This window comes from Myxine glutinosa, chromosome 7 (assembly GCF_964187855.1).
Source record: "Myxine glutinosa chromosome 7, kmMyxGlut1.1, whole genome shotgun sequence".
Lineage (NCBI taxonomy): Eukaryota > Metazoa > Chordata > Myxini > Myxiniformes > Myxinidae > Myxine > Myxine glutinosa.
The window spans coordinates 22,118,475-22,190,563 of record NC_136267.1 but is presented as its reverse complement, the minus strand read 5'-3'; positions in this window follow the sequence as shown (position 1 = coordinate 22,190,563).

The window sequence follows — 72,089 nt, the reverse complement described above, 5'->3', positions numbered from 1 at the left end:
TTTGAAAAATCTTTTATAAACTTTCCAAACGTGTAAATAGTGGGTGGGAGTTTTGCACCGCTGTTTCATTACGGTCAGTCACTAGGCAACCTCCCATTTACGGTATCGCTCAGCCGTTCTTGATTTATAGTAGTGGGGTGTCGAGAGCACAGTTCCCTATCTGGGGGGATTCATTTGCCAGGAAGGTAACACAGTAATTGGATGTGAGGACCCTTCCTAAATCAATCGTCTTAGACTGCGCCCATGGTTGCTTAGCAACCAGTAGTGCGGCAAAGTTATCTGCGGCTCGTCGGCTTCAAGGTCAAAGGTTGGAAGGCGGGTCCAAGAAGCCCCTTGTTACCTGTTCGCTGAACCCGTAACAACAGTTATGTATGGGTTTCAATACAACATGGCAGGGAACCACCAACTTGAAGGACTAAATGGAACAATGGGATTACATAGCCATAGGGAGGCATATCCACAAATTATTTTTTGGGAAACACAGACTTCCAGATATGAAATTGTCAAAATGTCCATAGTTCTTGTCCAAAAAAGGTAATTTACTATTAGTAAACATACATGGTCATTGATTGACTATCCACATTAATTGCATTTGTACGCATCTTGCTTATTCTAGAGTGATAGGCAGAACATATTAAAGATGGTCATCCAGATGGGTTTCTGCCCGTTGTTCTGGAAGCAAATATCCTTGTCTATAGGCTGCAGTAACAATGTTGCATGTCAGACAACTTGTTGGGAGTATGTGGCAAAAAGGGCATACATAATAGATCTGAGGGTCCGGCACTGGGATCTGAGAGTCCATGCCCGTTTGATGCACAACAGCGAAGGAAAGTGCTTAAGGTCGTGCTTGGGTCACAGCACATCCCATCCACTGACAGGCAGCCAGACCGGGCATTTTCTCGAGGCCATGATCCAACATCTCACCCATCATAGCTCTCAAATCCATCCCTTCACCCACTCTCCCGCATACCTCCCTAAGAGCAACCTGCTTTATATAACCCTTGATGAGCTATCAGGTCTCTGATACATCATTCGGGTATTTACTCCACAGGCAAATAGCTCACCCCCTGTCCTTGGTGATCTTGCGCACAGATTATTAAACCAGGCAGTTGGTAGAAAATGGAAGCTCAATGACAGCCTGTGCAGCAACGATCCCACATCCTCTGCTCTTTCACTCTACACTGCCCCCTTTTTCTCCCATGGTGTTTGGCCAGAATGCAGCACAGTGATTGAGAGAAAGATGACCCGAAAGACAAAGGGCTTGGTGATATGTCATGACTCATGAGAGTATGAACTGGCTATTCTAAAATCCGATCCGATGTACGATACTCTGTGTTACAGAGTGTTGGTTCTGCCAAACTCAGTTTCTTGGCAAGGGATATGCTGGGAGGGTTGCCATCCTCCCTCTCGCAGCAGTCGTTATGGAAGGAATTTAGAAGTTGTTAATGGTGCCGCTGATAGCTCACCTACTCTTCGTGAAGGACACTGCAAGATCTTTGACGTCCACCAAATGCCAGCAGACGGGATGCCAAGTTTAACGTCTGACGGCACACACATTGATAAATCACCCTGCCCGTGAAACACCGGGATGACAGTTTACATCAAGGTCGAGATTCAAACCTAGGGTAAACAGCTTAGAGTCACGTGTGCGTACCTCTAGGCCAACCTGCCAGCCCCTATCCTGAAAGCTGGTGGACGTTAAAGATCCAATAGTGTCCTTCACAAAGAATGCGTGAGCTATCGCCTGCACCTTGGCCAAATTACAAATTCCTGCCCTAACCTTAGTCGATTGTCAGGTCAGGCCTAGCCAGTAAGTTTATGAAATACTTGAGCCAAACGTCCCCTCAGCCAACCCATCAAGAACATGGGAATAAAATGTGGCCATGACGAAGAAGAAGAAGAAGTTGGATGATGGCGAAAATTAGCTGACTTCCAAGCAGAAGGAAGATGACCTCAGGAAAAATATAGGGTGAATAGAGCAGAATGTTTGTGAAACACAACAAGTTGTCTTATGATTAAATCATTCAGATAAGCGACGGGTAAAAATGTCTAGTACCTTACTATAATGCAGATATCGCATCTGTATGTAAGTATGTATGTATGTATGTATTGTTGCTTTTGTGGGGGTAGGTGAAGAAATACCTTCGGAAAGTCAGGAATGTGTAGGTTTTAGTATGGACTGTGTGACGCGAAGAAGAAGAAGAAGCCACCTCGATGTACATAAGCAGGGTATATGTTCAGGTTAAGAGTGTTTGGATGTCACCATAAGGGACGTGGTTTTGTGCGAATTAATTATTCTAGGGCTTAAAGATGAATTCCCCAGTGTGTAATTTGCCCACTGTGATCTTCCCTCCGTCTTTATTACAATTTAAAGCCCGCCAAACAACAACGGTGATGTAATGGACGAATTCGCTCACAACGCCGCCAGGGCTGCCAGAAACAGCATTTGCCGATCGGCAAGGGAACCCCATCATCCGAACATTCCCGAACAGAGATTAGACTCCGTCCCCTGAGGACTCATGATGGGGAGGCCACTTCTCAACCTTCATCATTGGGTGTCAAGCAAGGCCGCGAGGCCCCGCCCCGAAGACGATGATTGGTCATGGCGATAGACTGATTTAATGGGATGTCGGTGATTGGACAGAGTGTGACGTCAGCGGTGAAACATTCGAGAGCTAGGAGAGCAAAAATAAGCCATCTTGGTTTCTTCTGGTCCTAGCGTTCATTGGAGGCAGACGCATTTTCTCTCATTCTGGCTCTCGGCTTGAGTGGGCGCTGTTGTGTCAGGTGCGCTGGTGAGGAGACATGTCGGAGCTTTTGGAAGCTTTGCAACGTCGGAGGAGGGGTGCTGTTGACTATGGTGCTTTTCGGGGGAGGAGAGAGCCGCATCTTGCTTGGCGGTGGAAGTGAGGAAGGGCCGGTTGGCTGCTTCTTCATGCCTGGGTGTTTTCGGCACCATTTGTTGGTGCGCTTTCCACGCGGTGGTTTGGAGGCGATGAACGCCAACACCCCTCGTTGAGACTAGAGTTAAGTGCCGGCTGGCAGGAACATCATTTATTTTTATTTAATCTTTCCCCTTGTTTGTATACGAGTCTGAATAGAGACCTCTCAATTAGGAATTATAGTTTTTACCTCGCCTTTCATATTTATCTCTTGCATTTATTTTCATTAAATCCTTTATTTTTGCATTTCATTCTTGTATTGTGGATTTTGCTTGTCCTGTATTTGTGTTTGTGGGTTTGGATGAACCCAGTGTTGGCCGTCCGATCAGATAAGGCTTCGGGCCTTTCCCAGGCGCGCCAAAGACAATCCCACCAAGGTTTGAAGTACACCTCGGAGTTAAAGCTCGTTTCGGTCATCCTTCACCCAGGGATCTTAACCCAGGGGACGTGATAGTATGTATGCATGTGTGCATATATGTATGTACAGGTAGTGGACAAAAAATTGGAAACACCAATGTAAAGTCACTTAATAAGGCGTTGGGCCACCACATGCGGCCAGTATGGCCTGTATGCGCTGTGGCATAGAGTCCACCAGCGTCTGGAATTATGCAGGAGGAATGCGGCACTATTCATCTAGGAGAAACTGAATCAACTCACACCTGTTTGATTGAGGGGAAAACACTGTCTCAGGTGTCATTCCAGAATATCCCAGTAATGCTCGATTGGGTTCAGATAAGGTAACTGAGAAGGCCATAACATATGGATAACATCAGTGTCATGCTCATCAAATCAAACCATTGGGTGGCAACACGTACTCTGTGGATGGGGACATTTGGAGCTTGGGGGGGGTCTCCTCTTGCAGCCATGCTAGCCAGAATTACAGACAACCAGGCCTGTGCAGCATTTTTATACATGACCCTAAGCATGCTGGGATGTTATTTGCTTAATTAACACATGGGCCACACCCATGTGGAAGCCATTGTTTGGTGTCCCTCATTTACCCATGTGTTTCCATTTTTTTTGTCCACTCCCTTTTTTGTATTTATGAATGTCTGTATTTAGCCGAAACTCCAGTCAATTAATTACATTCTATTAGAACATACCTTTTAAACCTTTCGACCGTTTAGACAATCAAAAGGAGTCTACAAGGTCTTAAAGGGTCTTCAAAAGTTTAAGGGTCAAGGGGTCTTAAAGGGTCAAGACCCTTTAGACCCCTTTAGACCTCACTACTATTGGAACATATCCTTTAGACCCCTTAGACCTCCCTATGACTCTTTTTTTTTTGTATACTGAATCGAGGCTCGTGAAAGAGCTAACATTTATATCACAAACAAATCAACCAGACAAACAAAATATATAAAAAGAGGGAGCAGAAGACAAGATGGGGAGAGAAGGGGAAGCACACAAACACAACATTTGAGAGCAGGGAGATGTGTGGGAGGGAGAGGGCTTGGGGGGAGGAGGCGTGGGAAGGGGGGGGGGGGTTGGGAGAAGTATAAAACACAAGGACACCAAGGACTTCCAGGACAGAAGTTGGTATTTTAAAAAAGTGGATTTGGGGTGAAATTAGCGGGGGTAGAAAAGATCAAGGTTTTGGATGGGGGAAGATAAGAGATGGTGGTGAACAGCACTTTTAAAGACCTGGAGGGTGGAGTAGGATTGAAGAGAGTGAGGGAGTTTGTTCCAGAGGTGGGAGAAAAGAGGAATGAAGGAGTGAAGGTGAGCAGAGAGTCTTGATTTTGGCAGTTTAACCATAAGAGGGTTGCAGGTAGATCTTGTGCGACCTGTAGGAATATTTGGGGGACAGAGCCCAGAGAGAGCTGGGGGGGAAAGGCCAGAGAGGAGTCGGTAGAAGACGGAAAGACCACCAACCTGCCTGCGGTGAGTGAGTGAAAGGCCCTTGGCCCTTGAAAGGCCCTATACACCCTTAGGTCTTTACACCTGCACATCCTTTAGACCCCTTGAGACCCTTTGACCCCTTTACATCCTTTAGACCCCTTAAGACCTTTATACTTTATAGACTGCTTGACCATTAAGACCCTTTCAAACCACCTGATGCCTACATATTCCTTAGACCCTTTAGAATTTATATCTCTGTAGGGTGAGGAAGTGACGAGGGGGAGGGGGGGATGAGGAAGGGTGAGCAAGGAAGGGGGGGTAAGCGAGGAAGGGTGGGTGAGTGACGCCTCACCACACATCGCTCTACACTATGGGAGGGAGGGGGGTGCAAGGAGGGAGGTGGGAGTGAGGGAAAGAGAGAGAGACGAGGGGAGCGAAGAATGGGGGAAGAGCGAGGATTGGGTGTGGGGAAAGCAACTCCCCTGAAAGCAACATCAGAGTAAATGAATTAAAATATTATTACAATATTTTGCAATTCTCTCTCAAACTCGTAGTTCACTTGTCATGTTGCTTTACTCAACCTAATCGTCACATGTTAATCGCTCTTTTAATTTGATCTTAAATTTAATTCATTTTGTCTTCCTGCTCTGCGGGGAAAAATGGCCTCTAACGGTGGATCTTCCTACCTCTGGAGATTTCCCCATGAAGAACCCAGCCATGGCCGCAGGAGCTTTTGTGGTGATCCTGCTGGTTAACTATATTCGTTGCACTCAATGAAGTTACACTTTTGGCAGATTCTTTAATCTTTTTTTCGCTCAATATATTATTCTGAACAGTAGAAGAAGTTAAGTTAATGATTTGGCAATTTCACATTTTCTTGTGGCAATATGGAGAAGAAGAGACGCTTGCTTAAATTAAATATGCTTAGTTATAACAATTGCTAGTTTCTTCAAATTTTCGTATTTCACTCCAGATTTTTCCACTTATTTAGTCCACACAACTTACTGCCGCAGTTGACGTAGTTATGGTTAAGGTTAGGGAAATCCGAAGTTCTGATTCTCAATATTGACAGGTGGCTTGATTTCCGGTACTGATCCAGCTCACCAGATACTCTCAGCAAAGGAGCCTCATGAGTAGAGGAGGCCAACGGGCCGACCACATGCCTCGTGGTTGCAGCAGGTTGATCGGCATCTCAAGGCGATAAGCATGAGCCAGGCATCGGCATGGGGGATGGCCAGACGGAGCTCCCTGGAGTACCATCGGAAAGTGGATGCGGCGACGCGCTGCTCCAGCACATGCTCCCATACCTGACCTGATTCTCAGATCTGAAGACAGATTTCGATTATTAACTTTAATTAGTCCGTGAGAGTACATCGTGGTTCCAAGGCAAGGCATTTTTGAGCAGAATCCAAAAAATGGCAAGGTATTGGTCCCATAAAAAAACATTATTCCCATGGTAGGGGTAGGTGAAAGCAGGCAGACCAAGGGTAAGTCTTTTTTTTTTTGCATGATTGGCACCCTGTTAATTATCTTTAAAAGGGGTGTTAAAAGTTTACCCAAATATCCACTCTCTTGGCGTTCCCTTAGTATGCATGCAAAGTTTCGGGCCGCTAGGTTTCATGGTTTTAGAGTTATGGATGAGACGCACACACACACACACACACACACAATTATTATAGATTATCACGGTAGATGTTGGTATATTTGGTTGGAAGCGCCTTTCTCCTTTCAAAATGTATAATCCCAACCACCACAATTATATATATATATTGTTGCGGATCTCTGCGCCGGCCTTCTCCCCTTACCAAGGGGGGATTAGTCCCCTTGTCTTTGACTGACCAGGCGCGACACGAGGCCTATGACGTCCTTTCCGGACAGCGCTAAATAGGGTTGTAGGACCAGATTCGCTATTACCTAAGTACTAGCGCTGCCCTGAAACGAGGAGATAAGCCTCGCCCGAATCACGGGTGTTGGTGGATACACCGAGCGGTAGCGAACACGTGATCCGAGCTGTTATCAATTACTAGACCCTGATCCAAGCGGTTCTTATTCGTGCCACGCTTACCCAATGATGGAAATCACAAAAGCGGTCAAATTCTGAAGAAAAGGAATAACAAGATTTATTCACACTATTTACAATGGTTCAGCAGAAGAGGACACCGTGCAGCCTTAAAAAACAGTCTTAACTTACTACCCCAAGACAAACGGGCCCGTCTCACACACAGACACTCACACGGGGATTGCAGATGAAGGTCAGCACGTCCAGGGATGGAGGGCACGTCTACGGATGGTCAGCTCTCTCCGGTCCCCAGCTCGTACCGCGAAGATGGATAGTAGAGACAGCAGGAGCTCTCCGCGTGTCGTTGGCGCACACGGGATAATACGGGGCGAACGGTACGGTCTGGGCTCTGGCGGTTAACACTGGCGGCTCTGCCGCATTCACTCGCGTGGCTGCTTACGTAATAGGCGAATAGCCTCGAAGCACTAACACAATGAAGTGCTCTCAATGCGCTCCCGTAAAAGTCCTTTTCGTTCTTCGGGTCAGTCTTCTCTTGTGCAAGTCCTCTCTCATAAGTCCTCCTCGTACAAGTCCTGTTCAAGGGCTTTTGCCAAGGCTTTTATAGGCACGCCCCACGAACCTTCTAGCATTTGCCAGATGCGCCTTTCCACGCCCTATCATGCCATGCTCTTAGAGCCCTGGTTGGCTGGTGGCCCTTACCGTCATCGCCTCTGACACGCTCCTTGACCCCGCCCCACCCCGACCCCGCGCTCCTCCCCCCTTAGGCCTACCTCGTGTTACTTGACTCGCGAGCGAACAAAAGGCAGCGAATGCTGCTGGCAGCCAAAGCGTGACAAACTGCTGCGGGTAGCCAAAGCGTAACAAACGGAGGGGATCAGCCAAATGGGGCGCAGGATCAATTATGCCCAAAGGTGGAACTGAAGGGTGGCGCCAAAAAATGAAGGGACCTAAACTCATGTCTTTACACAAAGCAGATGTTACTTGGGAAATGGCCTATACTCACACCTACTATGACATAACTATTACTCTAAGTGGGCCTACGTGTTGCTTGTGGACTAACTATGGGGGGGGGAAACCTTTAGCCTTTAATGATGTCATATGTACAAATCTCAAATATATATATATATATATATATATATATATATATATATATAGTATATATATATATATATATATATATATATATATTATATATTATACAGTATATATATATATATATATATATATATATATATATATATATATATATATATATATTTATATATATATATACTGTATATATATATACTAGGGCATGCCCGTACATGGGTGCCCGTTCCTTGCCAAAAAAAAAAAAAAACGCTACCCGTACGCTCTACCCGCCCGTACGCCCGTACGCCCGTAAACAAAAAAAACAATGCTCTTCGCTTCCGCCCTTCGCTCTGACTGAATTGGGAGAAATAATGCACATAAGAAATCGAGAAATTATTATTTTCTCCGGAAGAAATCGAATTACGAACCGTAATGGCGCACGCGCTGGGCTCGGCTCGCTCTCACATCGGCCACGCCTACGCAACAAAGCGTTCTGTGATTGGCTGCCGGAAGTGAGTCTTCACTGTCCGGAAGGTCGCAAATCGCAGTTACGATGAATCGCAAATTAGTTTTAATTAGTTTTAAAACATAGTTTAACGGCAACATAGTTTTCCAACGTGAAATAAATGAATACGCTCTCAAATGTGCCGTCCGAGGGCAGAGTCTGTTCGCCACGTTCGGCACACGTGATAGCTCGCTGCTCTCTGATTGGTTGAATCGTTTTTTGGACATAGCTCGGTAACTACTTCTCCGATTAATATGAAACCTTGAAAAGGCACATCCTCGGGTCCCCAGCAATATACCTGGCAAGTTTCAAGTATATCGGACCGGTAGTTGTCGAGAAACAGCGGTCACAGACAAACATACATACATACATACAAACATACAAACATACAAACATACCAAACATACACACAGAGATTACTGGAATTATAGATAGATATATATATATATATATATATATATATATATATATATTGTTGCGGATATGGGATTTGGCCTCCATATCCGCTTGTAAATATTCCCCTATTTCCCAATACTCCCCAACTATCCCCAATCCCCATTCCCTAGTCCCATTGTCTGTAAACAACACTCTGTAGAACCGACCTTCCCCTTCTTCCCCCATTAATTGTCGTGCCCAGGTCCACCGCATCTCACGTAGACAACTTTCGGACATCTTGCTAGTTATTCTTAGTCTATGTCAGTTAAGGACTCGTTTCATTAATTCTGACTCTTCGTTGCACCAGAATGTGATTGTATGGCACCAGTAGTGAGTTTAGGACCTCCAATACCTCCCCCAACCTCATCTCCGCATCCTCCATCATCTCATGGAACAACAACAACTACAACCACAGCGGGGGGCGGCGCGGCCGCGGTGCGGGGAGTGGGCGTCCTCACTCCGGCTCGGTTAGCCGCCATGGCCCATGTGCTCCAGGTTACGGGGTTACCATGAAGGGGCTGGCTGTCAGCTCCTCGTCAAGGGCGGAGCCCGGTAACCCCCCGCAGCCAATAAGAAGCGGCGGGCCGATTCCATCTGGGGCGGAGCTAACGAGCCGAGGACGTGTCACTCCCCGCCGGATATACGCAGCCACTTACCGGACGTGAGGTGAGATGCGCCCCGAGCTTGAAGAGGAAAGAACCAGTCGCCACCTCCGAGCGCTGAGAGACCTCCCTGCATCTTTCGGACCGTGTGGATCCTGTCCCTGAGCCAAGGTGCACCTTGTGCTGACCATCGACGACCTGCCTTCCTTGCCATCAATCCCGGTGTGAGTCAGTCTTGTCCCGTTTATCTGTCGTCTGTCGGGGTTACTATAAGACCGTATTTAAGTGCCTATCTTCTATGCTGTCTCTCTCATCCCTGTAATCTAAACGTTCCGAACTAATATAACCTCCTCCGGAGGCCTTGAGAACTGTACCCCTGGTGTCGTGTCATTTAACCTAGCCGTTGTGTCCTTTCCTTCATTGATCTAGCGTAGCGCGACTCGGCCAACGTTCGAGTATAATCGGGTAACTTGTGCGAACACGGCGGCCATTCCGCTCGGCCCATCATAACATCTAAGTCGTGTCCGTAACAATATATATATATGCCTGGTATATTGGACTATTTGTGAGTCTCTCATCTGTTAGAACCTTTTGAACGGCCCACGTCTGCCTTCCGTTGTAAAAGCATTGTTGTTGTAATGTTGCCACACTCAAACAGGGCTATTAACAAGGGGGTATTGGCTTGAAAACGTGAAATTTCATGACAGTGCACCATCATGCATTTAAATTTTTCCATTAAGCTCCACAGGCCATGCGACGACAATCAACTCTATAGCTAATTCAAACGCAATTTTACCACCTTTACTTCCCACAATGTGATGCTTTTACACTCTAGAAAGATCACATTTAGCTTTCATCAAGCTCTGTCATTTACCCTCCTGTCTTTAAATAATGAGATGCAAATACTTTTTTACATCTATGTTTATGAGTGTATGATTCATCAGTAAAAGCAAACGTTATTTTATAACAAAGGTTCATGAAGTCAACAATAATAGGCAATTTTGATGATTACAGGTTGTCTTCGTTGTTTTGATACATGATTCACAATAACCACACAAAAGAAACCCAGGTTTAGATTTCATCTCCTGTAATGATCTGTCTGTTGTCTCCTAATGTCCTTCCATTGATGTATCCTAATGTTCCTTGTCCTGCAAGTGATTTATATACAAACTACTCCATGAATGAGCTTTGGACATTGTAGAAAAATATGGAACTTTCACGGAGAGTATTCGATGATAAATAAAGGAGGCCTCATCAATGGAATATTCTGAGAATCTTCTTCCTCCAAGTTCAGTGGCTGTGTTAAGTGTTTGTTTTGTATGTGTGTGTGTGTGTGTGTGTTTGTGTGTGTGTGTGTGTGTTTGTGTGTCTGTGTGTGTGTGTGTGTGTTTGTGTGTGTGTGTGTGTTTGTGTGTGTGTCTGTGTGTTGTGTGTGTGTGTGTGCGTGTTTCTGTGTGTGTGTGTGTGTGTGTGTGTGTCTGTGTGTGTGTGTGTGTGTGTGTGTGTGTCTGTGTGTTTCTGTGTATGTGTGTGTGTGTGTGTGTGTGTGTGTGTGTGTGTGTGTGTGTGTGTGTGTGTGTGTGTGTGTGTGTGTGTGTGTGTGTGTGTGTTTGCCAGCTCTATTTTTTTTTGTATGTTTTTTTTGTGTACAAGATCGAGGCTCGTGTCGGAGCTAACATTGATCACAAAAAGACAAACTTGACACATAAAACATAATGTAAAGGGAGTGGGAGACAAAATTGAGAGCAGGGACATTGGGAGATCTGTGGGAGGGAGAGGGCTTGGGGGGGGAGGGGGGGGGCATGGGAAGGGGGGGGGGGTGTTTGAGGTTTAAAAAACAACACATGGATGTGCCCCCTAATTGCTCATATTATGAGCATTGGCCCATGTATTAAAAATGGTGGTTGTATTGATAAATAGCCTACTCTTCCAATCGTAGTCTTCTCGGCCCCCTTATGTCTCCCCAACATCCTTCTTCGGTAATAGTTCTGGTTTCTTATCCCTCCCATAAGACCCCTTCCTGCTTTTTTATTGCAAAAATAGAAAATGTGATGTATTTTCAAAGCTTCCCCCTGCCTTCCTATTCCCACCCCGCTGACAGCATCAACCCTTCCACGAATCCCAACAATCCCACACCCGGCAGTCCCGGGGTTAAAGCATCTCGTTGTTGAGGCTGTGCGGCCTGCCTGATGCGGTGGGCAGGGGAGGTTCAGGCGGTAATCAGTTCACCTGGATTCAATGGAGAAGTCCAGGCCACAGGTCTACTGCGTAACATAGACAACTGCTCATTGTTACAAAGCTTATATCGGAACGCAAGGAAGGGATCATTTACCATTAAGTATTTGACTTGGTCGGGGTCAGAACCACCCACCTCCCAGACCCAGGACCCAAATTGTCATCATTAGGCCACCAAGGATGGTGAAGCTGGCAGGGCCTGTGATGATTGGATGTTCATATCGATGATAAAACGTGTGACGTGTGAATGTGCACAAAACGTGTGAATCCAAAGGTTTTCATGCACACGTGGAAAACATAATAACACTTCAATCAGAAAGTGTGTGACCTGACTTCCCAGCACCTCCTGACTTGACAATTTTCCAGCAACCAATCACAAACCTAGGCCGACTGTTTACCTCCACACCTTTGTCTCGCTCACTGGTCTGTGGAAGCACTTCACTTCGTCGGGGCAGTCATGTTTCTCCATGCAGTCCTTTATAAAATGGCTACCCATCCCCACTCGTGTTACGTTCTGTTCTATTCTCACTGACATAATAGTCCCCACCTCACATCCATTTCTGAATACTTTTTCTATCTATTATACATACCGAGTGGGTTTGTTTTGAGCAAATCGTTTACATACTTAACAGTAAACTTCATGCCTGAGGTTTGGACAATACATCACCCACGCTATGGACCTTGACAAGTTTATTTCCATTTGTTGATTCTCACTTTTTGTCTTCATGTTTTAGCCAATTTTTTAAGTACGTACGTTCCTGTGTACATACACACACACACACACACACACACACACACACACACACACACACACACACACACACACACACACACACACACTACTGGTCCAAAGTTTTAGAACACCTCGATTTTTCCAGTTTTTATTGAAATTTATGCAGTTTAATGTCTCAATGTACTCTGAAATTAAGTATAGAACAAATAAACAATTGGAGATAAAAAAAAGAAATCATACTCATTTTGTTTAACAAAATTTAATTTAAATTTTTGACTCAGCAAAGTATCCACCTTTTGCAGATATAACCGCCGAACACACTCGTGGCATTCTTTCTACAATGGAAATCAAATATTGTTCGGGAAGTTCTTCCCAACACTGTTGCAGAAGTTCCCACAAATGTGTTGCACTTGTAGGTTGCTTTGCTTTCACCCTTCTGTCCAGTTCATCCCAAACCAGCTCGATGGGGTTTAAGTCTGGAGACTGTGCTGGCCATTCCATGATTTGAAGCCTACCGTCTTGTTCTTTTCCTCGAAGGTAGTTTTGACATAGCCTGGAGGTGTGTTTAGGGTTATTATCTTGCTGTCGGATGAACCCCTGATCAACTAGGCGTATACCAGAGGGTATTGCATGGTGCTGCAAAATGCTGTGGTAGCCCTTTTGGTTCAGGATGCCAGTCACTCTGTGCAAGTCGCCGACTCCGGATCCAGCAAAAAAGCCCCACACCATCACGCTTCCTCCTCCATGTTTGACAGTTGGTGTCGCACACTGAAGAACCATCCTTTCGCCTACTCGACGGTGTACAAAAACCCTGCGTGATGAGAGCAGGGGAAGGGAGGGGGGGAAGGGGGATTCTTCGCAAATGCGCTAAGTTAAATATGAATAAAAAATATGGATCTCGTCATCGGAGGTCATTTTTAGGTAGGACATGTCCTTCCCAGGCCCAATGGCCATGTCTATGCCAAAAATCAAGTACGTGAGCCTCTCCGTTTAGAGAAGATAGAAGATACAGTCACGTGAAAAAGTAAGTACACCCCATGTAAAGTTTTGACTTTTTCAACATATTTCAACATACAGCTATTTGATCTTCATTTCAACAATATTGATTAGATAAAGGTGATATAATATAACAAATATCATGAAACATTTACATTTTGTAGTCCATTGTTTAATTTAAATAAACATAAATGCAAATTTCGCGTGTGGAAAAAGTAAGTACACCCTTGGCTCTAATAGATGGTATTGCCCCCTTTGGCAGAAACAACCTCAAGTAGGCGTTTCTTATAACTGTCTACTTGTCTCTGACATCGACTGGGAGAAATTTTTGCCCAATCCATGCAGAATTCTTTCAGCTGTGCGATGTTTGAGGGGTTTCTTGCATGCACAGCTCATTTCAAATCCCCCCACACCATCTCGATGGGATTTAGATCCGGGCTTTGACTGGGCCATTCCAGAACCCTCCATTTCTTTCTTTTCAGCCATTCCTTGGTGGATTTACTGGTATGTTTAGGGTCATTGTCATGTTGCCTTCGGTTGAGCTTCAACTTTCCGACAGATGGCCTCACATTATCCTGAAGCACCCTCTGGTACAATGAAGAATTCATAGTGGATTCTATGATGGTGAGCTGCCCAGGCCCTGATGCAGCAAAGCCGCCCCAAACCATAATATTTCCACCACCATGGTTTACAGTTGGTATCAGGTTCTTGTGGCCAAATAGCTCTACCTTTGACTCATCTGTCCAGAGCACATTGTTCCAGAGGTGCTGGGCTTTGCCTAGGTGTTCATTGGCAAAATTTAGTCTTGCCCTGATGTTCTTTCTGGACAGCAAAGTTTTCCTCCTGGCACACCTCCCATGTAGATCAAATTTGTGCAGCCTCTTTCTAATGGTAGACTCGTGCAATTTGACATCAACAGTGGCAAGAGCTACCTGTAGGTCCCGTGATGACATTCTGGGGTTCTTAGAGACTTCTTTCAGCATCTTGCCGTCTGCTCTCAGGCTGAACTTGCTGGGGCAACCTGGCCTGAACAAGTTGGTAGTTGTTTGGAATCTTCTCCACTTGTAGATGATCTTCCGGACAGTGGAAGGATTGATTTCAAATTGTTTGGAGATCTTTTTAAATCCCTTCCCAGACTCGTAGGCATCTATAACCTTCTTTCTGAAGGCCTCAGAGAGCTCTTTTGATCTAGGCATGGTGATGCCACACACTTCAACAACAATGAGCAAACCAAACTAAATGTCTGAGGTGTAAATAAGACAGGTTCCTCCAAGATCATCTCTAACGATGTTCTAATCATTTGCACCTGAGCTGGTACACCTGATTCTAATTTTAGGTATTTGAAGTAGTGATAAATGTAGGGGTGTACTTACTTTTTCCACATGCGAAATTTGCATTTATGTTTATTTAAATTATACAATGGACTACAAAATGTAAATGTTTCATGATATTTGTTATATTATATCACCTTTATCTATCAATATTGTTGAAATGAAGATCAAATAGCTGTATGTTGAAATATGTCGAAAAAGTCAAAACTTTACATGGGGTGTACTTACTTTTTCACATGACTGTATATATATATACACACACACATATATATAAACAAAAACACACACACAAATACTCATACGTATATACACACACGAATGTGGATACTTTGAGACCTATTCGGTCTCTGTTCCATCTCCTGAAACCCACCCACTTGTGGAGATACTAGGCAAAAACAACTTACACGCAAACAAACACATATATATATATATATACAGACTTGGCATTTAATATGGAATATTTTTTTGTGGGGGTGAACTTACTTTTCAAGATGACTTAGAACCAAAAGTTCATTGGAATTATGTTGAAATTATTCTAGATTTTGTTGATGTGACCTTTAAAAGAAACAAAAACCACATTTGACATTTCGAAGCAAATAAATTGATCCTTGAAAGTGATGTAAACTGATATCGAACTCAATTCACAGACAGTACTGTGTTAAACTTCTGTACGTTTTTCAGAAGTATCTCTTTATTTTGCACATTAGCCAAAAAAAATTTCAACAAAAACAAAAGCTAAATTATGACTGGGATTACGGACAGTAAAATTACAGTTCAGTACTTCGGGTAACCCCCACGAGCATTCAGGAGAGCACGTACACGTCGAGGCATGCTGTTCACTAGATTTGCCAAGGTTTGGACAGGAATCGCTTGCCATGCAGTGACAATAGTCTGCTGCAATTCACGCACAGAGGTCGGCTGCTGGTCCAAGTTGTCGATTTGACGCGTTAATTCTGCCCACGCCCACAATTCTATTGGATTCATATCCGGGGACATGGCAGGCCACTCCATATGCTCTACACCACGGTCAGCAAGAAAGTGTTGGATCATGCGAGCACGATGAGGCCGTGCATTGTCATCTTGGAAGACAAAGTTTCCTTGAAAGGCTGCACGAGCAAATGGAAGCAATGTTTCTTCCAGAATGACCCTGTACTTGAACTGCTTCAGGTTTCCATTCAGAACAACCAGGTCAGTTTTGCCCCCTGCATGAAAAGCAGCCCAACCGGTCACCCCACCACCTCCAGCTTGGACTCTTGGCACTATCCAATCTTCGTTGTGGGCTTCATGCACTTGTCTGTGCACTCGGACGTGGCCATCTTGACGATAGACCAGAAATCTAGACTCGTCACTGAAGGTCACGTGATTCCAGTGTCCTGGCCGCCATTGACGGTGCTCTCTGGCCCACTGCAATCGGTGCTGGCTGTGTTGTCTGGTCAGGCATGGCTTTCTCAGGGGACGCCTGGCACGATAGCCTGCTTGAACCAGTCGTTGGTTGACTAGCCTTCTGGATACAGGCACATTTGTCAGTTGCTGCCACTCAGCCCTAAGCCGATTAGCTGACTTGGTGCGGCCATTGCAGACTAACCGGTGCAGATGGCGATCATCTCTCCTGGTGGTTCTGCATGGACGTCCTGCCCTCGGTATTGGAGTAGGGACACCCCTCTGAGCATTTCGTTTCAGGATCTTTGACACCTGACCTTGAGTGATGCCATACTGCCGAGCAATAGCACGCTGTTTCATGCCAGAATTTTGTAAAGCCACCACTCCATGACAAACAGCATTGTCAAGTTGATGGACCATATCCAGAGGAAGTGGCAATAACTTTTGTAGACGTGCAGCAGTATTTTCCACTAAAACAGAACGCAACAACCCTTATATACCCGATTGTGAAGCCAATCGTCAAATGTACCTGTCCTTACATTTTGTCACGCCACCTGTGATATCATCCTGTTATTGACTTCTTGCTGCGAAAGACAATCAGTGACATGGTTCTTTCAACAAAGACATCACCGAAGGGTAAAAGAAACTCACCAGATTGATATACTGAGTTCAGAAAGTAAACCCAAGTCAAGACAAAAAATATATTCCATATTAAATGCCAAGTCTGTATATATATATATATATATATATATAAATATATATATATATATATATATATATTGTTACGGTCCGCGGATTAGATGTTATTTTTACCGAGCGGAGGTAACCGGGGCCGAACAGTTGTTCCCCGACTAAAACCCGATTCACCCAAACGTTGGTCGTATCGCGCCACAGCTACTCAATGTGGGAAAACTCTAAAGTGACCGAATGCAAAGAGGAAGAAGAAGACGTACAGAAGAGTAACGGGGTTTATTATTTACACATACACAAGCAAGAAGAGCAGTCACAGGTATTTACAGGGGACATGAGACACAGGTGACACAGTGCAAATTACTAGCTTATCTAACAGGCTTAATTAATACCCAGGACAGAACAAACGAAGACACAGACACACACGGGGAATTGCAGAGTGGATTGGCTGGAAGGAGGAATGTTCAGCTCGGACCACAAGCTGGAAGGCTTGGCAGGGCGCACAGCAAGCCGGGCCTCGTCAGGCTGGGAGTGAGCAGGGCGACGGCGGCATGCGTATCTCGCTGCACACGGCCGGGGGCTGGTTGTCGCTCCACGTCTCGGGCTCTTTTGGGTCCTCCCCTTCTTTCTCCCAAGTCGTCTGACGCGTCTTTCTCTCCTTGCGCACTTGTCTCTCTCAAGGTCGTCTCTTTTCAGACTCAGAACTCATCTGCTTGGGGAACGCCCCGCGGCGGGTTATATAGGCCCCGCCCCTCAACCTTTGCGAACCTCCCCCAAACGTTCTCTCTCCGCCCTCTCAAGCCAAACCCCTTGTTCATGGTTGGTTGAGTGGGGCTGGCTCACTCCTCCCCTCACTGACGAGGTGGGGACCCGCTTTTCTTCCCCAACCCTGCCTCGTGGTCAATGGCGGCAATTGGAGGGGATGTAATTGCCAATCGATGAAAGGGGAAATGGAGGTTTTTGGGAATGGGAATGAAGGGAATCTATCTCTTTCACTTGGTGCAATGGATTGTCATTCTAATGGAAGACAAGGCCTTACTCTAAAACACATAATAAGATATAAGCTACTGAACAAGGGTTTTATCGTGTCCTGCAATGTGGTGTTTATGGAATTAACTCCCGAGACGCCCTTTTTACCTTTATACAACTCTGGAGGCAGGAGGGGCCATATCCAAACAATGTTACACAACAATTTCCAATACAATACAATAAAAAAAATGACATCCTCATATCCGCAACAATATACAGTGAAACCTTGACTTACGAGTGCACCAACTTACGAGTTTTCTGAGATACGAGCCGTCGCTCGGGCGGTTTTTTGCTTTGTGATGCGAGCCGAGATCTGAGTTACGAGTTTACGCCACCCGCCACTAGGTGGCCCAACGAGCGTTCAGGTCACGTGGTTATCTTGCCGTGCAAGCATCTCTGCCGTATATCGCTGCTACTTTGTTTTCGCATTTTTGTTATTTTGGAAAATTTCTTAGTTTTAACCATGGGTCCTAAGAAATTGAGTGCCAAGGGCAGTGCTGAGAAGAAGAAGAGGATGATGTGCTTGGATATAAAACACGCAATCGTCGAAAAACATGAGCGAGGTGTGCGTGTTGTCGACTTGGCGAGGCAGTACGATCGTAGTACTTCTACGATATGTACGATTTTGAAGCAGAAGGAGTCGATAAAGGCTATAACGCCAGCCAAGGGCGTTACGATTATTTCAAAGCTCCGGACCTCTGTCCATGAAGAGATGGAGAAGTTGTTGTTTGTGTGGTTGACGGAGAAGCAGCTCGCAGGAGATACCGTGACCGAGAGCATCATTTGTGAGAAGGCACGAGACATTTACGGGGATTTGGTGCAGCAGACGGCGGGAACATCAACGGACGAGGCATCGGAAGAGTCATTCAAACCCAGTCGGGGATGGTTTGATAATTTTAAGAAGAGGACCGGCATTCACTCCGTCGTCAGGCATGGTGAGGCAGCAAGCTCGGATGTGAAGGCAGCTGAAGATTTTATTATAACTTTTGCCGAACTGATAGAAGCCGAAGGATACATCCCCCAGCAAATCTTCAACTGTGATGAGACAGGGCTCTTCTGGAAAAAGATGCCGAGGAGGACGTATATAACGGCAGAGGAGAAGAGCATGCCAGGCCACAACTTGTTCAGAGTGCCGGCGATAGCTCGCCTTCTCTTTGTGGAAGACACGGTGAGATCCTTAACATCCAACAACTAATGGGACGCAAACGGGGCGCCCAGTTTAGCGGTACACACATTGATGAATCACCCTGCCTGTGAAACACCGACATGACAGGTTATAGCTGGGTCGGGATTCAAACCCAGGCTGGACAGTTTAGAGTCAAGTGTGCGTACCTCCAGTCCAGGCCATCCTGCCAACTTGTATGCTGCATACAGGTGAAATATAAAGCGCGAGATATTTATATATATATATATTTAAAAAAAAATTGGTGTGGTTTTTGGGGGGCTGGAATGGATTAATAGCATTTCAATTCATTTTAATGGGGAAATTTAATTTGAGAAACGAGCAAATTGAGTTATGAGCTCGGTCACAGAACGAATTAAACTCGTAAGTCAAGGTTTCACTGTATATATATATATATATATATATATATATATATATATATATATATATATATATATATATATATATATATATATATACATACAGTATATACAGTATATATATATATATATATATATATATATATATATACATATATTTATATATATATATATATATACACACACACACACAAACACACACACACACACACATCACCCCTATGAGTGCTTAAGTGGATCGCGGCATCGTGGCCTGTTCCAACTCCAAGTACCTTTATGGTAAAGCTTAAACATGCGTAGAGTAGAGTACATCAATCAAACCGACAACCCAAGGCAAAGGACCATAGGTTTACCTTTAAAGATGCCTTTGTTCGTCCATCGGAGTGGTTTCTACTTTTTAAGGAAGGAAATAAATTAAATCGACTGTAGGCATAGCAGGAGGAGGAGAAATTCGATTTATCTTGCCTTCCTCACTTGGAGATATCTATCCCCACAGAGTGTACCGTACAGGCGCGACTGCGGAAGCATTGTCAGTGATCACGCTGGTTAATTATTTTCGTTTTACTCAATCAAATTACACTTTGGGGCACATTCCTTAATATTTTCTTAATTCAATATAATTGTTGGAACAGTAGAAAAAGTTAAGTTTGATGCTTTGGCAATATGGAGAAGGAGGAAGGACAGCATTACTGAAAGCTGAGTAAAACATATAGGCCTACACTGGGTTATATGGATCGTTACTATGTTACATTTTGTCAGATTTTACTCCAGAGTTCGATACTTGTTATGTGAAGGGGACCCGATCCAAATCCGAATCCAGATTTCAATTATATGCTTTAATTATTTCATGAGAGTAGATTGTGTTACCAAGTCAAAGTACGTTTGAATAGGCCGAAACAAAATGGCGGCTTACGAACCCAGCAATGTGCCAGTGGGCTGACCAAGATGGCGGACCGCCATTTTGGTAAGGCTTTTTTGGTTTTTGGTTATAAGCATTTTTTTGTTGTTTTTTTTTGGGGGGGGGGGGGTTGGAGTTATGGAGGAGACTAACACACACTGACTTTTATTATTATAGATATATTTATGGTATCAGCACAGGCGCTGGGCTCTCAAGGTGCGTACACAGACCCGCCACCACTACCGACCCTGAGGCCACCAGGCAATAGATAACTCCATTGCCTGATGGGTTGTTGAGCAACCGCAGACGCTGGTTGGGAAATTTAGGGTCCTCGCATCCTTAATGTTGTGTTACCTGTTGGTGACCTAAAGACCTCAGCAAAGGTTATCGCCCTCAGCACCATCAAGCAAAATCAAAGGCGTTAGGGCACGTATTAACAGCAAAAGCAAAGTCAAAAGGCACAAAAGAGCAGACTTACTCCAAGCACATATTATCATACAGTCTTAACACAGAGAAGACAAGGTACCATCATTCATTCTGCTAATCAGCATTGAGAAGGCCACACCACACATTGACCTTTGACCACCACACATCAGTGTATTTGCTGAATGACAATGTGGGGGTTGTCAAAGCCCCAGATCCTCACATTCTGCCGGTTGACCTTCCCCAATACATGAAAGCAAGCTTCGTCTGTGAACATAACCTTTTTCAGGTAATCTTCGTTATCCTCAATGTGACTGAGCATTTCCAAGGCAAACGCCTTGCATTTGGGTCGTCATTTGGTTTGGGTTACTGAAGAATCAGCACCTTGTAGACATAAAGCTCAAGTCTTTTATGCAAAATCCTGTGTACAGTGGTGGTTGGTAGTCCCAGTTCTCTGGATGTGCGTTGGCTTGATTTTCTGGGACTTTGTTGAAATAATTCACACACTGTTCAACGTTTGCTGCACTTGTGCTTGGTCGACTGGTACTTTTCTGTTTCTGACAACTTCCAGTCTCCTTAAATATCTTGTACCACTCTCTGATACTAGTCCGCAATGGCGGATTTCTTCCATACCTTGTACAGAAATTACACTGAACTTGCATGTCGGATCGTAGCTTGATGAACCATTCGACGCACTGAGCTTTCTCCAAAGGAGTTGCCATTTTCGTTTACAATAAACCACCAGACCTGAAAATAAAGAAAACCTTACAGGTTTCTGTATCATATAAAATAAATGCTATCATTATATCATTTGTGGTACTAAATGTATTGACAACCAAATTTGTTCAGGTCTTTTTGGAACATCCTGTGTACATATATATATTGTTATGTGTGTGGGTGTAGGTAATGAAATACCTCAGTCGAGATAGAATTGTATAGATTACCATGCTCCGAATGTCGTGTAAGAACATCTTGATAAAAATAAGTCAGCTCCGTGTATTCGGAATGAGTGTGACGTGTGGCTATACGGAGGGTGGCTCTTGTGCTATGTAGCTTAGGGAGTAAGAATAATCCCCCTGTCCATCCTACCTCTTATAATCTGACCTTTGTGGTTTTAATAAATCAGCTTGCGATAAGACGAGGGCTGTCAGGAAACGAACTCAGGCACATTACAACACCGACAAGCCCGACAGAAACCAATCACATTTGCTGATCGGCAAGGGAACCATGCCTCCGAATGTGCTTGATGGGTGTCAAGAAAGGCCGTAAGGCCCCGCCCCGAAAGGAATGATTGGTCATGGCCATGGACTGAAGTGGTGGGGTGCGGGGATTGGTTAGAGTGTGATGGCATCGTGAAACATTCGATAATGGAGGAAGAAAAAGCAAAGCGACCGCCATTTTGTCTCTCTCTGTCCTGGGCTACGCGGCAGGTGGTCGCATTTCCTTCACTCTCTCTGTTCCAGTGTTCATGTGGGTCTGATTCTTGTACCTCTGACTCTCGGCTGCGGCTGGTTGGTGTGTGCTCCTGGAAGTTCGTGATGGTCGGAGTTTGGTGCAGCTGAATGAGAAGGACCAAGGGAGGAGCTCTTGCCTGGTTGCCTCGCACCGGCGGCTGGCGGTGGACCCAACTTTGCACCAACACATGTTTTTCCACGCAGGGACGCGGGACCTGTGACGGCACCAAAACCCTCCACGAGACCAGAGCTGAGTGCCGGCAGAAAGGGGGGATTTTATTTTATTTTATTTTATCATTCCCTTGTCTGTATACGAGGCTGGTGTGGAGGATCGTCATCTAGGAATTATAGATTTTACCTCACCTTTCATTTTTTTTATTACCTACATTATCTATATAAAAATAGCGTAAGGACTCGACTTTGTTATCCCTTTTACGCTGCACCCAGTGACCCGATGCCCACGGCACTAATGGATTTACGATCTACGAACCGCACTCTTTGTTTAACACGTACAGCCATACTCGAAAAATCTGAATTAGCCGACATTGGGGCCCAAAAGCATCCGATTAACTGCCGATACGACGCCATCTTACGATGCCATCGTATTGGCGTCTGCTGGGCGAAGGCCAAGCAAGCCGTCCGCTGATTGGACAGGCAAAGGCGAAAGCAAGCCGTCCACTAAGTGGACAATCCAGAGCATGCATTTGTGCCGGTGTCGGCGATCGTTGTTCATATATGCACTCTTCATTCTCATCTTTCTTCCTAACTCTTACTCGGACAAGCAAATCCCCTATGCCATCCATAATGGTACACTCTATCCATACACCACATCCTCCCTTCCGTGGATGTTCCACGGGTTTTGGCTAGTCGATATAATAATAGCGTAAGGACTCGATTTTGTTATCCCTTTTACGCCGCACCCAGTGACCCGATGCCCACGGCACTAATGGATTTACGATCTACGAACCGCGCTCTTTGTTTATCACGTACAGCCATACTCGAAAAATCTGAATTAGCCGACGTTGGGGCCCAAAAGCATCCGATTAACTGCCGATACAACGCCATCTTACGACGCCATCGTATTGGCGTCTGCTGGGCAAAGGCGAAGCAAGCCGTCCGCTGATTGGACAGGAGAAGGCGAAAGCAAGCCGTCCACTGAGTGGACAATCCAGAGCATGCATTTGTGCCGGTGTCGGCGATCGTTGTTCATATACGCACTCTTCATTCTCATCTTTCTTCCTAACTCTTACTCGGACAAGCAAATCCCCTATGCCATCCATAATGGAACACTCTATCCATACACCACATCCTCCCTTCCGTGGATGTTCCACGGGTTTCGGCTAGTTTTCATTAAACTCATTATTTGTGCATTTTCAATCCCTGTGTCTTGAACGTTTATTTGTTTGTCGTTTCGGAAAACCCTCGTCGCGTCCATCCATTCAGGTAAGGGCCTCGTTATCCCTCCCCCATGCGTACCAAAGGAACCGCCATCAATTCGGCTCATATGCCTCGGAGTTAAAGCTCGGTCGGCCATCCGTCACCCAAGGGTCTTAACCCCGAGTACGTGACAATATATATGTCATGTCTCTCTCTCTCTCTGTTTGTATATGTTCTATGCATGGCCACATCGTTTAAGTAACAAACTCCAAACTCGTTGCACAAATACAACTCCGTGTGGGGTGTAACATATGCTATGTGACCGCGGCCTCACACGGTAGTGTGGGGTGGTTGGAGGGGGGTTGGAGTGAAAAGGTGGTTTTGGGTGGGGGGGGGGGGGGGGAGGGGGTTGGGAAACGCTTTTGATTTAACCCGTCAGTGAAGTGGTCTACTTTTGCTAGTGTGTATATATATATATATATATATTGTTGTGTTTTGTGTTTTTATAATAAAGGTTAATTTCGCCTCCTAGTTTAGTTACACTACAACATGGAGCCTCGTTTAAAGCTCAGTTATTTCTTAGTAAATGTAAGCGTAGACCTTTCCTGTGTTTAGTTTTGCGTTGAGTAGAATAATGAGAATTAGGTCCTTTACGATGCCTCCATGCTTTTGGTTTTGGCACGAAATACCATGAGGCTGGCCTGAACAAGTCGATCAAGGCCGAAGGAAGGCGGAGGAGGAGCCGACAGTAAGCGCGAGCCGCCAATCAGGGCTCGAGGGGAGTGACTTACCACTGCGGCAAAAGGCGGGGTTTGAAACGTTCGAATCGGGCTAGGGCGGGGCCATATAACCCTGTGCACAGAGCCCCCACCTCAGTTATGAGAAGGGTGCACTGAGTTGAGTTCTCAGATATGAGGGGAGATGCGTGGAGACGAGTTATGAGGCAGACGAGTTATGAGTCCGGGTCCTCCGTTGAGTTATGAGATGCGCGCAGGGCAAGCGAGTTACAAGTTATGAGAAGGGATGCGCTCAGTTGAGTTCTCAGTTGAGCTGGCGTCAGATCCCCGAGGAGTGCAGGCGAGTTGCGCAGCCCAAGAGATGAGTTACGAATCGGAGTTGTGAGACCGGAGCGCTCAGTTGTATTAATTGCGCTGTGAAAGACAGCCGTGCCGGGCCACAGACGCGCGTATTTTCCCGCCTGCCTGCCTTTGCCAATATACGCGCCAGGAGGATTTTCCTGCCTGCCTGCCTGCCTTCGCCGGGATACGTGCTGTGACCGCCAGAGGGCCACACCAGGTGAGCTGTTCCTGGAGCGACCAAAGCAGGCGCGTTCGGCGCGTGAACATTCTTCCTTCATCTCCCTGTGTGTGTAAGTGGGCCCATTGTCTTTTTTTTTTCTTTTTTTCTTTTTTGTATACAGAGTCGAGGCTCGTGAAAGAGCTAACATTTATCAAAGAAACAAATCAAACAAACAAGCAAACAAAGTATATAAAAAGGGGAGCGGTCGACAAGATGGGGAGAGAAGGGGAGGAAGCACACAAACACAACATTTGAGAGCAGGGACATCGGGAGATGTGTGGGAGGGAGAGGGCCTGGGGGGAGGCAGGATAGGTATAAAATGCAAGGACACCAAGGACTTCCAGGAAAGAAGACAAAAGTCACCTCAAAAAAGTGGATTTGGGGTGAAATTAGCAGGGGTAGAAAAGATCAAGGTTTTGGATTGGGGAAGATAAGAGATGGTGGTGAACAGCCGTTTTAAAGACCTGGAGGGAGGAGTGGGATTGAAGAGAGTGAGGGAGTTTGTTCCAGAGGTGGGAGAAAAGAGGAATGAAGGAGTGAAGGTGAGCAGAGAGTCTTGATTTTGGCAGTTCTGTGGAATAAGTTAAGACTGCTTAAGACTGCCCTGTGTCTCTTCTTCTTCTAAACCATTGTAAATAGTAAATAAATCTGTTCTTCCTTTTGATTCGACCGTTTCGTCCCTTCCATAATTGACTTAGCATGGTACGAATTAGATTGCTCTGATCGGGTTCAATAGCAAGGTAACAGCACGGGTCACGTGGTACGCCATCCGTTCGGGTGTACTCAATTACGCGTGGTTCGTGCGAGACTCGATCCCCGCTTCCACTGCGGCGTGGGTACTTAAGGTACGTGCAAAATTGTCCCGAGACCCTTTTCCACGTCTGCCCGGAAGTGGCGACTCAGTCTCGCGGTTCGAAGACCCAAGGAGAAAAAGGGGCTTAATCTCCTCTTTGTAAGGGAACGGGCTTCGCAAAACCGCAACAATATATATATACACAAAGAATTAAGTTAAGCACCCCCCCCCCCCCGTTTTTTTACAACCTCGCACATTACAAGTTTGTTGTCGTCAAAACAGTGTAATATACCCATGATATTGCTATATTTTCTGGAGAAGTGATATTATGGTCACATAAAAACATAACAATCATGCCGTTTTCAATATTTTATTCTGAATAATTTAAGGTGAAAATTTTTGGGAATTTTAGGCATATTTTCACCTCAATTTAAGTATGGAGCTATAGGTCCATCACGGACAGTGTGGATGACGTTTATGTTTTCTAACGTACAGTCATTGTTCTGAGAAGACCTCTAGCGATCTTTGCGTCAATAACGTGTGTAGGACCCACGTGATCGGATCACTGACTCAACCAATCACTTTTTTTCACTTTGATCACTCAATTTCATCAATGGATAATTGCTAATGTCATACCAATCATTATTTGATCTCACATACCTTAGAATATATGCCAATGTATACATATACACAAAGAATATATATTAGGGGGTGCTTACCTTAATTCGTTGTGTAGGGGTGCTTAACTTAATTATTTGTGTATATATATACATATGTATAGTGCATATACTGTAAAGAGTTTCAAGAGTAACAGTGCACTGATCAAAATACTTGTTTTATGGCAATCTTAAAACTAAAATGAATGTTTGTTTATTTGCAGGTATCATTGGCTCGCTCAAGTTTGATACCCACCAGCTGAGAGGCAACTCACGTATACTTCTGCCAGCGGGATGTAAATAGTCTATTCCAAGGACAACCCATAAAGAATGGTCCTAACATTGGAAGAAAGTGTGTTTTTTGTGCAGCATGTTTTCCGGAAGTACCTTACTGAGGTGCAGGATTTGTTTCAGGAGAAATTCGTCGAAGGCCGATTGTCTCATCGAAATTGTGTCAAAAGCTTTGATTGAAAAGTTTTCGGAAACCGATAGTGTTGCAGACAAGTCTCGAAGGTGGTCGGCTGAAGGTTGTGGCTGATGTGGTAATCGCAGGTTATTTGCAGCACTTTGCAATGAAGCCCAAGAAAATCGCAACAAGTACGCGTCTCGTTATCCTCCACACGCAGAGCTGTATGGAATAAAAATAAGTTTGTTACAAAAAGTTCATGCTGTTCATGAACTTGCACTTGGTGACACAGAAAAGTGGGAGAACTTTTGCCAATGGCTACAAAAATGTATTGGCAGATAGAGGTGATCAGGTGACTGCACCTTTTTTACATATGAGGTCCACATGTCTGGCTATATCAATGGCCCAGAACATCAGGATTTGGCTCACGAACAAAGAACCCCCATGCAACCCTAGAAAATCATTGCATGATTAAAACTATATTGCACTCGGTATAGAGCAGACCTCTGCCAGGCTGAAGAGTTTATATTTTGTATCCCACTGATAGGCCGGATCTGGATTCGGACGTGAACCAAAATCTAATCAGCTTGTTTTTGTCGCCTCACCAACTCATCCACCAAGTTTTGTCAGAATCTGTCCACAACTTCTTGAGATATCATCCCATAACATTGTCTTTGGCCCCATCTTTCAAAGGTGAAGAATCACTTCCAAAAATTCTCATATCCGGATCCGGATCCGGACCTTCACCAAAATCGAATAAATTCGTCCTTGTCAAACACTCAACGTGTCCACCGAGTTCCTACCAAATCCGTCCATAACTTTTTGAGACATCCTGCTCACAGGCAAACAGACAGGAGTGAAAACATAACCTCCGTCCATCTTCGATGGCAGAGGTACCATTGTTGCATGGTGTCCAGTAGGAGTGTTTAAAAACATGTGTAAACACGTCCAACTTCCCCTACAAATGAAAGGGTCACACTTTTAGAAATTGCTAAAAATTTGCTGCAACTGTTGAATAATTTTCAAAATCAAATATTCTGTTACATTTGATGCTTCTTTGTTATATTTGAGAATAAATACTTCTTTCTGAAAGACTTGTCTTTTTGCGCACGAGTATTACGTTTCTACTGGAACAATCTGCATATATCATAGATATTCTCTGCCAGTTGCTTTATCTGTGTGTCTGTCTGTCTGTCCAGGGTGGAGATTTGTTAACATGACTCCACCCTCAATTCTTCCTCCAAAAAAAAAATCTAATCGCCGCCATTTTGTTCGCTCCGTTTCGGTCTCAGGCTTCAGGCCTCTGATGTACATGTGAAGACTGAACAACACATCTATCATAAAATAAAGGTACCTGTTGAGGAAAGAATGGTCCATTTTGATTATCGCTGAGGAAATGAGGTATTGAATGTTATTTTAGAGAACGATCGATGCAGCGGTGTACTACCCAGCCAGTACGTATAGCTGGGGCCCAGCTGGGAAATAGGTGGTTTTGATGGGTTAACGTGGGCTTGGATTCTGGGTGGGTTTTTTAACTGGGTTCCACGTGGTTCTCATCTGGGCTGCCGATGTCATTCTACAACTAGAACGACACTCTTTGACGTCATCTCCCACCTTCCAAAGCTGGCTGGGGCCCACATGGGTTTTCTTCGGTTAGGTGGGCTGAACTGGACTTTGAATGGGCTTTGAACTGGGTCCTATGTGGGTCCCAGGTGGGCCAAGCCAATGTTAGTTTCAGAAGTTTAAAAAATAGCAGCTGGCAGCCAATGTGTTATCGAGAACAGTTCAACAACAGTTTTTAAACGTGAGTTTGTTGTTGTCCGAAGTGAATCATTCCGTTTGAATAAACATTGTAGTTTCCAGTCAGCGGCCATGATGCAGACCGATAATACTTGAATCGTCAATTTTATGATACTTCGGATGCTGGTTCAATGTAGAGGGTTGAAAGTAAGATTCTTAGTAAATTTATACATACTATAAGAGATGTTTGTCTGTGTGTATGTGTGTGTGTGTGTGTGTGTGTGTGTGTGTGTGTGTGTGTGTGTGTGTGTGTGTGTGTGTGTGTGTGTGTGGCGCCATTTCTCTCAGGGATGGGTGAACGGATCTTAATCTTATCTTCGTTAAACTTTCAGAGGTTCACACCCTTGGTATTCTGGAAGCAGGAATACCACAGCAAGATGTTCCAAGACATTTCAAATGCCACAGTAACACCATTGAATTATTAAAATATTTACCATTATTAGCTTGTTTTGACAGATCCAAGTTACTATGTTCTTTAAGATCACTTCAAGCAAAAGGCTCTCTAAAATACACTCCATTCGTTATTTCTACTGACAGTAAAGCAGATGTGATGTTGTAGCTAATCCAGTATTGATTTACACCCCATTTACATTCACCTGAGGCCCAGGAAAAATCTATCAATATATAGCCCATGCAGATCCCATGCCAAGCCCACATGGGGTAGCCCACGAAAAGCCCATGCCCTGCCCACATGGGCTAACCCACAAAAACCCCATGCACTACCCATGTGGCAACCCAGCTGGCACCCGGGTCGAGCCTATGGACAAATCCAGCTGGGGCCTATGTGTGGGGACACACATGGGACCCACAAGTTAGCCCACATAGGACTCATATGGGCCCCTGCTGTACGTGATGGCTGGGTATACACCACCCAAAGAAAACTTTCATACAATCAAGAGTACTGCAGAGTTGAAGTACATTTAAAACTGAATAACATGTCGTCTATCATGAAAGAAAGGTATGCAGAGGAAAGAAAATAGTCATGATCAATATTTGAAGTCTAATAAAAATAACTCCAACCTGTCCTTTTGGTTTTCCCCCTAGTTTTCAATGTTGAATACTGTGTAAGTACAGAATTTATAAACAAGCTGTATTTCACGTGTGCATGGACATGTAATTCACATATTATGTGAAGTAATTAAACATACGTGGCACGTTGGAGGCGACGAAGATCGGGTTGGTAGGAATCTAAAGTGTTTTATTTTATTTATTTACTTTTAACAAACGAGGTTAAAACACTATAATTGGTCATTATAAGTGAAACAAAATTCACCAGAATACTGAGATAGGTGTTTATTGACAAGTAATAATAAAGACGTTCCAAGTAAGACGACTTCAAACACGGTGATTGTGGTGACACAACATTAAATACATAATGAACCATGTAAGAATTCACTTTGGGTTCGGAGAGTTGGGGCTCAGAGGGTGAAGGGGAGGAGGAGAGGGCAAATATGGAACAGAGGTGGGAAGGGAGGGGGGGGGGGAGGTTGAGACCTTGGAGTGGGGGAGGGGTTGAGGACTTTTGGAGGGTGGGTTGAGGAGGCGTTTTGCAGGCTTCGATTGGGGAGGGGATTGAAGCCTTCAGGATGGGGACATGATGCCTTGGGGTTTGTGAAGGGCGGTTGGGGGGGGGGGGAGGGGTGGGCGGTTGAGGACTTGGACTCAAATTCTACATTGAGCAGATTCTCTGCAGGTACATGCTGGTGTATACATAAAACTTGTCAGGCACCCCATTATGGCGTTTAAAAACATACAGTACCTTCAGAAAGTATTCAACCCCCCTGTTTTTTTTCACATTTTGTTGTGTTACAGCCTGAATTTAAAATGGATTAAATTGAGATTTTTTTTGTCGCCAATCTAAACAAAATAGCACATAATAACAACGTGAAAACATGTTTTTAGAAACATTTACAAATTAATTAATAAAGGAAACAAGTACAGATACATTCAAAGTAGACCCATACCAAATAAATAAATAACATCCTCTAGTACGGCATTGCCGGGGCGCCTTAGCGCCCGGCAGTACAGCCACGCAGCGCATAAACCATGTAAGATGAAAGCGCGATTGTGAAATTGTGAAATTGTGAAAAATTGTGAAATTGTGAAATTTTGTGAAAATTGAATTGTGAATTGTGAAAAATTGTGAAAAAAAAATTGTGAAAATAAAATAAATATATAATAATCGTAAAATAATAAATTTCTTAATCAATAATTGGCTAATAGAATACCGAAACCACCACTGTTTAATCCCAATCTGCAACTTAATTTTTTTTTAAATTAAGTCATTAATCGAATAATTAAATAATTTATGGATTAATGGATTAATCAATAAATCAAAAATAGCCTTTACAGCCAAATCACTTGGTCATTGTCAGGTCCAAATATTAGCTTCCTAACTCAAAAGGTTCCGGAAATAATGCCCAGAAGAGAAAGGAAATAAATAAGTACTTAATTAATCGATAATAATTAAATAACTAATCAATTAATTGGTTAATTAAAAAACAAAATATACTGTTTTTGCCAAAGCACTTGCTCACTGTTGTGCCGAAATTTCAGCTTCCTAGCTCAAAGGATGGCTGAGATATCGCCCGAACAAACAAACAAACAAACAAGAAAGAAACCGGAGTGAAAACTGAGTACTCCCTTTCAGCGCGCGTCATTGCTGGGCCCCCTTTGTTGCCCGGCAATGACGTCACGCCGCGCCTGGAGATGGAATAGGAAAGGAGCGGTGTACAATATAGAAATACCTAATTACCTCCGCCACCAAAGGTGAATGAAGGTTATGTTATCACCCCTGTCTGTCTATCTGTTTGTCCGTTTGTTTGTCCGTTTGTTTGTGAACAAAATATCTCAAAAGGTTGTGGACGGATTCGGACTAAATTTGGCAGAGATGTAGCGTAAGTGACAAGGACGAGACTATCCTTACAAGTCTTGCAGTCCCTGCCACTGAAAGGCATCCCCATAGCATGATGCTGCCACCACTATGCTTCATGGTAGGCATGGTGTGAGATGGGCGTTGAGATGTGCTCGTTTTCCGGCAGACGTACCGCTTTGCATTGAGGCCAAGGAGTTCAATTTTTGTCTCATCATGCCATAGAATATTTTTCCTCATGTTCTCAGAGTCTTTCACGTGCCTTTTTACAAACTCCAGGTGTGCTGTCATGTGTCTTTCTCTCAGGAGTGGCTTCAACTGGCCACTCTCCCATAAAACCAAGATTTGTGAAGTGCTGCAGATACTGTTGTCCTTCTGACAGGTTCTCCAATCTCAGCCAAGGAACTCTGTAGTTCTGTCAGAGTGGGCATTGGGTTCTTAGTCACTTCTCTGAGCATGGTCCTTCTTGCCCGGTTGCTCAGCTTGTTCGGACGGATATGGTCGTCTATGAAAAGTGTTGGTCGTTATGTATATTTTCCATTTCCAAATGATGGAGCTCATTGTGCTCTTCGGAATTTTCAACACTCTAGAAATTGTTTTAAACCTTCCCCAGATCTATGCTTCTTCACAATTCAATCTCGGCGTTCTACGGACAGTTCTTTGGACTTCATGGTAGAGTTTCTGCTCTAACATGCACTGTCAACTGTGGGACCTTATATAGAAAGGTGTGTTTCTTTCTAAATAATGTCCAATCAATTGAATTGGCCACAGGTGGACTCCAATCAAGTTGCAGAGACACCTCAAGGATGATCAAAGGAAATTGGATGCACTTGAGCTCAATTTGGAGTGTCATAGCAAAGGGGTTGAATAATTATTGACTGAAGACATTTCAGTTTTTCATTCTTTTGTAAAAAAAAACTTTTGCAAAAAAAATTCCACTTTGACATTATCGGGTATTATGTGTAAATCAGCGACAGAAAAATCTCAATTTAATGAATTTTAAATTAAGGCTGTATCACAACAAAATGTGAAAAAGTCAAGGGGTATGAATACTTTCTGAAGCCACTGTATTTGCTTTCTCATATGCACCAAGCTTCACACATGAAATAATACTGCACATGTATACAGCAGTGAAAGTGTTAATTTTGTTAACATAGTTCATGTAACGGACATGCTGATTTCCCTTCATATATACAGTAGGTTAATAAAACAACACAGGGAGACTCCGGAGGTTTCGATTGGTGCAGAAGCCTACCATTTTGTGTTCACCATGGCTTTGATCTCTGTTTTTCCATCCACATCTTGGAGGCTCTTTGGGAAGTGTGTGACCTTCGGATCAACAGGCCTCCAGTACGAGACCCGGAACATCATGTGCAGGAACCTTTGAACATGAAACGCACAACATGTTCAACACTCATTGGCTTGCATGAAAAGTCAATTAGGGACGGAATATGAAAACATATGTTTACAATGACTCCAGGCTAAGTAAAGTAGTGGACAAAAGCATGGAAAGACCAATATGTTTATACCAGCGGAAGTACCTGGCGTTGCCCAGGTATATTCAATGAAATATGTATTTAAATATTTCCTGCATGACACATTGGGGAATACACAGTTTCCATTATTAGCTTGCATATATATGACCTCAACATATGATCTTCACAATACCTATTACGAAATCGTACCAGTGTGTAAACAACATACTCACTCAAGGCCTGAACACGGATGTGTTATAATAAACCAGTGTAAAGCAATCTTTTAAAAAACAGGCGCAAAAACACCATATAAATAATAATTAGGCTTCTGCTGAGGTTCACACTGGAAGCCTATTGTTCTTGTAAGGATTATTATTATTCTCACACATTTTGTGGAGACAAAGCCGAGAAAACCGTTATAGCTAGCGCTACGAAACTTCAACCCATATTATAGATACCAATGTAACTTAGTGCATCATGAATTTTGATTTTGCAATATTGACTTACATTGGCTGCCATTGCCTATGATGTCATCAACTATAAACATCTTTGCCAGAACCGCTGAACGGATCAACACAAAATTTTACAGATATGATCACCTGGCCTTGGGGATAAAAGTTTGTGAAAAGATACATCATCGATCACGTGGTTTGGCCGCCATATTAAATTTAAAAATAAAACGTAAAAAATCCACTTCTCCGAAACCACTTATCCGATTGATACGGACCTTGGAACACATGTTTACATTTCGATGGGGGAAAATATTTGCAAACTATGACATCATCAGTCATGTGGTTTGGCCACCATCTTGAATTTAAGCAAAAAAAAACAAAATCTTTTCGAGAGTACTGTTCAATGGATCAACGTGAAATGTCATATATATGATCAACTACTGATGTGGGAAAAACATCCGTAAACTATGATGCCATCAGTCACGTGATATGGAGGCCTTCTTGGTTTTAAGAAAAAGCTTTAAACATCTTTTGCTCCAGAACTGCTGAACGGATCAATACGAAATTTCATACGTATGATCAACTCCCCATGAGGAAAATGTTTCCAAACAATGACATCATCAGTCACGTGCTATGGCTGCCATCTTGGATTTAAAGAAAAAGTATTTGAAAATCCATATCTCCAGAACCATTCAATGGATTAATCCAAAACTTTACAATTATGATTGACTACAGGTGAGGATTTTTTTTTGCAAACAATGACATTATCAGTCACATGGTATGGCGGCCATCTTGGATTTAAGGAAAAAATGGAAAATGTATATCTCCAGAACCACTTAACCGATCCAAACCAAAATTTACAGATATGATCGACCAACCAGGAGGAAAACTTATTGAAATGATGATGTCATTAGTCATGTGGTATGGTGGCCATTTTGCCTCGCAGCCTATCATCACTGCTCACAGTTCTAGTTAAATCTGTGTTGACGACAACAAATCACTACATCCTCAACATACGATCTTCACAATACATATTACTTGAATGCTCCTGGGAAAAGGCCTGAAGGTCAATTTTCTGGTTTTATCTGGGGTCAATTTTTTATCCAAACATAGCCCTCGACATTCCTCTGGATGAAAGAGGAGGCCATGCAAAGTTTGGTGTACAGGTTCCTGCAGGGTCCGAATGCATAAAAGAAACAAACAAAAGAACACACAGAAACAAACACACACACAAACACACAAACACACACACACACACACACACACACACACACACACACACACACGAACAAACAACACATGCTCTTTTTTTTAAAGGTTAATATTTTATTATGAATGTATTTTTTGGATGTTTAATTGAATACAAACATATCATGACATCCGAACAACACATGTTCATATTCAGTTGGTTTTGTTTTTTCATTACCCTGCGCTCATGAAGCGAAAGGTGGGGTTAAGCGATCGATTGCGTATATATGCGTCTGCATTTTTAAAAGTCACTTTCTTGGCATCAAAGTTGGTCCGATTGACACGAAATTTTCACTACAGTATGCGTCCACACATGAATAATTATGACGTCACAGGTCACGTGGCACGGGTGCCATCTTGGCAAAACCGAAAAACGTTGCACCTCTTTATCTACGAAACCACTCCGTGGAAAATAATTGAAACGCGCCTCATTGGAAAGAACTCTGTATGGGGAATAAGTGTTGTTAACTATGATCATTGGTGCCTTCATTTGTGTTTATCATCGGTGCCTTCAATATGATGTCATAATTCGACAATTACAACGCTTAGTCCGATCAGTTTGAAATTTCTTGAGCGTGATCTACGCAATTATATTGGAGAATGTAAATTGATGACGTCATCAGTCACGTGGTCTGGCAGCCACATTGGATCAAAGAAAACAAAATTGAAGAGTTGGCTTGAAACCAAGTCGACTGCAATGTGTAAGTATTCTATGAATACCATCTAGTTACCCTCGCCAGAGGAGAGGGTATTGCATTTGAGTCCGTTTGTCTGTTTGTTTGTTACTTGCCGGAATAGTATGTTGATCGGTTGGTTTGTCTGTATGTTTGTTACTTGCTGGAAAAGATTCCGGCAAGCATGTTGATCTGTTCGTTTTTCTGTCTGTCTGGCTGTCTGTTTGTTTTCCGGCAAGTATGTTGATCTGTTCGTTTGAATGTTTGTCTGTTTGTCTGTTTGTTTGCAGCACTACGTCTACAGCGTTGCACGTAGAATCGCCAAACTTTGCACACGTATTTGTCTTGCCCTCTAATATACTGTGCCCAAATGATGACGTCATCGGTCACGTGGTTCGGCCGCCATATTTGTCCTAAATGGCATATAAAAAAGTAAATTCCGGCAAGTCCTCGGTCTCTGACCGATTTTTCATCGGTCTGTCTGTCTGTCTGTCTGGTTGTCTGTTTGTCTATTTGCATCACTACGTCTACACCGTTGCACGTAGAATCGCCAAACTTTGCACACGTATTTGTCTTACCCTCTAATATACTGTGCCCAAATGATGACGTCATCGGTCACGTGGTTCGGCCGCCATCTTGGATAAACCGAAAAATGTTGCACCTCTATATCTCCGAAAGTCCTCAATAGAAAAAAATTGAGACATGGCTCATTGTAAAGAACTCTCCATAGCGAATAAAATATGTTAATGATGACGTCATCGGTCACGTGGTTCGGCCGCCACCTTGGAAAATCCGAAAAACTTTGCACCTCTATATCTCCGAAAGACCTGAATAGAAAAAATTGAGACATGGCTCATTGTAAAGAACTCTCCATGGGGAATAAATTATGTTAATGATGACGTCATCGGTCACATGGTTCAACCGCCATATTTGTCCAAATGGCCGATAAAGTAAATACCGGCAAGTCCTCGGTCTCTGACCGATTTTTCATTTGTTTGTTTGTCAGCACAGAATAAATATGATTTTCTCTGCAACCATTGGTCCGATTGACAGGAAATTTTCACCATAGGTGCAACTCCACCTGGTTAATTTTTTAATGATAATTATGACGTCATGTGTCACGTGGTTCGGCCGCCATCTTGGAAAAACCAAAAAACTTTGGACCTCTATATCTCCGAAAGTGCTGAATCGAAAAAATTTGAGACATGGCTCATTAGAAATAGCTCTCCATGGGGAATAACATATGTTAATGATGATGTCATAGGTGCCTCCATTATGACGTCATAATTCGACAAGTACAAAACTTCATCTGATCAAGATGAAATTTCTTGAGCATAATCTAGGAATAAATTCGTTTAGAAAAAAAAAATGATGATGTCATCGGTCACGTGGTTCGGCCGCCATATTTGTTTTAACACAAAAGCCTTAAAAACACTGAAAATACATCCTGGCAAGGGTTTGCAATCTCAGTGTGCTCTTTCTTGTTTATATTTGTTTCTAGACAGACATCGAGGCTCAAGTTAAAACCGACTTATTAGAAAACGTCTAACAATGGGGGAATGGAAAGGCAATTTTCTGGGGCAAACTTGATCGTTTCATCAATAATTAAATTCCGGTTTCTGTAGGTGTGAAAAAGCGACAGTTGCGATTTCTCAAAAACAACATTTGAATCATAAAGGTGTTTAAACATCTCTTTTTTTAACTTCTTTTTGGCTTGTGAAGTTCTTACTAAACACCCAACAAGCAGACAGTGTAAACAGATGGACATACCTGGGAGGATAAGAAAAACTCCTCAACTATCCTTTCGTTAAATAATCATAATTTTAACAAGAGTGAACGATGCAATACATGAAAATGTCTGGGTGTGTAACGGTCTTAATACATAGAGAAATACAAGTTAGTGTGCTCACCCCATCATTGTTCATTGCGTCCGGGTATGTAAACTTAAGGTTAAAACGGTGTGGCAATGAGGTCAGTGGGATACATAAAATAAACTGTTCAGACTGGTGGAGGTATGCGCTCTACCAGGTGCCATTCTAGTTAAGGTATTGGGTTCAGATACCTGTGCCAGCCAAGTGCTTGTTCATCGAGTCAAAAGGCAGCGCACAGCTTGCCACCCTCACCTGGCTGCCCTGATTACACCTGCACCTCGACCTTGGGAACTGCACCCCGCCGTCAGTGCGAAGAGAAACTTGAAAGGAACCGATTAGAAATGGACTAAAGGAATCCACCGAAGTAATCCGCTGTGTCGACTTAGCTTCCCACTTACTACATGTGCAGCCTGGCTGAGCTTGAACGCCTCGACTTCAAGAAAAAGGGAAATTAAATTAAAAAAACATGTAGATTTATATTCAACGACGATACGAAAATAGAGCAACCTTGCCCCAGATGAAAATTAACAGCAACAAAAAAATATCCTAAAGAAAAACCACCTTAAATGTTAGGGAACACGGGAGCATAAGTTAAATAAATTTAAACTCTTGCTTTGCGTTTTCCGAGAACGATCTATATTTTCTACGAGCCACGATTTTGTCTCAATCTCGATATCCGCCGACGGTTATGAGAGCGGCACATTTGATTGGTCGAGGAGGGGTAAAATGGCGTAATATTTTCTCCAGTTCTACTAGACTAGAGGTATTTGGAAGTGCCAACCAGGAGATTTGTGTTCTATGTTCAAATATATAATTCAATTGAAATAAAATAACGATTTTAAAGGTTGTAGAAAAAAACAAAAACGTTTTTTTATCGGAAGTTTACCGCCGTTGATGCGCCGTCTGTTGCACCACCTTAAATAACACATTTACTTAGTTATTCATGCTTGTTCTTTGTGTACTTTATGAAGTCCTTAAAAACAGTACATTTTATGTTTTGAAGGATTTTCAATTTTTTTGACTGCCAGACAGGCAGAGAGAGTAAAAAAATATTTACCTTGCTCCTCTGTGCGCATGAGAACTCGGGGTGAGATTCCGTACATTTTGCTCGGATCGTGCTCGGAAACGCAAAGCAAGAGTTTAAAAGACCCTTCCCACGTCCTTTTTCTTAATACTCTGCAAGGCAAGATGTTGTATGAACTCTCTACTTGTTATTGTTGTTGTTCTATCCCCTCTTGTCCTATCAAATTCCACATCCCCCGTCCTTGGCAGGTGTATCTTCTAGTTGCCATGAGAGAAGCAAGATGTTTTTTTTAAGCCAGAACAACAACTCCTGTGAAGTTTGGCAACCCGACCTGCCATCTTGTTGTGCCGACTCTTTAAAAGATGCTAAACACCAGCATGGTCACAGTTTGATGTTGACCTCTATTTTCCATTTTGAACACTGTTTATATCCTCACTCACAAATGCCAAATCTAAAGAGATACTTAATGTTAACCGTTTTCAGATTTATTTCAGATAACTCGAGAATATTATTACAATGGTGAATTAAGCGGATCAATCAGCCAGAAAACAACGCCGTCCGATGAAGGGTTAACTGCCTAAACGCCAGTTTGCCCTTCCTTCCTTCGTTGGGTAGCATACCCCGATTAACGTCGTCCTTTCATCCAACGTTCTACCTGTCCTCCAACGCAAATCGAAATTACCCTTAATCCAGCAAAAAGACTTCTTCATTCTCCAGCGGTGTCTTTACTTTGGCGTCCCGACGAGGCTCTTTGCTCATCAAGGGGCAGACTTGAATTGCTGGCAAATATATTTTTGGGGGAGTGAAATTGTTATGAAGTACTGTATGTACTTTGGATTGTGAGTGTTGCTCGTGTTAGCCAAACAATGGGAAAGTAAGTGTGCGCGTGTTCGATAAATTAGGGAAGATAAGTGTCAGCGCAAGGCTTGTTTGGCACCGACAAACATTCCTCACACCGACCTGCTCTAGATGCCAGGGGGTGGAGACGCTGTTATATGGAGGAAAGATTCTGCCAGTTGGGATGGTAACAGGGTGAAGCAGTTGCTTGTGAAGTTGTCGGTTCTACTACGTTTGGGAGGCCGAGCAGGGTGGAATGAGCTGGCTCGTGGCAGGAAAGATCAATTTGAGCAGTTAAAGTTCTAAGGGAAAAGGTCAATGGCAACCTCATGTTGTATTTGGTAAAAGCTCAGAAGCAGAGTTATAATATCTTGCCCACAGCAGGCGTGGTGCTTACCTTTCACTGACGTTTGCCAGACCTGCAGAGAACAGCACTTTTCACAGGGAGTCCAACTGGGTACATCCATTGCTGTAACCTTTCGCGATTTATCGCACCCTTGTACGTGCTGTAGTTTCTGTAAGCAAAATGGAACAAAATGTAAAGATCTGCTTCACGTCGCATACTTGTAGCGAAGGAGGAAGGTAGACAGTCGACTCCCTGGAGTGACCCAGAGATCCCCTATATCTAGGATGGTGTACCCCCACCGTCACAAAGTCAGGACCACGACAGATTTAGAGAGAGAGAGAGAGAGACAGAGAGAGAGAGAGAGAGACAAGAGCTAAAGGGCTGGTCCATGTGGACCGATCTACACACTGACCATGACTGCGCTGCTCTGACGAATCCGGGCAGCAGGGAAGAATGGGGAAGATTTGGCCCCTGACTTGTGTTGCAGGGTACAACCACCATGAAGAGTCATCTAGTTGAGTAAGATGGTAATCGGTTCAGTGAGGGTGTCCCCGGATAACTCTTTGGTTCTGCCTGTTTAATGGTCCAATCCAAGCACGTGACGCATAGTCCTGTGACCCAAGTTTGAAATCTCCTGTGCAGAAGTACCCCGTGTCTGCTAATACCCTTGTCCGGCGTGTATTTACATACACTTCTGTTACCGGACCAATTATACCTACTTTCCTGTTGAACTCCTGGAGGCTCAAACAACACTGTAAGGCAACTGGCGAGTAATCAATGCGTTTAAACAGGTCGAGCTGAGCTGCCTGTTTGTGTGGTGTGTAATTGCCTTGTGGCAAAATTAGATTGCACTCACGAACCAGATCACAGTACTCTTTAGTTTTATTTATAGGGATAACAAAAAAATATTTATCCTCTTCATCAGAAGTTTTTTTTAATGTCTCTTCACAGCTGAATGTGACAATATGAGCTGCCGAGCCCCTTCTGCCTTCCAAACCCTCCAAGAGGATGTTCTGGAATCTAGACTGTCCCAGAAAATCAGACCAACCCCCTACCCCCCAATCAGCCGGTTTGATGGAAAAGCACAGCTGATCACTCCTGGTATTTGGGTTGACGATACGGGACTTTCGAAATGACATAATCCACCCCCAGAATGCTGGGTACACACTCACATAACCCCTCACCAGCAATGTTCATCAGGGCAGGTTTCCGTATATCATGCTTGGGCAATAAGGTTTATCGCTTAAAATGGCTCATAAAGCTTCTAAAATAATCCGAAAATACTTGGAAAACCTGAGAGAAAGGGATCTCCCTGGAGATCATCTGCACAATGAAACAGTTGGAGAACTTTCTCAGATCGCCTAAAAAACTGAGATCTTACATCTCTCCGTACTGTGGAAGGCTTGAAGGACAACGTGGGTCCGTGGAAGGCTCAAAAGATCGTAGACGGGCACATTCTACCTACACCCACGACAGACCAGTGAATGAACTTCGAACCTTGCGGGAGTGCATCCTGTGATCATGGCAGGATTGGTGATTTATTTAATGGACGTCTGCATTTGGAAAGACCATCTTGTGTGTCATTCCCAACAGAGCAATGGCTGCCAGGTCTTCGGCAATGGAAATCTTCATGTGGTCAAAATACACAAATGTGTGCCAGATACTATTCATGCGAGAGCGGCATGGACCAGGCAGACACTAATCAATTGGTGAATTGGTTCACTAATCAAAAGCTAGAAGCCAATAGTTTTTTTTAGATCAAAAGCTCAAAGGTCAAAGCTGCATGAAATCATCAATGTTAATTTTGTATTTTTTCTTAACTGTTTTTGTTATGTTTACCATACAAAAGAGGAAGATGTCTGAATGTAAAGCGGATTAGGACGGGCTTCGCATTTTCAGATGCTTTCTAAGTTAGTTATCTTTTATGGATCTCATAATCATAAATGTATTGGATATTAAATGAAGGAAGCAATTGGAGATGATTATGGTCATCCAAAAAATCAATGAAAATAGAATTCCTGTATTCAAAGCAAAGTAAATGAGCATATATGCAGGGAATGTGAATTTAAAACAAAGAAAGGTGACATTTACATATTATGTACACAGAAATGGTGAATTATTGACATCCCTCTTCTTCCCTTCCGATATGTCACATGTCACTTTTCTGTATGTCACATATCACTCTCCTGTATGTCACACGTCACTCTCCTCCTGTATGTCACATGTCACTCTCCTCCTGTATGTCACATGTCGCTCTTCTGCGTGTCACATATCACTCTCCTCCTGTACGTCATATGTCGCTCTCCTGTATGTCACATGTCACTCTCCTCCTGTATGTCACATGTCACTCTTCTGTATGTCACATGTCACTCTCCTCCTGTATGTCACATGTCACTCTGTATGTCATGTCCTGTATGTCACATGTCATTCTCCTCCTGTATGTCACATGTCACTCTTCTCCTTTATGTCACATGTCACTCTCCTCCTGTACGTCACATGTCACTCTTATCCTGTATGTCACTCTGCTACTGTATGTCACATGTCACTCTTCTGTATGTCACATGTCACTCTCCTCCTGTATGTCGCATGTCACTCTTCTGCGTGTCACATATCACTCTCCTCCTGTATGTCATATGTCACTCTTCTGTATGTCACATGTCACTCTCCTCCTGTGTGTCATATGTCACTCTCCTGTATGTCACACATCACTCTCCTGTGTGTCACATGTCACTCTCCTGTGTGTCACATGTCACTCTCCTGCATGTCACATGTCACTCTCCTCCTATATGTCACATGTCACCCTCCTGTATGTCATGTCACCCTCCTGTGTGTCACATGTCACTCTCCTGTATGTCACATGTCACTCTACTGTGTGTCACATGTCACTCTCCTGTATGTCACATGTCACTCTCCTCCTGTATGTCACATGTCACTCTCCTCCTGTATGTCATATGCCACTCTCATTTATGTCACATGTCACTCTCCTGTGTGTCACATGTCACTCTCCTGTATGACACATGTCACTCCTCCTGTATGTCACATGTCGTTTTGTATGTCACATGTCATGTATGTCACATGTCACTCTCCTCCTGTATGTCACATGTCACTCTCCTCCTGTGTATCACATGTCACTCTTCTCCTGTATGTCACATGTCACTCTCCTCCTGTATGTCACATGTCACCCTCCTGTATGTTATATGTCACTCTCCTGTATGTCACATGTCACTCTCCTCCTGTGTGTCACATGTCACTCTCCTCCTGTATGTCACATGTCGCTCTATGTCACATGTCATGCATGCCACATGTCACTCTCCTCCTGTGTGTCACATGTCACTCTTCTCCTGTATGTCACATGTCACTCTCCTCCTGTATGTCACATGTCACCCTCCTGTATGTCATATGTCACTCTCCTGTATGTCACATGTCACTCCCCCTCCTGTATGTCACATGTCACTCTCCTCCTGTATGTCACATGTCACTCTCCTCCTATACGTCACATGTCACCCTCCTGTATGTCACATGCCACTCTCCTGTATGTCACATGTCGCTCTCCTCCTGATTGTTACAACTTTTCTTTTCTTCACTACGATCCCTTCGTACGCCCCAAACCCCACTTTATTTTTCTCTCCATATTTTCTTTAAAAATATATATATATTTTAATGAACCACATCTTAACAAACTACACACATCTACCTAATTTAATAGGCAGATGTCGTCACAATGTGGAAGTGAAATTATTCCTTGGTGATAAATATTTTGAAAATCAAAAATGATAAAAGCTGCAATGAAAATAAATAAATAAGAAGGTTCACAGGTGATTTCTTTGAGTTTGAATGTTGTTATTATTTGATCGACGGAGCATAAGTTGAAGTCTTACAAGAAACATCTCATCTCAGCAGAAATGAAAAGAAAACAACAACAATATACCTATCAACAGAGCCAATGATCAAAATTCAAAACAGGTAAACATCTGACACTTGCTAGCACTACTCCTACTACAACTACTACTACTACTACTACTACTACTACTACTACTACTACTACTACTACTACTACTACTACTTCAACAGCTCCAATTATCCCCACCTTCTTGTAGTGATCATCTGGGGAAAGATTTTGGCCAAAGTCTTTCACGAACTGGCTGGCCAAGCCTGACGTTCGACTGAAGGTGGCAGGAATTTGTAATTTGTTCAGGAAGTCAAAAAATATAACTAATCCACTTTTTTTCAGAAAAATCACCGTGGGATCTTAAACTCCCCGTGCTGTGGCTAAACATCCTTCTAATGAATGGCAGTGCCCACATCGACGCGTCACGCTGCATGCCAACCACCAGAATGACTGTTCATATCTGGATCGACTACATAGCACAGTGTACATACCTTTGATCTCTCCTGTCAGCACCTGAAACATCTGACAATGAGATTGATAATATTTCTGGAATGTTCCACTTACAAATAATCATTTTGCATAAAGGATGCAAAACTGAGGATAAAAATTACAAAAATTCATCAATTATGGAAATGATTCCCATTTGAGTTTTACCCTAAATAATGAAAAGGAAAAAAAACCCATTAATTCATTTGACCTTCCACTACCTTTTGTGCTTCTTAAGTTTCTAAAAACACTTTATTCTGCACTTTCTCTACATTTGCAGCCATTACTGTCATAAACGAATACAATATGTGACAAATTTGCTCAGATAAAAATACTTTGGGCAATTCATTCCAAAAGTCTTAAAAGTAAGATACGTCGGTTGGGAATGTATGTCACCACGGTGACGTCACAGTGCCTTCCTGTTTAATTTGCTCCCCAGCTTGTGCATTTGCATCTTTTTTCTAATGATGAGCGACAAATGTCGCATTCTTCTCCTAGTCATCTGTCACCATGGATACAGGCTCCATGGAAAGCAGCCGCCCACGGCAGAGGTGACAGAGTTTGGGAAGGGTCATCGGTCTCTGGCTGCATTTGCATAATGGCATTTATGAAATATATATATATCATTCCATATCCATGGGAAATCGGAATGTCCATTAATTAATTATCAGTTACAAAGCGTTGCAGGCATGAGGAGTAACCCGGATACAAGGATGTAAATTGTCATGAAAATTGTACGGAGCTTCGAATGACGGATTATTATATTTTGACCAAAGGATTACTAATGATTATTAATGATTATTAATGATTAATGGCGGATTATTAATGATTATTAATGATTAAAGACGGATTATTAATGACGGATTAAGGGGATGCGAGACTATTGCAATGCCCTTGTCTGTCTGTGCCCACATCTACATATACGATCGCTTTAAAAATGCTTTTCTCTGCAACCGCTTGTCCGATCGAGGCAAAACTTTAAACAAAGGAGGGACTTTTATTGCTAACACTGACGTCATAGGTCAAATGATATGGCAGCCATATTGGATTAAAGGGAAAAATTTGGACATAATTTTCTCCAAAACCGCTCAACGACAAAAATTTAAATTTGCCATATGTCATCGACTCCACATGGGGTATGTAGGGTGATATCGATGACATCATTGGTGAAGTGGTATTCCAGCCATAATTGGTTGAATTGAAATCCTTATCCAAAAATCTGGAACTTCATATATCCGAGATATGTCCCAGATGTGTGACGAATTAAATTTATGGAACGCTTTATGATATATCTTTAGATGTCAAATGAGTCATGTCATATCTATTTACCTCCGCCACCGAAAGTGGATGGAGGTTATGTTTTCACCCCTGTCTGTCTGTTTGTCTGTCTGTCTGTGAACAGGATATCTCAAAAAGTTGTGGACGGATACGGACGAAATTTGGTGGAGAGTTAGTGTCGGTGACAAGGACAAAATTGTTAGATTTTGGTGAATATTCGGATCCGGAACTGGATCTGAGAATTCTAAAGCATGAGGAGATACAGCAAAAAATGATATAGGGTATAGTACGATATTTCAAAAAGTTATGGACGGATTCGGACGAAATGTGGTGGATAGGTTGGGTATATGACAGGGAAGAATTGATTCAGTTTTGGTAAATATTACAATCCGGATTCGGATCAAATAATTTTTTAAAAGTGATTCTTCACCATTGAGTGATCGGGCCAAAATATATATAGCACGATATCTAAAAAAGGTTGTGGGCGGATTTAGATAAAACTTGATGGATGAGTTGGGAGTGTGAGAAGATGAAGCCGATTCGATTTTGATTCAGGTCCGGCTCCAGATCCGGAACCTAACAGTTGGATACAAAATGTAAACTGTTCAGCCTGGCGGAGGTATGTGCTTTATTAAGCGCCATTCTAGTTACCTCCGCCACCAAAGGTGGATGGAGGTTATGTTTTCATCCCTGTCTGTTTGTCTGTCTGTCCGTTTGTGAACAAAATATCTCAAAAAGTTGTGGACGGATTCGGACGAAATTTGGCAGAGATGGAGCGTATGTGACAAGGATGAAATGACTAGATTTTGGTGAAGATCCGGATTCGGATCCGGCTACTAAAATTTTAAGTGATTCTTCACCATTGGAAGACAGGGCCAAAAACTATACATAGCATCTTCACCAAAACTGAATCGACTCTTCCTTGTCAAACACACAACCGGTCCAACAAGTCTCGTCCAAATCCATCCATAACTTTTTGAGATATCCTGCTATGTATCGTTTTTGGCCCTATCCCCCAATGGTGAAGAATCACTTAAAAATTAAATAACTCCCATATCCAAATCCATATTCAGATCTTCACCAAAATCGAATCTATTTGTCCTTGTCAGACACCCAACCGGTCCATCAAGTTTCGTCCAAATCCATCCATAACTTTGAGATATCTTGCTATGTATCGTTTTTGGCCCTATCTCCCAATGGTGAAGAATCACTTAAAAATTCCAGTAGCCGGATCCGAATCCGGATCTTCACCAAAATCGAATCATTTCATCCTTGTGACATACTCTACATCTCTGCCAAATTTCGTCCGAATCTGTCCACAACCTTTTGAGATATTTTGTTCACAAACAAACAAACAAACAAACGGACAAACAAACAGACAGGAGTGAAAACATTACTTCCATCCACCTTTGGTGGCGCAGGTAAATATTTAAAAATATATATTTTTTAACGAGATCATAGGGTCCTGAGTGTGAAACACTGTCAGCCGTTGAATTAACAACAGGTGGGTGACTCAGCCTGTCATCCTTCCTCGGTTGGCAAACTGAGTACCAGCTGATTTGTAATGGGAGGCATTGCATCAGCAGCAAAGCCACGCCCCCAGAAAAATGATTCAACGGCAGCGACCGGCTGCACACGAACCACCACTAATACTACTACTACTAGTACTATTACTACTACTTCTTTAACTCCCGAAAATTACTCCCAATTACTCCCACCTTCTTGTAGAGAACCGGCTGGCAAGGCCTGACACTATACTGAAGGTGGCAGGAATTTTAAATTTGTTCAGTGTACCTGTGGTGGCTGGCCTATGTACTCACTACCTATGTACCATCCTGTCGGAGTGTAGGAATGTATAATTCTCAAATAGAGATGGTTATTTGGTGATTTTGAAGAACTGCTGTAGCCTGGTGTTGGCTTAGCGGTTAGGGTGCTGGTGTGGGATCCTAGGATCCTGGGTTCGAATTCAGGTCGATCGCTGAATCCTAGCGGTTAGGGTGCTGGCTTGGGATCCTAGGATCCTGGTGCTTTAGCCTGGTGTTGGCTGAGCGGTTAGGGTGCTGGTTTGGGATCCTAGGATCCTGGGTTCGAATTCAGGTCGATCGCTGAATCCTAGCGGTTAGGGTGCTGGCTTGGTATCCTAGGATCCTGGTGCTTTAGCCTGGTGTTGGCTTAGCGGTTTGGGTGCTGGCTTGGGATCCTAGGATCCTGGTACTTTAGCCTGGTGTTGGCTTAGTGGTTTGGGTGCCGGCTTAGGATCCTGGCTTAGCGGTTTGGGTGCCGGCTTGGGATCCTAGGATCCTGGCTTAGCGGTTTGGGTGCCGGCTTAGAATCCTGGGTTCGAATCCTGGTCGTTTGCTGAATTAACGCCAGGGGGGTTGACTCAGCCTGTCATCCTCCTGAGGTTGGCAAATTGAGTACCAGCTCACTGGATTGGCAGCAGGAAGGGCATCCGGCTGTAAAACGTTGCTTCAAAAGGGGACCAGGGTGCCCCCCAAAAAGGCCAACTCTGCAGGTAAAAATGGCCTCTAATGGTGGTTCTTCTTCTTCTTCTTTTTCTTCTTTGAAGAACTGCTTTGCACTTGATTTGGGATATAGTCCCATGTTAGACCTGCAGTACATTTAACCAGAACCTGGAATTGCAGAACCACAGCGAATACAATGGTGGGCACAATCAGTGTTGCGCTGAGAGCTTGTGGCGCATGTTTTGCTGCAGGGACATGGCCACGGAGACCCTTGTCTGTGCAAACATCATTTGCAGGGGCGTCTTTGTGGCGCCAGCAGAGGGCAGGGACTGTGTTAAAGGAGGGGTGGAGGAAGCTGCGAGGGAGGAGTTGGAGGTTAACCCCAAGCATTGAAGCGGGCTCCTTGGAGCAGCAATTTGCCCTGAGAACAGCATGCATTGTAAGCAGGACACTGCAGGCCTTAACCTGGGGTACACTGTATATATACACACACACACACACACACACACACACACACACACACACATGAACACATAAAACGGTTGTTACCTGTGTTACCAATCTTACTTCTGTGCTGCAAAAGCTCAAAAAAACCCCAATTTAAACCACAATTGTATCAGCAGAGTCCTGCATTTGCAACCCTGTTTGGGGAATTTCACTTACTGTGCCAAATTGCATTTCATTTACCGGATAGCCCCTTTAGTTAGATACAATGTGTGAGCCAACGATGCTTCATCGTTTTGCACAACCAGTGGCTTTTGGTTCAAGAAAAAGATTTGTTTGAAAATATTTGAACGCGCACTTGGATTTTAACAGCAAACAGGAGAGAATCCATAGTTTAACTTGAACTGCTTTGACATGAGTCGATTGGCATCATTATTACACTTCGCAATATGGTGAAGAAAAAAAAGTCATGACAAATATATGAGGATATGATGACCTGGACCGAGCAATTACAATCTGCTTTTGTCTGCCCTGGTAGTGTTTATTGGAACAACCATGATGAGATCCTCATTTAAACGCAAAGTTGCTGATTGGCAGACCTAGCCGAAGGACCTACTGCTCGTTAAGGCTCCTTCCTCTTTGTGGAAGCCTTCGCTTCGTTCCCCTTCTTCCGCTGCCCCTTCTTTTCCTTTCTATGCCTCGCTTGATCGCCACTCCATTCTACACCGTGTCCACCCACCCACCCTGCATCCTAAGTTCCCATTCGCAGCCTCCAGAGTTAATTGCACGTTTGATGCTTTCAAGGACTCTCGAGAAGGATTTGGCTGCTGCCTTCACCCCCACCATTCCATATCCCACCCCCAAAACCCCCCAACCTGTTCATGTTGTCCCAGCAACCTGCGGACACCCCATCCAAGCTGAGCACCTTCCCCAGCCAGCATTTTGCTGGATCCCCCTTAACCCGTCATCCTTCAATTCCAAAGCCCATGCTTACCTCCTCTCTTCCTTCTGGTCTCAATCATCCACTTTGTGTCCAAATCCTTCTCTCTTTCTCTGTCTGTCTCTCTCTCTCTGTCTCTCTCTCACACACTCTCACACACTCACACTCACTCTTTCTCTCTCTCTCCCTCTCTCTTTATACACACGAAGAGAGTCAGAGGTATCACTCTGTATCACTCTCACTCTCTCCCTCTCCATCTCCCTCTCCATCTCCCTCTCCATCTCCCTCACCCTTCCCCTTCCTCACCTGCATCCTCCCCTCCGTCTCCCTCTCGTACTCCCCCTCTTCCTCTCCCTCACGGCCTCACCCCCTGCTGGCCGTTTGTGTGTTGGGTGTGGCAAGATGGCGGCTGTGCATGTGTGGTGAGGTGCGAGCTGCTCCGACTTTCGATCTTTCTACCCCCTCCCCTCCCTTTTTTTTGGTCGTTGTTCTCACCTTTCCTTTCCATTTTTGTTTATTTTCACATTGTGTATTCTGTGTCTCCTCCCCCCACCACTCCATTTTCATCAAACCCGGTACCACAATCCTCGTCCTCCCTTCCCATTTTCCCTCCCCCCACCTCCCAGTTCCACGCCCGTTCCCCACGCTCGGTCTTCCCTTCCTCTGACCGTCCCCTCCCCCCACTCGTTCCCCTCCCCCCACTCGTTCCCCTCACCCCCCTCGTTCCCCTCCCCCCACTCGTTCCCCTCACCCCCCTCGTTCCCCTCCCCCCACTCGTTGCCCTCACCCCACTCGTTGCCCTCACCCCACTCGTTCCCCTCCCCCCACTCGTTGCCCTCACCCCACTCGTTGCCCTCACCCCACTCGTTCCCCTCCCCCACTCGTTCCCCTCCCCCTCCCCCCTCGTTCCCCACACCCCTCCCCCCTCGTTCCCCACACCCTCCCCCCTCGTTCCCCTCACCTCCTCCCCCCCTCGTTCCCCTCACCTCCTCCCCCCCTCGTTCCCCTCACCTCCTCCCCCCCTCGTTCCCCTCACCTCCTCCCCCCCTCGTTCCCCTCACCTCCTCCCCCCCTCGTTCCCCTCACCTCCTCCCCCCCTCGTTCCCCTCACCTCCTCCCCCCCTCGTTCCCCTCACCTCCTCCCCCCTCGTTCCCCTCACCTCCTCCCCCCCTCGTTCCCCTCACCTCCTCCCCCCCTCGTTCCCCTCACCTCCTCCCCCCCTCGTTCCCCTCACCTCCTCCCCCCCTCGTTCCCCTCACCTCCTCCCCCCCTCGTTCCCCTCACCTCCTCCCCCCCTCGTTCCCCTCACCTCCTCCCCCCTCGTTCCCCTCACCGCCTCCCCCCCTCGTTCCCCTCACCTCCTCCCCCCCTCGTTCCCCTCACCTCCTCCCCCCCTCGTTCCCCTCACCTCCTCCCCCCCTCGTTCCCCTCACCTCCTCCCCCCCTCGTTCCCCTCACCTCCTCCCCCCCTCGTTCCCCTCCCCCCCTCGTTCCCCTCCCCCCCTCGTTCCCCTCCCCCCCTCGTTCCCCTCACCTCCTCCCCCCCCTCGTTCCCCCCCTCGTCCCCCCCCTCGTTCCCCCCCTCGTTCCCCTCACCTCCTCCCCCCCTCGTTCCCCTCACCTCCTCCCCCCCCTCGTTCCCCTCACCTCCTCCCCCCCCTCGTTCCCCTCCCCCCCCCTCGTTCCCCTCCCCCCCTCGTTCCCCTCCCCCCCTCGTTCCCCTCCCCCCCTCGTTCCCCTCCCCCCCTCGTTCCCCTCCCCCCCCTCGTTCCCCTCCCCCCCCTCGTTCCCCTCCCCCCCTCGTTCCCCTCCCCCCCTCGTTCCCCTCCCCCCCTCGTTCCCCTCCCCCCCTCGTTCCCCTCCCCCCTCGTTCCCCTCCCCCCCTCGTTCCCCTCCCCCCCCTCGTTCCCCTCCCCCCCTCGTTCCCCTCCCCCCCTCGTTCCCCTCCCCCCCCTCCCCCCCTCGTCCCCCTCCCCCCCCTCGTTCCCCTCCCCCCCCTCGTTCCCCTCCCCCCCCTCGTTCCCCTCCCCCCCTCGTTCCCCTCCCCCCCCTCGTTCCCCTCCCCCCCCTCGTTCCCCTCCCCCCCCTCGTTCCCCTCCCCCCCTCCCCCCCTCGTTCCCCTCCCCCCCTCGTTCTCCTCCCCCCCCTCGTTCTCCTCCCCCCCCTCGTTCTCCTCCCCCCCCTCGTTCTCCTCCCCCCCCTCGTTCTCCTCCCCCCCTCGTTCTCCTCCCCCCCTCGTTCCCCTCACCTCCTCCCCCCCTCGTTCCCCTCACCTCCTCCCCCCCCTCGTTCCCCTCACCTCCTCCCCCCCTCGTTCCCCTCACCTCCTCCCCCCCTCGTTCCCCTCACCTCCTCCCCCCCTCGTTCCCCTCACCTCCTCCCCCCCTCGTTCCCCTCACCTCCTCCCCCCCTCGTTCCCCTCACCTCCTCCCCCCCTCGTTCCCCTCACTCGTTCCCCTCACCCCCCCTCCCCACCTCCATTGCATTCCTCGCTTGTGTTATTGTCATGTATGCAGTGCAAATATTCACCGTTGTATCCCTACACCGGGACCGGGTTGTATCCCTACGCCAGACCTCGGATGGCGCTGCTGTGAATCGGGCCTTGATCGGCAGAGTGAATAAACGCGTACGACAATTGATCGCAGTTTGTCGAGATACTTTACATGGCGACGAGGATAAACATCTAGACCATGACTTCTTTCGGCCATATCGATGAATTCGACCCTCATGAGGGGGATTTTGACACGTGTTCTGAGCGGTTGTCTTTCTACTTCGAGGCGAACGGCATCGCGACCGAAGGCCGGATGAAGGCCGTCTTCCTGTACATTTGCGGAGGTGAGACGTTCACACTTGTTAAAAACCTGATTCGGCCTCGGACAATCCAGGAGCTCACGTATGCAGAGCTCAAGGCCGCTTTGAAGGAACATTGCAACCCATCTCCTTCAGTCATCCTGTGTCGGTTTAATTTTTACATGTGCAGGCAGCAGCAAGGTCAGTCGATCGCAGACTTCATTGCACACCTAAAAAAACTGTCACATCTGTGTGAGTTTGGGGACACGATCGATGACATGCTTCGTGATTTGCTGGTGGTTGGCATGTCCGATGACCGCACTCGTAGACGCCTGCTTGCTGAGAGAAGACTGACGTTCCAAAATGCCAGAGACACCGCCATTTCCATGGAAAGTGCTGAACGCAACGCTACAAGCATCGGTGCCACTCGCTCGTCTGGTACCAGCCCTGCTGTGAATCGGTTGGATCATGTTCAGCCAAAACGTTGGAACAAGGCTCCTCGTCAGAAGCCAGTGCAGTCTCAAACCCACAACAACTGTTTTCGGTGCAACGGAAAGCACCCTCCGGAGACGTGTCGGTTCAAAGATGCCACCTGCCATTTCTGTTCGAAAACTGGCCATATTGCTCCAGCTTGCATCACTCGCAAATCGGGAAAAGGAAAAGCTGCTGACAAGATTCATCAGTTTATCGGTTCGGAGGAACCCGAGCTTGACCAGGTGAGCTCTGTTTCCGACAACTCAGAATCGTATGACCTGCTTCATATTGATTCTCACCATAGGCGGGACCCTCTTCTTGCCAATGTTGTCGTCAACAATCGACCATTGCAAATGGAGGTCGACACTCATCAGCCATGCTGTTTTCACAAACCTGTGGAGTGATGCTGACCGACCCCATCTGAAACCTACTACCTATGGACTCTCCACCTATACAGGTGAGAAGATTGTTCCCTGCGGTACATGTGACGTCACGGTGGGCTACGATAACCGTGAGTTTCACCTACCCCTGATCGTCATTCCTGGAAAGGGCCCTTCCTTACTCGGCAGGAACTGGTTGAGCATAATTCGACTGAAGTGGGAAAGCATTCATCAACTCCGGGCAGCCAACGTTTCTCCTACCACAGCATACACACTCAAAAATGTGCTGGATACGTACCCGGATGTCTTCAAGGATGAGCTTGGAACCATGAAAGGACATACGGCTAAACTCAGGGTTGACCGGGATGCCAATCCTATATTTTGCAGGGCTCGCCCAGTCCCTTTCGCCCTGCGTGAGCGGATTGACAAGGAACTGGAGCATCTTGAAAATCTGGGGATCATCGAGCAAATCCAGTATGCCGAATGGGCGGTGCCCATCGTTCCGGTCATAAAATCGGACCAGTCCATCCGCATATGTGGAGATTATAAAATGACCGTGAACAGGTGTTCTTCATTGGATAAATATCCAATCCCGAGGATCGAAGACCTCTATGCTCGTCTCACGGGAGGCAAGACTTTTACGAAACTCGATCTCAAATCCGCCTATCTACAGCTCTGCTTGGACGAGATTTCGAAACAGTATCTTACCATCCATCAACACGCATCGTGGGTTGTACAGGTACCACCGACTTAGTTTTGGAGTGAAATCTGCACTTGGAATTTATCAGCGTGTCATGGACAGTTTGTTTGCCGCCGAACGCAACGTCGTTTGTTACCAGGATGATATTCTGGTTACTGGTCGTACGGACGCGGAACATCTACAGAACCTGGAGAGAGTTCTGAAGAAGATTTCGGACTCCGGCCTACGTTTGCGTCGAGACAAGTGCAAGTTTATGGTGCCATCAGTCACGTACCTGGGTCATACGATTGATGCCGAGGGTCTACACCCGACAGATGAGAAAGTCCGAGCTATCAAGGATGCTCCTGCTCCACGAGACGTGACCGAATTGAAGTCATACCTCGGTTTGCTTCAGTTCTATGGTCGTTACATCCCGAATGTGACCGACGTTTTGGGCCCCCTTTATCGGCTTTTGAGGAAAGGAGTCTCCTGGAGCTGGGGGTTTACTGAACAATCAGCATTCCAGACCTCTAAGGATCTGCTCAAATCGTCCAATGTTCTCGTTCATTTTGATCCAGAGAAGGATCTTGTGCTGACATGCGATGCCTGTCGGTATGGAGTGGGGAGTGTATTATCACACGTGATGCCTGACGGTACGGAAAGACCGGTTGCATTTGCATCCAGAACGTTGTCCCCGGCAGAGAAAAACTATTCCCAACTTGACAAGGAAGGATTGGGAATCGTTTTCGGCGTCGGAAAATTTCGCCAGTACCTTCTTGGACATCATTTCACGATTCGCACTGATCACAAGCCGCTGATCAGTCTGTTTGGTCCAACTAAGGCGACATCTGACACACTACCGCCCAGGATCATCCGCTGGTCCCTGTTTCTCGCTGCTTATGACTACACCATATGTTATAAGCCCGGTTCGTCTATCACAAATGCAGATGCCATGAGTCGGTTACCCCTTCCAGAATCCGTTGATGATTCGCCTACACCAGGATCCATTATCGCACTGATGGATCATCTGGAAGATTGTGCTGTCGATTCCGGCCAGATCCGCACTCATACTCGACGAGACCCCGTTCTGTCCAGAACTGTCCAGGCTGTACAGCTTGGATGGCATTTGCTACCTGAGGGTGACCCAGATTTTGCGGCTTTTAAAGCACGTAAAAACGAACTCAGCGTGGAAAATGGTTGCCTACTCTGGGGATGTCGTGTCGTGATCCCGAAAAATCTGCGTTCCAGGGTCATGGATGAAATCCATGACTGTCACCCCGGGATTGTGAAGATGAAGTCACTCGCCAGAAACTATGTGTGGTGGCCGAATCTTGATGCTGATATCGAACATCATGTTCGACATTGTTACCCCTGCCAGAGCACCCGGAATACACCTGCGAAAGCGCCACTGCATCCCTGGGAATGGCCCAGCGAACCGTGGCATCGCCTACATCTCGATTATGCCGGGCCTATTAACGGCAGCATGATTCTAATAATTACGGACGCGCACACAAAATGGATTGATGCCTATGTGACGCATGGTACTACGTCAGCCATTGTCATCGAAAGACTCAGACGCTGTTTCGCCACTCATGGTCTGCCCAGGATGATCGTGAGTGATAACGGTTCGTGTTTTTCCAGTACCGAGTTTGCCAAGTTCACACGTCGGAACGGCATCAAACATAAGTTTGTCAGCCCACATCACCAGGCTTCAAATGGCTTGGCCGAACGATCCGTAGGAATCATCAAATCCGGATTGCAGAAACTTCAGGAGGGAACCCTGGAAACAAAGCTGTCTCGTCTCCTGTTCAAATACCGTATCACGCCACAATCAACAACCGGTGCAGCTCCGTCTGAGTTATTGATGAAACGACACTTGAGATCGACACTTGACAATCTCAAACCAGACATATCATCAAATGTTTATCAGAGCCAGCTTAATCAAAAGTTGGTGCACGATAAGACGTCCAACAGTCGATGTATCAACATTGGAGATCCAGTGTTTGCCCGAAATTTTGGTGCAGGTGCGACGTGGCTACCGGGGGACATCATCGAGAAGCCAGGTCCACTGTCCTATGTGATTCGCCTGCAGGACGGCCGCGAAATTCGTCGACATCAGGACCACATAACCTACCGTCACTGTGAGTCGATGGAGCCTGTAGCATCCTCACAGTCAGGACAACAGTTCGACCCGCCACTGCCGGAGATCGTCGTGGCCGCTCCAGCCGGCTCGGATGCCCCGAAAACCTCTGCAAACGCTACACCCTTCGTGGAGACCAAAGGAATCACCTCGGACTCTGTATCCACTGGTACACCGCGACCCGAAGGAATCACCTCGGACTCTGTATCCACTGGTAGTGGTACACCACGACGCTCAATGCGTGAGAGAAAAGCACCCGACCGGTTGAATCTTTGAAGATGTTTTTTTTTCACGTTGACACATGTTCTATTTTCACGTATTTTCATTATTCTCATAACCGTTTGCACACATATTTTCACATGTTTTGGAAATGTTGCTTTTGAAATGTCAATTCTGGAAATCTAGCACGTATTGCTTGCTCTTGGTAATTTTGGACTTAAAGGGGAGGATGTCATGTATGCAGTGCAAATATTCACCATTGTATCCCTACACCGGGACCGGGTTGTATCCCTACGCCAGACCTCGGATGGCGCTGCTGTGAATCGGGCCTTGATCGGCAGAGTGAATAAACGCGTACGACAATTGATCGCAGTTTGTCGAGATACTTTACAGTTATCTCTATTTTTTTTCCCCCACTTTCGTTTCTTCCCCTGAGATACAGAGAGAGAGAGAGCCCACGCCTTTCAGTGAGATCGAGGGGTGAGTCCATGGGCACTCTGACGGGTTGTCGTGGTTTCTCGCCCTTTTCCTGATTGAGCGGTGTGTTTCCTCGTGATAGTTTCGCTCGTGCTGGTGTATGCTGAGTAGCCCTTTTCCCCTTTTTTCCCCCTACTGGTACAGAAAGCTGTCCACCCTCCCCAAATCCATCTCGGCTTTGGCCGAGGGTTTTCCGATCGCCGTAATGTCGGCATGTTCCCGCTACGCTGCCTTTGTGGGCTTGACGCGGAAACATGGCGTGGTTTGCTTTCCCCCAAACGAGGTCACCGTGGAGAGACATCGTTATTGCGGTGGGTAACACTAACATAATCGGGCTCGAGAAAATCCGTGCAGCTTCACGGATAAACAAACGCCTGGTTATATTCGTAGCTGAAGAGCAGCTCGTACATGAAATTGTGGCGACCGGTTTGTCTACCGAGAATGAACATTTTGTCCTGGTCTCCCCACTGGACACCCCAGCCGTGAAAGTCTTGACATAAAATTGTCCCCCATTCCTGAAAAACGATTTAATTTTAAAAGAGCTTTCTCGGGATGGTACAGTGGTGTCGGAGATCACGATGTTATCTCTGGGGTGTCGGAGATCACGATGTTATCTCGGTATGGTACAGTGGTGTCGGAGATCACGATGTTATCTCTGGGGTGTTGGAGATCACGATGTTATCTCTGGGGTGTCGGAGATCACGATGTTATCTCTGGGGTGTCGGAGATCACGATGTTATCTCTGGGGTGTCGGAGATCACGATGTTATCTCTGGGGTGTTGGAGATCACGATGTTATCTCTGGGGTGTCGGAGATCACGATGTTATCTCTGGGGTGTCGGAGATCACGATGTTATCTCTGGGGTGTCGGAGATCACGATGTTATCTCTGGGGTGTCGGAGATCACGATGTTATCTCTGGGGTGTCGCAACGAGCAGGCTAAACACATCATGTCCTTCCGGCGGCAGGTGTACATTGTGTTTCCTGCATCCAATGTGGACAAGGTGCTCAACGCGGTATTTACGTTTCGTGTGGGTAATCACGAGTACCAGGTATATGCGTCCACGTTAACGTTAAAATGTTTCGGCTGTGGGAACTTTGGGCATCTAAAACGGTTTTGTCCACAAATTGTCCCCGCAATAGCTGAGCAGACAAAAACCCCTGATACTGTGACAGAAAACGTACCATCGACATCGCAAACCTCCGAAAATGACAACGTTTGGGATGGTTTTACACTCGTCTCCTCTTTGAGAAAGAGGAAAACACCTTGGAATGTCCCTCCACCCCGTAAGGAAAAGAAGGTGGTGTTAGACTCCGATGCATTGGACTCAGTACCACCTGATAAAACATCGATGAGTAATCGATATGGAGTATTGCTAAATGTGAATGCAGATCCTCTGCCTGCTGCCGATATGGACCCTCAGCCTAATGTGGAGGAGTTGCATGCGCTACCTCCAGATGAGGTTGGAGTGCAAACTACGTTAAATCCTTGTGCGGATTATGACAAGTCGGGTCGAGATTCGACTGGGGGGCAAAAAGAGCAAATTTCGACCCCTCAGTGTTCCAACGCACCTGATGGCGACCTTTCAAATCAAATAGTGGTTGTACCGGCCAATTTAGAAAATGTACCTGAGCACAATGATTGTCCCGAGGAAGAACCTCAAATTGTGGAACAGGTTGCAGAATCGCCCCCCCCCCCGCACCCCACCCCCACATTACCTGGGGTTCTGGTGGAACCTCTCCCTCGACCTGGTCCTACAGAAACAGGGCAGGAGGACACCTGCACACCACAGAGTATTCTGGTGTCTCAAGAGCCAGGGGTCCCGGATAGTGCTTCTGACATGTCTGAGGAGGAATCCTATGACATTGAGGAATTCCCCACATACAGTGATTCCAACGTCTTACCATCGCAAATACTCAAGCTTCTGAACCAGACTTTTAGAAAAAGATATATGGAAATAAAAGATCATTTTTCTGATCTCCATGGGTTTATTGAAACGGCAAGGTGTATTATCCGCCGACCAAGTGACCACAAATTCACGGAACCCCAATGCAGTAGGCTTAAGAAACATATTGTTAAGGCAAAAAACGAACCAAAAGGATGATATGCATATTTCCCTTTCCTTACCTCTTTTACATCGCTATGACTATCTTTGGTAGCCTCAATATAAATGGTGGTGCGAGCCAGTCTAGGATGCTCCAAGTGGTCAACCTTGTAAGGCAACGGAAACTAGATGTGGCGTTCTTACAAGAAACCCACTCTACTCCATCATCTCACGCAATATGGAATCGAATGATGAAAAAGGCCAGCTACTTTAGCGATTCAAGCTCTCGTACAGCAGGAGTTGCCTTTCTAATTAATCCCCATTTTTGCCCGCTCCAACTCTCATTTCAGGAAATAATCCCAGGTCACTTAGCTTCACTGGATTTTGTTGATGGAGATATAAATTTTACTTTCATAAATGTCTACGCCCCTTCAAAGGGCACAGACCGACGAACCTTCTATGACAGGTTACGACTCCACATGATGCAGGTAGACTTGCATAAGTGCATCATAATGGGGGGTGATTTTAATTGCACCCTGCAACCTGAGTGCGATCGGAATGGTGCAGAACCTCACCCCGGACCAGCCAGACTGTTATCTAAAATAATAGGAGATTTTGGTTTTCAATATATCTGGCGGATACAAAATCCAGGCACCCATCAATTTACCTGGTGCGAGGTTGCCAATAATCAAGTGGCCCTTGCCAGACTTGATAGATTTTATATAAATTTGCCATTTGTCCACCTCTCCCCCACCACTGGAATTTCCCCATTTGGTTTCTCAGACAATCACCTCATTACCATGAGTTACCGTGTCGGGTTATCTCCAAATCGCCACTCTTTTTGGAAACTGAACATTTCCATATTAGATAACCCCTCCTTAAGGAATGCCTTTGAGAGGGTGTGGTCCAATCTGAGAGGCTCCAAATCCAGCTTTAAGGACCAGCGATTGTGGTGGGACAACACAAAGGTCCAAATTAGAAGTTTCTGTCAGCAGTTTTGTTTTCTAAACACACAGGTAGAACGCAAAATGAAAGTGGAGCTGGAGAAAGAGATTCTCCAGATTCAAACAAATTAAAAAACCCATCCTACCCCCAAAAATAAACTAAGACTATGTGAGAAGAAGTCTCTTCTTAATAATATAATTTCTAATCAAACCCAAGGAGCGCTAACGAGATTACGCTTTCAGCACTTTTACCTCCTGGATTCTCCGACCCGGTTTTTCTTTGATTTTGAAACAAAATTTCCTCATTCCCAAATTACTGCTTTGAAACGTCCTGATAATTCAATCACGGCGAACCCTGTGGAAATTAAGAAGGATGCAAGACTCTTCTTCTCTACACTTTACCAGGCAACAGATGTCGATGCAGAACTTGTTCCGAACTTGTTTGATGGTGTCCGTACACTAACTCCAATGCAAAGAACGGATCTGGAGTCACCGCTCATGTTTGAGGAACTTTTTGTTGCCCTTAAAAGCCTGGACAGAGGGAAATCACCTGGCCTGGATGGTCTGCCAGTGGAGTTCTTCGAGAAATTTTGGGACTTGATTGGACCTGATTTGCTTCTGGTTTTCCTGGAGAGCTTGAATAAGGGTGAACTTCCACTGAGCCGCAGGAGAGCCATGCTTACTTTGCTTCCTAAAAAAGGAAATTTATTGCTCATATCACAGTGGAGGCCAGTGTCCTTATTGTGTATGGACTATAAATTTTTCTCAAAGGCTTTGGCCTTGCGTCTCTCACCCCTACTAGGAGACATTATACACATGGACCAGACTTATTGTGTTCCTGGTCGCAATATTCAGGATAATATCTCTGTTGTCCGAGATGTCATTGAAATCTGTAAGACTAATTATGAAAGTTGTAGCTTGATCTTCCTCGACCAGGAGAAAGCTTTTGACTGTGTTTCCCATACATATCTTTTTGAAGTGCTAAAATGTTTTGTGTTTGGACCTCTCTTTCTATCCCATATACAATTATGTTATTCAAACATATCAGCTATCTTAAAGATAAACAATAAACTTGTACCCCCCCCCCCCCCCCCCTTTGTGTTGGGAGAGGGGTAAGGCAGGGCTGCCCTCTGTCAGGAATTTTGTACACTTTATCCCTTGAGCCCCTCTTAAATACCTTTCGGAAGTCCTTGTCTGGTGTTACTTTTGGAACCCACCCCTTAAAAAGCATTGCTTATGCAGATGACATCTGTGTCTGCATCAGACAGTCAGAAGACGTTGATTTGATGATGAGTGCATTGGATCTCTTCAGCAGGGCATCATCGGCCAAGATAAATTGGACAAAAACAGAAGCGCTGTGGGTTCAACCTTCTGCCTACCCCCTACCTGCCCCCCTATTTCCTCTCCCTCCTCCTCTCCCTGCCAATATATTGTGGAGAAGAGATGGGATTAAGTTCCTAGGGGTGTTCATTGGCCCTGGGAATTTTGTAAGGCATAACTGGGAAGGCTTGTTGGCACACATTGAAGTACTGTTACTGAAATGGAAGAACTTGCTCTGCCAACTGTCCTACCGAGGTAGGGTACTCGTCATCAACAGTCTGGTCACCACCAAGTTATGGTACTATTGGTACAAGGTTCTTTCCCTGCAGCCGCCCAAAACTCTGGTGGAGGACATACAAAAATGCATCACCCATTTCTTCTGGTCCAGAAAGCATTGGCTGAGACCAGAGATTCTAAACTTATCAACTGCAGAGGGTGGCCAAGGGCTGGTCAATGTCAAGTGCCGCAACATGGCTTTCCGCCTACGAACAACATGGCGCTTCTTGTTTGAACCATGTTTGGCCTGGAGACAGCTTACCAGCTGCATCTTACGTCAAGCGGGGAAGTTGGACCTTGCACAGGAGCTGTTCCTGATTAACTCGACCAAGATAGACCTATTGATGCTACCTGCCTTTCACCAAAGCCTACTGAATGTGTGACAAGCCTTTACCTGTCTCCGTGACCCCTCGACTTATGTTCGATCCATGTTCTTCAACGAACCATTATTTCACAACTCTGCATTTGGTGAGTGGGTGAATGAAAGCACCTTTATTCAAAAATTTATAAATGCCTCAGTAACAAAAGTGTGTCACTTGAGAAATGCCCCCAATGACAGGTGGATCAGTGCTACCGCTCTGGCTTCGAAGGTTGGCATTAGATTGTGTCGCAGAGTTGACGGCTTTTTGAAAATGGTGCTTCGCATCTATTGTGCCTCAAATGGCTGGGCAAGCAAACGTCCCGTACCCAGCTCTGAATCTTCTCCACCCTTCCCCAATATTTGTCCATCTGGTTCTCTCAGTTTGGAACCGATTAGTTGTTGTTTTTGTTTTTTTTTGTATACAAGATTGAGGCTCGTGAAAGAGCTAACATTAATCACACAGAAAGACAAACCAACACATAAAACATATAACATGGGGAGCGGTAGATAAGATGGGGAGAGAGGGGGAAGGAAACAAACACAACATGTGAGAGCAGGAACATCGAGAGATCTGTGGGAGGGAGAGGGCTTTGAGGGGGGGTGAGGCATGGGAAGGGGGGGGGGGGGTGGGAGAGGTATAAAACATATGGACACTGCAAGGACTTCCAGGAAAGAAGTTGGGATTTCAAACAAAGTGGATCTGGGATGAATTAGAGGGGGTAGAAAAGATCAAGGTTTTGGATGGGGGAAGATAAGAGATGATGGTGAACAGCTGTTTTAAAGACCTGGAGGGAGGAGTGGGATTGAAGGGAGTGTGGGAGTGTGGGAGTTTGTTCCAGAGGCGGGAGAAAATAGGAATGAAAGAGTGAAGGTGAGCAGAGAGCCTAGATTTCGGCAGTTTAACCATCAGAGGGTTGCTGGCAGATCTTGTGCGACCTGTAGGAATATTTGGGGGACAGAGCACAGACAGAGCTGGAGGAGCTAGACCGGAGAGGAGTCGGTAGAAGATAGAAAGACCACCTACCTGCCTGCGGTGAGTGAGTGAAAGGCCCTCGGAGATAGCTTCATCGCGGGATATTCCAATGATTCTGAAAGCTTTGCTTTCAACAGCGTGAAGCCGAGCTCGGTGTGAGGCAAGAACACCAGCCCAGAGGGGGGAACAGTATTCCATTGAGCCGCGGATGAAAGCCTTGTATGTGGTGAGGAGCTCGGGTGTGCCAAGGAAAGACTTCGCACGACGGAGGATGCCAAGTCGGCGACTAGCTTTGGAGGCCAGCTTGGAAATGTGGTTTTCCCAAGAAAGATCATGGCAGATAGTGAGACCCAAAAGCTTGAGCGACAGAACTTCTTGGAGAGGATTGTTGAGAAAGTAGATGGGAGGGTTGTCCAGTCGGTCTTTTCGGAGAGACATTGTAAGAGTGTGAGATTTGTGAGGATTGAAAGACATGTTCCACTTGTTTGACCAGTCTGTGATTTTGTCCAGGTCTTCAGAGAGGGAGGAGGCTGCAGACTGCCGATCTGAGGGAAGAGGAATGGAGCGGCAGAGAGTGGAGTCATCAGCAAAGAGATAGAGAGGATTTTCCAGAGAGTCGGAGAGATCATTGATAAAGACCAGAAAAAGCACAGGGCCTAGAACACTGCCTTGGGGAACTCCAGCCTGAACAGGAAGGGGAGATGAGAGAAATCCATTCAGGGCCACACGTTGACTACGACCAGAGAGGAAGTCCGCAAGCCCTGCGTGGAGATTTCCATGGATACCATAGGAGGAGAGTTTGGTGAGCAGAGCTGAGTGCCAGACCGTATCGAAGGCACGTGATATGTCAAGGGAGAGAGCTCTGATTTCCTGTTTGGCATTGAGGACCTCCATCCATTGTTGAGACAGCAGAAGCAGCATGTCCAGAGTAGAATGACCTTGTCTGAATTCAAATTGATGATCGGAGATCAAGCCATTGGAGAAGAGGAAGGATTTGATATCCGAAGCAATGATGGATTCCATGACTTTGCTGATAATTGGGAGCAGGCTGATTGGTCTGTAGTTGCAAGGATCTGTTTTTGCACATTTTCTGTGTAAAGCGGTAATGTTTGCTGATTTCCAAGCAGATGGCAGATTACCTTGAGCAAAAGAGAGGGTAAAAAGAACGGAGAGAGGGTGAGATAGAGCGGCAGAGCAGGATTTTAGGACACATGGGCTGATGCCGTCTGGTCCAGTTGCAGAATCAGAGTCGAGGTTTGACAAAAACTTCTCCCCCATGCCAAATTTTCCACACTCCTTGACACCAAATTTATAACAGGGTTCTATCCCACTCCTGACGACCAGTTGTCGTGTGAATCCCTCAAGGTTAATCGGCTCCAAGATCTGGAGCGAGGGAACCCTCCGTCCACCTCGCTCGCACGCTTCGCCAGGCCCCACGTGCCCCGCACCGCTCCAAGCTCCGAGTCGATCGCACATGAGGCCCCAGCACCACTCCAAGCTCCGAAAGCACCGACAAAGACCGCTCCAAGCACCACGCAGATGGCGAACCAACGACCACCAGGACCTCTCAAGACGAAGAGCCAAGAGCCAAGGACGAACAACGACAAGCGAAGGACCAGCACGACTCAACACCAAGAGCGAACCATCAACATGACACAATCCCCCAGAGCGAAGCTTTGAGAATCCTGCCAGCGAGTCCTTTTGAAGCCTGGCATGTGACGTCAGTCCTGGCACGCTGCCAACCAGAGCCTCGTAGCTTCCCGCCGTCCTCCGAACCTTCTAGCGCCTCTCCACGTCACCGCCGCTCCTCCCTCCAATCAACCACCCGCTTCTCAGTTGTGTCTTCGCGCCTTCCGTGCTGATTGGCTCCAGGCTCGCACCTTCCGCGCCAACCAATTGCAGTCCTCCTGGGCGTGGTTACAGCTCGTCTCACGCGATGTTGCTGGGCCAGCTGGTGGTGCGGCTGGCGGCGGCCATCCGACGGTGCCCCGATCTGGCTTCCTGCTGGTCTTCTTCCAAGGTCATTGTAAGGGAATGGAACTAATTAATGTGTGCACTAAGGACCTATCTAAGTGTTTATATGAGTATGCATTGCCATAAGGGACAAAGGTTTGGCGACAGGGGGGACGACGGACAAAGGAAACTTATCCATAATCCCTGCACTATTTAGCACGCCCTGCTCCCTCGTAGCAGGGACATCAATACAGCTTATCCCGACAAACCGGACTACACATAGAAATTATTACAGGGTAGATTCCCTATCGCAACAGTCGAAGCATGTTACCTATACAGATCTACCTGGCTCTCGATATTCCTTTACCCCCCGACATAACAATATTGATGATTCGTCTGGTTAATTTTAACGATATACAAACTATCACCTACATATTTTACATGATTCAATGTGAGTAGCATGGCTGTGAGTAGCATAATTGGCCGAAGGCGTGGCTGTGAGTAGCATCATTGGCCGAGGGCGTGGCTGTGCATAGCATCATTGGCCGAGGGCGTGGCTGTGAGTAGCATCATTGGCCGAGGGCGTGGCTGTGAATAGCATCATTGGCCGAGAGCGTGGCTGTGAGTAGCATCATTGGCCGAGGGCGTGGCTGTGAGTAGCATCATTGGCCGAGGGCGTGGCTGTGAGTAGCATCATTGGCCGAGGGCGTGGCTGTGAGTAGCATCATTGGCCGAGAGCGCGGCTGTGAGTAGCATCATTGGCCGAGAGCGTGGCTGTGAGTAGCATCATTGGCCGATGGCGTGGCTGTGAGTAGCATCATTGGCCGAGGCCGTAGCTGTGCGTAGAATCATTGGCCGAGGCCGTAGCTGTGAGTATAATCATTGGCCGAGGCCGTAGCTGTGCGTAGAATCATTGGCCGAGGCCGTAGCTGTGAGTATAATCATTGGCCGATGGCGTGGCTGTGAGTAGCATCATTGGCCGAGGGCGTGGCTGTTCTGCTGATCTCTGTAGGTTGGAGCAGGAATTCGGAATTTGTTCAAGGTATCGGCAATAGCTCACCTACTCTACGCGAAGGACACCGTAGGATCTTTAACGTCGCCGAAGTAAGTAATCTTGGCATACGGGACACCCAGTTTAACGTCAATCCAAGGGAGATACACACACATTGATGGCTCTCCCTGCCTGCGAGATGCCAGATGGAAGTTTGTAGCTGGGCCGAGATTGAATCGGTGGGATACAAAATGAAAACTGTTCACCTAGCGGAGGTAGACCCTGTACTCGTGCCGTTATACACTACTCACAACAAGTTAGGGATATTGTGGGAGTGAGTTTATCTTTTTTTATAGGGGTTAGGGTTAGGGTATTGAAATCAAGAATGCTGTGTTTTTTCACACTCATTAATAACCATAGAATTAGGACCAACAACCTTTTTTAACATAATTAATACACAAAATCAACCACACCGAAGAACCTGACAATATCCCTAACTTATTGTGAGTAGTGTAGTATGGACATGAGTTATATGTAAACTTTGACAATTAGCACGATGTTGATGAACAATTCTGGAATTAAGGTTGTCTTTGCCACATATTAATTGACTCCAGGAATAGCACATATCAATAATTAGTTTATATTATCAATAATTTTATATTTACACATTTACTTTTATATTTACTTTTATATTTACACAATAATTTTATATATCAAATTTACACATATTAATTTATATTATCAATAAAATTATCAATAATTTTAGCTCTTTCACGAGCCTCGATTGCCGATGCTGATTGGCTCCAGGCTCGCACCTTCCGCATCATTGGCCGAGATTGGAGGGTGTGGGATGTGGATGATGTGGGGAGGTGGATGTGGGGATGTGGGGAGGGATGTGGAGGGTGTGGGATGTGGGAGGCCGAGGCCGAGATTGGCATCTGGAATACAAAAAAAAAAAAAAAAAAATGACCAAATTTATATGTTCTGCGTCATAAAATATCACCCACATTTGCGAAACAACTGAAGTGACACTATGACGTCATACAAACTTGATAATCACATTGATGAAATCTCCAATTACGTTAGATAAGTTGTGTGGATAAAAATAATGAATAATAAGAGCTAAGTTTGTAGGTTTAGAAGCAAGGATCTATAATGGCCACAAGGTATGTGTTCTACGAACAAGACTTCGTAAGGTACAGTTCAACCACCATAACCCACCATTAAAATGTTATAATGTTGTATTTTGAACATTAATCAGAACATGAATATGAACAGTTATTTCGTTTTACAGAACATTTGAATTCATCACGGTCGCACACAAACAAATATGACGTAATATTCTTACCGATTTTTTTTTTTTGCAAATCACAAAGTGCCGAAAACAGCCCTGGAGTATCCATTTTCGATTTTGCGAGTGACGTCACATTGTGAACTCACCTTTATCGTAACGGCGACTTCCATAGAGAAACAATGCGCGTGGAGCTCGGATTCCGATACTGATTCATGAGCAACTCTGAAGGATCTCAGAAGGTTGGAACTGATAAGGGGGATCGTGGATAAACTATATTGGAGAAAAAAATAACTATAGGAACACTTTCGGAGGAATTGTCGATCCGAATCGTTTCAAAACCTTGTGCGAGCGTATCAGACGAATGTGGTGTTAGTGTAGAAGATGATGGCAGTGTTGGTCGTGTAGATGAAAACCCCGGTCGAATGTTCCCTTCAGATTGGTAGGCTTTGTTTATCTGTTCAATTTACGGTTTATGAAGGATTTTGTATTAATTGATAAATCAGTTATATTTAATTCCAGAAGAAATACGGCATGGACGTGACGTGTAACGGACACAACACTTACACCACCCAGGCACACGGTTGATGGGGGATTGTGGAGGGTGATGGTTGATGGGGGATTGTGGAGGGTGATGGTTGATGGGGGATTGTGGAGGGTGTGGGATGGTGCTGGGTATTGTGGGGGTGATGGTTGATGGGGAATTGTGGAGAGTGTGGGATGGTGCTGGGTATTGTGGGGTTGATGGTTTATGGGGGGTTGTGGAGGGTGATGGGTGATGGTTGATGGGGGATTGTGGAGGGTGTGGGATGGTGCTGGGTATTGTGGGGTTGATGGTTGATGGGGGATTGTGGAGGGTGTGGGATGGTGCTGGGTATTGTGGGGTTGATGGTTTATGTGGGGTTGTGGAGGGTGATGGGTGATGGTTGATGGGGGATTGTGGAGAGTGTGGGATGGTGCTGGGTATTGTGGGGTTGATGGTTGATGGGGAATTGTGGAGAGTGTGGGATGGTGCTGGGTATTGTGGGGTTGATGGTTGATGGGGAATTGTGGAGAGTGTGGGATGGTGCTGGGTATTGTGGGGTTGATGGTTTATGGGGGGTTGTGGAGGGTAATGGGTGATGGTTAATGGGGGATTGTGGAGGGTGTGGGATGGTGCTGGGTATTGTGGGGGTGATGGTTGATGGGGGATTGTGGAGGGTGTGGGATGGTGCTGGGTATTGTGGGGTTGATGGTTTATGGGGGGTTGTGGAGGATGATGGGTGATGGTTGATGGGGGATTGTGGAGAGTGTGGGATGGTGCTGGGTATTGTGGGGGTGATGGTTGATGGGGGGTTGTGGAGGGTGTGGGATGGTACTGGGTATTGTGGGGTTGATGGTTTATGGGGGGTTGTGGAGGGTGATGGGTGATGGTTGATGGGGGATTGTGGAGGGTGTGGGATGGTGCTGGGTATTGTGGGGGTGATGGTTGATCGGGGGTTGTGGAGGGTGTGGGATGGTACTGGGTATTGTGGGGTTGATGGTTTATGGGGGGTTGTGGAAGGTGTGGGATGGTGCTGGGTATTGTGGGGGTGATGGTTGATGGGGGGTTGTGGAGGGTGTGGGATGGTGCTGGGTATTGTGGGGTTGATGGTTGATGGGGGGTTGTGGAGGGTGTGGGGTGGTGCTGAGTATTGTGGGGGTGATGGTTGATGGGGGGTTGTGGAGGGTGTGGGATGGTGCTGGGTATTGTGGGGGTGATCGTTAATGGGGGGGTTGTGGAGGGTGTGGGATGGTGCTGGGTATTGTGGGGTTGATGGTTGATGGGGGGTTGTGGAGGGTGTGGGGTGGTGCTGAGTATTGTGGGGTTGATGGTTGATGGGGGGTTGTGGAGGGTGTGGGGTGGTGCTGAGTATTGTGGGGGTGATCGTTAATGGGGGGGTTGTGGAGGGTGTGGGATGGTGCTGGGTATTGTGGGGGTGATGGTTGATGGTGGGTTGTGGAGGGTGTGGGATGGTGCTGGGTATTGTGGGGGTGATGGTTGATGGGGGGTTGTGGAGGGTGTGGGATGGTACTGGGTATTGTGGGGTTGATGGTTTATGGGGGGTTGTGGAGGGTGTGGGATGGTGCTGGGTATTGTGGGGGTGATGGTTGAAGGGGAATTGTGGAGAGTGTGCGATGGTGCTTGGTATTGTGGGGGTGATGGTTGATGGGGAATTGTGGAGAGTGTGGGATGGTGCTGGGTATTGTGGGGGTGATGGTTGATGGGGGGTTGTGGAGGGTGTGGGATGGTGCTGGGTATTGTGGGGGTGATGGTTGATGGGGAATTGTGGAGAGTGTGGGATGGTGCTGGGTATTGTGGGGGTGATGGTTGATGGGGGGTTGTGGAGGGTGTGGGATGGTGCTGGGTATTGTGGGGGTGATGGTTGATGGGGGTTGTGGAGGGTGTGGGATGGTGCTGGGTATTGTGGGGGTGATGGTTGATGGGGGTTTGTGGAGGGTGTGGGAATATGGGATGGTGTTGGGTATTGTGGGGGTGATGGTTGATGGGGGGTTGTGGAGGGTGTGGGATGGTGCTGGGTATTGTGGGGGTGATGGTTGATGGGGGGTTGTGGAGGGTGTGGGAATGTGGGATGGTGTTGGGTATTGTGGGGGTGATGGTTGATGGGAGTTTGTGGAGGGTGTGGGATGGTGCTGGGTATTGTGGGGGTGATGGTTGATGGGGGGTTGTGGAGGGTGTGTGATGGTGCTGGGTATTGTGGGGGTGATGATTGTTGGGGGATAGTGGATGCAGGGGGTGGGTGTTGTGGTTGTGATGGGGATTTTTGGGGGATTTTGGATGTGGAGGAGTCGGTGGTCTTGGGTATTGTGGGGGTGTTGGGGGATTGTCAGGGGTTGGTGAAGGGGGTGTGGTGGTCATCGGTATTGTTTGCTAAGGTGATGGTTGATGGAGGATTTTGGGGGGGATTATAATGTTGTTGTCTCAAAGTTAGGAAAGACAGGAGACAGGAATTCAAGGTCTAAAATAAATAACCTGATGATGATGATGATGATGATTATGATGATGAGTTCCTTGTTATTTATACATTAAAAAATCGATTTCCCCCTCATTACTGGAAAAACCAGGCATCTCCCTGTATTATCACTCATTCATTCTGGAAGCAGCGATGTTCCGGAAGATGGAGAGTGGTGCTGCTAAGCGGAAGAAACAAAAAGATAAGCAAGTAAGTGAAAAATAGTAAAATACCTAAACTAGATGGTATTCATAGAATACTTACCCTGCGCAGTCAACTCTTCCGTTTTTTTCAGGGTTTTTTTTTTCTTTCTTTGATCCAATATGGCAACCAGAACACCTGAGCAATGACATCATACATTTATATTCTCTCATATAATTGTTGTGTAGATCATGCTCAAGAAACTTCAAACCGATCAGACTGTTGTCCCTGTCGAATTATGACGTAATATTTACGGCACCAATGACATCATCATTAACACATCTTATTCCCCAAGGGGAGTACTTTACAATAAGCCATGTTTCAATTTTTTCCATGGAGCAGTTCCGGAGATATAGAGGTGCAACGTTTTTTGATTTTCAAAGATGGCGCCTGCACCACATGACATATGACGTCATAATTATCATTTAAAAAAATTCTACAGGAGCCGCTCATATTTGAAAATTATATGTCCATCGGAGAAACAGTTGCAGTGGAATTTTTTTTTTCATACTGATCAGATCAAGCGTTGTACTTGTCGAATTATGATGTCATAATGAAGGCACCGATGACATCATCATCATCATCAACATATCTTATTCCCCATGGGGAGTACTTGACAATGAGCCGTGTTTCAATTTTTCCATTAAGCGGTTTGGGAGATATAGAGGTATAACGTTTTTCCAAGATGGCGTTCGTACCACGTGACATATAACATCATAATTATGAATAAACTTCCGCTTCCGCTCCCGCTCCCTCGAGAAAGGAAGCGACTTCAACCTCTGCATTGCATGAAAGTTTAAGTATTTTTCCATTCGTGTCTGCCAAATTTCCACTCGTTATTTTATTGTGTATGTGTTACTGTGTGTTTCTAGTTCGTGTTGGTTTGCAATTTGTGCGACCTTGTGTATAATTAATCGTTTACTGTTCGCACCGCGTGCACGGCCTGGTACCTCTAGGCTTAACTCCCCCCCCCCCCCCCCCCATCGGTGTTCTTTGAATTTAAGTTCTTTCCTTCGCTGTATTGCTTATTTCGTAGTTTTTTTCTCTTCTCCCCTTCAAACTCCCCCCTCACCCCTCCCTTCAAAACTACCCCCCCAACCCTCCCCTTCAAATCTCCCCCCTACTATTTTTCTCCAATTCTCCCCTCTCCCTCCTCCTCCTCAAAGCTGCTTCATCCCCACTTCCTCTCCCTTCCATCACATTCCTCCACCTCCTCCAACCTTCGACTTTGCCCTGCCTCCACTCCCCCCCCCCCCCCCCCTCAAACAACACCTCACTGTTCCTCTTCCCATTGTTACGGATTCGTCACTTCCGCTGTTGTGGTTTTCATCCACTGGAAACACTTCTGGTTCTATGTATTATTATTATCATTGTTTAAGTGAAATGGCCATTAGTATTATCAAAATGTAAAAGGGTTAACTTTATATGAAACAGGAAACCGGATCGGGAACCGGAAGACGAAGAGGAAGAGGAAGGTGAGGGCGTGGCGAGTGAAGTCGGACAAGAAGCGAGTAGCTTCCAGCTCCGTAGGGAGCGTTGTCAAACGAAAGTCACGAGTGAACTTTGAGTTTCCTTGAAAGGAGTTCCTGCGATAGGTGTTATCGCAGGGGGATTGAAAAACCTGCGTGGCCAGGTTTGGGCATTGCAATTCTGAAGAATCATCGCCGGGTCGTGTCGATTCAAGTAAGAGCCGTCGGCCATTTTGACACTCGTGCTTTGTTCAATAAAAGGTCTTGGCTACGCATCAGCTCTTTCACCATCCTGTCGTCTGTCGGGGATGTGTGTGCGCAACACTGAGTTTGAAGTTTAAGTGGCGGTTCGCCGACTGAACCGGGAACATTCCTATCTGGAGGGGGCCTTTGGGATTTCCCATTCCGCCGCGAGTTTGCTTTTGGTTTTGGACCATGTGACTTTTTGCGTCGCTTCGACCGCCTACGCCTGAGAGCTACTTCGGCAGTGCGACTGCCCTTGCCATCCGCACGGGATTCTGGTCTCGATTGCACATTGTTCTAGCGATCGCTGGAGCGAGTCAACCTCATCTTGAGGACGGGAATATAGTGACATTGGGGAAGGTTTTTCCACTCACTTGGAACACCGTGAGTTATCCTACGCGAGTTGATGGTACCATCATAAGATGTATTGAGTGTACTTTTGATTGCTATTTGTTGTACCGTTATTCTTGTGTGATTTTTAATACAATATTTGTTGGTTGATAATCATTGGTGTGGTTTCACTATTGATTTCTGACACAGAATAACATATTTTTCTGCCGTGGCTCCTCTCGGGACTCAGAGGTACATCGCGACCAGGGGGTCGGGGAGGAGCACGTAACACCATCACCATCAAACCATTTGTCCTCCTCATCCTTCCCCTTTCGCCTAGCTCTTCTGTAATCTCTGACACACTATCAAGAGCTCTTCCTACCTCCCCCTCTCACCCTTCATCTTACCCTACCCCTTCCCTCCCCTGTCCTGTACCCGATGCTCCCCCTCCCTCTTCCTTAATGGTATGGATCTCAAACATCCGGGGCCTTCGCTCAAACCTGATTGATCTCTCCATACAGGTTGCTTATGACAAACCAGACATAATCTACTTAACAGAAACTTTCCTCCTTCAAGATGTCTCTGATTCCTTAATATCTCTTCCTGGTTACTCCCTCCTCCGGTATGATAGACCTGAGCCTCGTCCTAGTGGTGGGGTTGCTATCTTTATCAAAAACCCTCTTCCTCACTCTCCTTGCACTGCCCTCTCTCCACCCCAACCCCAGGAGTACCTCTAGCTACGGCTTCCCCTTCGCTGCCACGTTTTGTTCATATGTGTTCTGT